General features: G+C 38.5%; 2 protein-coding genes across 3 annotated transcripts; one reads left to right on the top strand and one right to left on the bottom strand.

The window, feature by feature from the left end:
- Positions 1 to 3,283: 3,283 nt before the first annotated feature.
- On the bottom strand, positions 3,284 to 17,280 carry LOC139116843 (beta-1,3-galactosyltransferase 1-like). 2 transcript variants are annotated; one of them, XM_070679547.1, is made up of 4 exons: positions 17,204 to 17,280; positions 16,769 to 16,917; positions 11,533 to 11,647; positions 5,077 to 8,226 (listed from the first exon to the last, which is right to left on the bottom strand). In XM_070679547.1, exon 4 carries the CDS (start codon positions 8,164 to 8,166, stop codon positions 7,096 to 7,098), a length of 1,071 nt encoding a protein of 356 aa, XP_070535648.1. In that variant the 5' UTR covers positions 8,167 to 8,226; positions 11,533 to 11,647; positions 16,769 to 16,917; positions 17,204 to 17,280; the 3' UTR covers positions 5,077 to 7,095. The 2 variants fall into 2 exon arrangements, with proteins under 2 accessions (XP_070535647.1, XP_070535648.1); XM_070679546.1 differs by lacking the exon at positions 11,533 to 11,647 and having other exon boundaries at positions 3,284 to 8,226.
- A 6,863-nt stretch (positions 17,281 to 24,143) lies between these two features.
- Positions 24,144 to 38,085, top strand: LOC139116841 (beta-1,3-galactosyltransferase 1-like). The gene is made up of 2 exons (XM_070679542.1): positions 24,144 to 24,368; positions 36,356 to 38,085. The coding sequence occupies exon 2, from the start codon at positions 36,461 to 36,463 to the stop codon at positions 37,505 to 37,507; it is 1,047 nt and encodes a 348-aa protein (XP_070535643.1). The 5' UTR covers positions 24,144 to 24,368; positions 36,356 to 36,460; the 3' UTR covers positions 37,508 to 38,085.
- The last annotated feature ends 18,237 nt before the right edge of the window (positions 38,086 to 56,322 follow it).

Raw genomic sequence — 56,322 nt, 5'->3', positions numbered from 1 at the left:
TGCCGTTCAGTAAAACTGAGTACAGACGGAGAGTTTCAATCATGAAAAAACACTTGCCATTACTGAAATGATAAAGTGAATGCAAGTAAGGTTAATTTATTTGGCACAATAATTTTACTCATTTCTCATACGATATAAAAAAAACAGTCCCATAATTTATCTTGTCTTTTAAAATGTCGCCATCGCCATAAAAAGTCTGTTAATTTAATTGTATTTTAAAAGGCAAAATCTAACGTCTGTCGCACTTTCGTGGTGAGTATACAATCGATTATGGCTTTATTGTGGTCCAATAGAACCTTTCGCCTGTTAGTTTTTACTTGTCTGCATTCATAAATCTTGGATTCGAATTTGCTGATATGCAGGATTGCGAGTACGAGATGTGATGAAAGATACTAACTATAATAGTGGTGATGGTGATAGTGATGATGATGATGATGACAACGATGATTATGATGATGATGATGATGATGACACAATGATGATGACAAATATGATGATGATGATGATATCAATGGTGAATAATCGATTACGAATGATAAAAAAACAACATCAACATCAACAACAACAACAACAACAACAACAACAACAACAGCAATAATAATAATAATAATAATAATAATAATAATAATAATAATAATAACAAGGCAGTATTGCTGAAGGCAATGAGTACTTGGGCCGTGATAGAGTAATTTTGAGGACAATATATACTACTATTCAAATATGGTCTTGAATTTCCTCCTGTCAATTAGACATTTGATTAACTGGTTAATGCATGACAACGGCAAAATATGTCTAGCAATTTTTGTGGAGTTTGAGGCAGGCGTTCTTTATTTATAGTGGAAATTGCTTAAACTCCTTAAATATTCAAATTACAGCAAATTTCTTTTGTTCTCGATGGTAGATGTCTAATATTTAGATGGGCTTATTTAGATTTCTACCCTATAGTAATCCCTATATACCAAAAATCGGACATCCAGCTCTATTGGCTTGCTCAGAATTAGATATGTGCATAATTAATGAGGTACAATATGTGGTGTCATAAGGTGTCCCACCATACCAAATATGAAGGGTGTAGCACTTGTGGTTACTGAGTTGTGGACAAATATATACAAATGAGGTCAAAGGTCATTGAGGTCACGTGACATTTTGTCAAAATAATTGTATTGCTAAGTTATTCCTATATACCAAAAATCAGACCTCTAGCTCTATTGGCTCGCTCAAAATTAGATGTGCGCATAATTAATGAGGTACAATATGTGGTGTCATAAGGTGTCTTATCATACCAAATATGAAGGATGTAGCACTTGTGGTTACTGAGTTGTGGACAAATATATATATTTGAGGTCAAAGGTCATTGAGGTCACGTCACATTTTGTCATAATAATTGTATTGCTAAGTTATTCCTATGTACCAAAAATCAGACCTCTAGCTCTATTGGCTCGCTCAAAATTAGATATGCACATAAATAATGGGTACAATATGTGGCGTAATAAGGTGTCCCATCATACCAAGTATGAAAGGTTTAGCACTTGTGGTTACTGAGTTATGGACAATAATGTATATTTGAGGTCAAAGGTCACCAAGGTCACATGATATTTTGTCAAAATGTCTGAGATATCTGCGTGAACCGATGGACTCACTGATGGACTCACGGACGGATATGACCCAATCTATAAGCCCCCTGGACTTTATCCGTGGGGACAAAAAACTGTGTCACTGCATCCTTTAGGCAATATGAATACGATGAGAAACTAAATTTTTATTTTTCTTGGCCTTATACATGGGAGTCTATGGAGAACTGCCTTATACATGGGAGTCTATGGAGGTGTAAACTAAAAAGTCCTCTAACACGGCCAAATTCGATCGCATTGTGAAACAAATTGACGTGCATCTGTATGGGGTTCGGGTACTATTCTTGTGCAAAGTTTGAAAGAAATTGACCAGGGCATGTCTGAGATATCTGCGTGAACGGACGGACGGACGGACTGATATGACCAAACCTATAACTCCCCCAGGACTTCGTCCGTGGGCACTAAAAACAACGCAACAGTTATTACAGCTACACCGGCGGTAGGTTCATATCCAGAGCCCCGTACGGTCTGCCGCAGTCGCTTGAAAACAATCTCATAAACCTGGCCATATGGACAACTGTGTATGGGCAGCTGGATACTTGACTTCCCGGAGAAGGCGAGCTGTCACGTTCAAGCTCAGGATTATTTGTCGATCAAATTTCAGTAAATTTACCTTACCTAGATGAAATTTTGTCTAAAGGCTGAAATTTCGCCGAAGTTTGACAAAATTGCATCGATTTTTCAGGTTCATATCCGACATTTTTGAGTTTTGAGTGCAGACAGAAATAAGTTTTGAGGCAACATGGCTGCGACCCCATGTTGACCCCTAGCCCTGCGTACGATGCTATGTGCTACAGCTAACACACAGCATCGTACGCAGGGCTAGCGAGAGAGTTGCCGACATTGACGGTTATTTACGAGAAGTGAATAAAAGACTGTCATTTTTGGAAGCGATCGAGTAGCTGAGGTAGGCTGGGATACAACTTAGGCCCAAGAACGCTGAATTTCGGCAGTAATTTGGCTTTTTACGTCAAGTCCCAAAATGGATTTGAAGTCACCGACCCTACGTACGGGTCTTTGCAGGGCTGTGGTGAGGGGGCGATTAGCTGTAGCGGAACACACAGCATCGTACGCAGGGCTAGTTGACCCCAAGTGAAAATGTGTTCGCGATCAAATCTTCCTGTATTTTTTTCAGAATTTTCGACAAAATCATTGCTTCTTAAATCTTTTGTAAAATATAAAATACTAAAATAAAAATGCGATGTGCCATGTCTCCAGATTTCTAAAATATCGTTCGTTGACCGTTCGACGGAATACTCATTTCGCAAACTTGTGACGCAGTTGAAATTCAATACTGACCGCCAAATAATCTTAATGAGACGAGATCATTCTAGACATCCTCCAAATTATCCAACCATTCGCGTTAGAGTTCAGTTCGCTCAGAGTATCATAACATTCTTCGGCCTTCGTTTAGATCGACCCTAATCTCTCCCATTTAGGAAATAAATACACAAGCTACCTTGACAAAACTTCGTGCACCATCCAGGACCAAACGCACTACAAATCTGTCTTGACGTCACATCTCCTTACATGGTAATCGGCATACCGTATTTTTTAGCAAAGGAGACACAGAATACGTCGGAGAATTCAGTTTCAAAACGTATGACATTGTGTGATGTTGTCAAAAAAAGGTAATGTTACTGCAGTGGTATAAATTAGAAAACACAAAAGTTCAAATCAGTTTATTTCGGACTGGTTTTACCCAACATTTCATATTGTTTCTTATGCCAGATTTGACCACGTGCTTACTGGCGACCCCTTTACATGCAAATTTTGTGGCAAATGGTGTGTTCTCCTGGAAAAACAAACGTACAATTTCTATATGAAGGAGGCGAAATTTGCCCTCAAAACTCCAAACCACCCCTTTTATATGGGGTGTACCTAGCTATTTTGAACGAGCTTCTCGAATCTGCAGCTCTATTTCGAAATGATGGTCTGGTTTTCTCAGCTCAAGGATAAGTGTTCTCCATCGCTGTGGGCATTACTATTCTCAACTGGGGGTACAGTTTCCAGTCGTAATGTTTTTCATTGTGTCCGGAATATAAAACCTTTCCTCTTTACACTTTCACTTTGATTAAAACTAGTCCACATCTTGTCAGCGATTAAACATGTTTCAAGTTTAAATGTTAAATTCTGGTCTCGAGCCCTCTTGTTCGACCAAACTGAAATTACCCCTCCCACTTTGGCTCGTCCGGTGGGTGTAGCAAGGGTCGTGCCATCGCCTAGGAAACGGAGGGTGCATTAATTGTTGCATTTCGATGCACATTTTGATTATATTCAGAAGATTTTGTGGCAAAAACTCAGATAGAGAAGCATTAATTTTCACATCTCACTTATTCAAGACTGGCTGAACGCAGCACTTCCATTCAATTAACATCATTACGCCATTTATTATGCCAAGAAAGATGAAGCCAAGACATTTTGCCCTCCCTGGTCTCAGCCAGAAATGGTTATACCTTACAGAGTGTTTTCCCACGGAATGAAAACAAATGTACTTGGGCTGAGGCCCAAGTACAATAATAATAATAATAATAATAATAATAATGTTTCTTTTTCGGGAACAATAAGGGTGGATGATGTTAATTTTGTTAATTTCATGATCAGAATATCGTTGATGTCACAATATACATTTCATAATGCTGCCTGTATCCATAGGAACATAAAAATGATAACATCTGTTACATCAGCACACCCGACAGTGACTTGGATAGTCCATTGTATCCGGTAGAAATCGTGTCAGAATGTTATAATTGGAAACTGCAGACTTTTTACACCTGGACAACGGCGAAAACGATATTTTTGTTCCAGTTCGAGTGATTCGGTTCGTGCACGATACATGTAAAAGATATTGCAAATGCGCACGTCGAGCGCAGTTCAATGTTTGATGCCATTGTTGACCGTTGAATTCTATATAGGATTAAATCCATTTGTCAACAATTATTTGCATCGCAAATAGTACACAACGTGATGTACCAGTGTGCTATAAAAGTTCAGGTTATGTTAGAAGAATGCCGAAATGTTCTTGTTTCACAGAACAAAAACAAACAAACAAAATAAACATCAAGGTTTACAGCTATTGACCTTCAATATAAGAGTGGCGTTGACAACTGATGGGTAGCGATCTGGGGAACCAGGCCACCATGCATCATTTTTCTTTAAAAAAATAATCAAGTATACACCGAGCTTTACTAAAATATTGCCGTCCCTATGCCTATACGGCAGGACTCCCTGTGATCACAATGGCTTCCACAGCCATAAAATACGCTGCCGTGGCGAAAGAAAAATCTGCTGTATGATAGTTTGCGGTAAGGGTAAAGATTGATAGGTTCGGAACTGCCGATTTATTGTATAGATTAAATGCTCTCGTTGCAAATTTGCGTATGTGGTAAAACGAGTGTGTCGGCCATTTTAGCGGCAGCATTATTATACATATTTGGTGGCGCACTTTTTTTGCGTGGCCGTCAAGTGAAAATCTGTGCTCGGCTGCTTTAAATATCTGCGACCTTATTCCTTTAAAACGTTAGCTACTTTGTTTTGAATAATTTGTTCACTTGTCAATTACAAGATCTGGTGATCGCGTATCCCGCATGTAAATTGATTATCGGTTTATTCCGTCGAGAATTGTGCTTAAAGTAGGTCAGTACAGCTAGAGATGATACCATCTTCACGACTAGGGGTCAAGGTTCACGAGAACACTCTCCATCGAATTATTTGTACAATTCAAATCTGGTACGAAGTAATGCTTCGCAGTCACTGAGTCCAATTTGATGTCATTCCGCCGCCTTCAAGTCTTTTCAACCGTGAAATTCAGACGACGCGCACGTATGTACTGTGTTATACATTTGCCGGAATGCAATAATAAGTTATCGATCATCCCCCAGCTCTTCCACAATTGAAATACAGAAATTGAAGAATCACATTATAATCTATGCTCGTTATGTTATTACGTGCGCTCTAACTGTTCATCCAACGGACACTGAGATTGTCAGATTGTATTTGTTGAAACCATCTGGCCGATACTTATTCGTCCAAGCTATTGCACTTTCTAGCTTGTGAGTAAACCAAATGTCGAGCTCATAGCTCGATATAAACGGTTATTCACACATAAATGGTGACGTGACCACAGTGTGGGTTGGCCTGGTTACCCAAATCCTGGTCCAAAAATGTAATATCTGTACGATCAAAATAAACTAATTACCCGGATTATGTTATGACTGTACCACGTCAAATGTGTTTTTACGCGATTCTTCATCAAAACTACTAACGCACGTAGTTTAAAGGTATACTGTCACCTGTTCCAATTTTGCCACAGTTACCATGGAAAGAGAAAATCTAACCAATCACATATTTTAAGCGGGTGGCCATTTTCAAAAACAGCGCCCTCACAAGGGCATTTTGAATACCAAGGAACGCCCCTTTGACAATATATGAGCATATTTAGATTACAGGTGACTGTATACCTTTAACCGTGACGTTGAATTATACATGCACGGAAGAACAAATAGAGCCGTGAAACAAATTGCTCGAAGAAAACACCGAGGCGCGAAATGTGGCGTAGAAATGGTCCCTAGCGTATATTGCCACTGATTTGGCTATCCTGCAATGTTTGTATCGTGAAATAGAAAAAACTGGGCAAGACTGAAGATGAGTGGCCACTAAGAAATTTTCTTTAAATTTTTAGTAATCTATGGAGTCCACTCATACCATAACTTTTATTTGTAGCCCCCTAACTTAAGAAAATCCCTGTCAGTTTCGCAGCCAAAGATGTGTCAACTGATCTTCAGTCGTACTATTGTAAGTACGTACAGCGTGTAACAAATTGACGAAAACAGCATAAACACCAACAGCAACAAAAAACCCATTATCAAGAACAACAACGACAATGATACAAGTAAAAATAATAATAATACGAAACTAAATAAACGTTAACAGGATAAAAAGATCACATTGCAAACGGATCAGAGGAGAGACAATCATTCTTCGAAATTCCCGTAACGCAGAGATCATATTCAAACATTTTCTTAAGAGTCGTCAAAATGCTGCCCTGCTCAAAATTTCCTTCAAAATATCAAGGTGAGTTAGTCCGTCTGACAATGTCAAGACAAGCATCTCCCGGGTATGACGCTAAATTTGTTCCCATGCGAACATCATAGTATATATATGTGACCCTTCTCCAATTTTCCTTTCCTTCAAAATTCATTGTTTTGCAGGTCCTGCAGAAAATTAGCAGATTCTCAAGTCCCTTATGAATCAAGTCCCTTATGAAAAACGTTCGTCACAAATCCTTTCGTCACGCTGTGCCATAATCTTGTGGTGACATACATCATCAAAGCTCTTCTACAAATTCTTGATGGATTATTCAGGTTGTGTTTCAAGTCATCCGGGAACCATCCAGGCTGTCCCGAGAGTCCTTGGCTCCTATTGCTTGCATTCAAGTCCTCTCCAAGTCCTAATTGGACTGTGTTCATGCTGCCCTACAAGTCCTGTACGCATCTTCCCGTTTGTACTGGCCCCAGATGTGACGCATTCTACTCGGCGTTATTCCGTGTATTGTGAAAATACTGTGCAGGGGACAACGCAACTTCCTTTTGTACAAAACCGCGAATGTGTCGAATCTTTCTTCTGGGTGCGGTATGATTCCGATTTGTTGCATTCCTATACCGACGAACACATCTTCCCAGCTCAGGTACCGAATCTGAAGCGAGATATCGTAGATGGCGACTGCCACGTCCGTCGACATGATGTACCCTGTCCCGCAGAGGTAGGGAGGGTAGGTGGGGTCGCTGTAGAGATCGAGAGGGGTGTACCATTTCTTGTTTTTGCGTCGCTCTGGCTTAGCGCCGTCGAATCGATAGCCTAGGGCATACCTGAGGCGAGGCTGTTTGAAGATGTAGTTTATCAATCCGCGATAATTTACGAACATGTCGCTGTCTGTCTTCATGACGTATTCAGCGTGTGGACAGTAGGTCTTTACCCACTTCAGTCCCATTATCGTTTTCAAGGTCATGTTCAAGTAATTATCTACAAAATCCTCCTGTAAAATGTCTCGATGAACACCGTTCTCAGCCACCACTGAATTTTGGAGATGTTTGCTGTTGGCGTTGTCCACGCCGAGCAAGAACAGCGTAACGATTTTCTTCCCTTCGACTTCCTTCACGCTGGCCCAGCTGTTGCGAATCGCCTCCCGAGCTTTCAGGGACTTAGTGTGGGCAGTTACTAGGACGAGCAAAAACACTTGCTTGTTCTTGCATGCACCCGGGACATTCAGAACGTACCCGTAGTTGTGGGGGTTGATCAAATGGCCGGTGAGATAATTCGTAATGTTCGCCTCGGAGGTCGGCCCTGCGTTGGTAGATGTGACATTTAAGGCGGCCTGAGTCGGCCCTCCGGCCTTCAATTCCCGGGGGGAATCAGCGGCCGATATCGGGGAAGATGCCTTCGTCGCTGACATGGGGTGACTGCTCCTCTTGAAGAGCACAAACCAGAGGAGTAGGTTGACCACGGACAGACAGACCAGTGCGGTGTATCCACGCATTTCGAACGGTGCGCTCCAGAAAGCAGCTCATCAGCTGACCTGGGGCTTGTCAAGTGATCGCTAGAGTGGAAAGATAAAGAGAAGTTTAGCTTAATGTGTCATCGTTCATCTAATGTCTACCGTTTCAGCTTTACGTATACTTACCACACATTCAGTAAATCATAAAGATGAATTATAATTGCTACGTGAGGCTGTAATAGAATTGTTGGCTATAAAACATGCGTGTTGCAAGGCCCAACGTTTTCCTTCTATGTTTGCCATCTAAAAGAGTTTGGCCAAATATTGGCCCGTTTCGCATGCTGCAGTAACTTATATGATGGAAATATTTAGAGCTGGCAACCTCGATATAGTATATCAATAAAAAGAAGAAAGTTTGGCTGTACCCTGGTAAAAAGAAACGTTGAAAATTATCTACAAAAGTATCAAATAACGAAAACTCAAACATATTATTGCAATGTACTGAAAAGCAGGTCTACAGGTTTGCGAGGCAACGGGTTTACAATTGGGAGAGAGAGAGAGAGAGAGAGAGAGAGAGAGAGAGAGAGAGAGAGAGAGAGAGAGAGAGAGAGAGAGAGAGAGAGAGAGAGAGAGAGAGAGAGAGAGAGAGAGAGAAATGTATAGCCAATGTATGGATGGATGGATGGATGAACTAATGGATGGATGGACAGACAGACAGACAGAATGGCATACATGCATACATACATACATACATACATACATACATACATACATGCATGCATGCATGCATGCGTGCATGCGTGCGTGCGTGCGTGCGTGCGTACGTACGTACGTACGTACATACATACATACATACATACATACATACATACATACATACATACATACACACACACACACACACACACACACACACACACACACATACATACATACATACATACATACATACATACATACATACATACATACATACATACATACATACATACATACATACATACATACATACATATTGGTGTTCTGCTTCTGAATTCTCCGTGTTTAACAGAGAAGATATCAAATGAGTCGTGATGGCTCTGACAATCAGATCGAGTTAGCTCAACTTTTGCAGTGTGTTGAAAGAATAGAACCCTGCACGCAAGGTTTAAGTTAATGAATTTCCCTCGGTGTGTTTATAAGTCGCTGATTTAACTACCTTTGTGAAGATAGCTTGAAGGTTGCGTTTTTTTTAATGATCGTGATAGTTCAAATTCTTTAAAGTCAATTTCAAAAGATAGCTCTGATTATCTTTATTTCACAGACTTGAGTTGACCGGAAATTATTTTGGAAATGCACATTGGACGAACGGGATTAAAGGTATCTGACGCATTCCGTGGTGAAAATTTGTAAAATGCTGTATATATGCCTGCTGTTTAAACCATCTACAACATCAAAGCATACCAAGTAGATATAATAATCATGCAAGAGGCGATTGCGCTGTTGAGAAAGTTCACTGCTCTCCAGTCGTCGGAACTGTGCTCAAAGGTCGCTAGGGACCCCCACGACCGATGTAAACACTGTGTGGGGGTACGTTTGCGATTGATTAAAGTTAAAACATGCTTTTTAACAATGACTATCGTAAAATTTAAATGTTACAGCTAGGTTGCATCTATAAATAGCGCTTGAAATACATTGTGTGTAAACATAAGTCGCACATGCGTAGTCGCGACGGCCGCTTCCCTTTAACCACCGTCCCTCCTAATCTGCCTGTAATTCAGTGGCTGTATTATATCAATCATAAATGGATATCATTAATTACAGATCATACAGAACACAAAACAAACTCTGTGTCCTTCAATCGACTGTAAAATGCACCACATATTCATAACATTGTCCATATAAGTTTAATGATTTTTTTTTTGAAAAAGAAACGGTTACGCTCCCTATATCCGTTAACGTGACAGTCCATAGAAAATATCATTGAGTGTGATCTTCATCGTTCAATTATTTTCTTATCGTTCAGCCGTGCTTCCTGCTCGGGCGCAAAATCAACTATACGCATGATGTTTTCATGATGGCCCGCATTTGCATATACAGTGAAATGTGTATCGGCCTGCAAATAAATTAGGCATTTGTATGACCCCCTGACCTCACTACAGGCTTTTGTTTGTTAGTTTGTTTTTTTTACATTTTTATTGTCAGCAAGCATTATATATTATCCAGCAAAATAATGTACATAACGTAATATTCGAATATCACAAAAATCTCTTTGATTAGCTCCTACATTTGTATGCGCGACATTGTACTTCTGGCCTGACCTGTGTAAGTTTTATAAACATTACTGACAAAGGAAGCAAATTATTACAGATTTACCTACCTAAATCTCCCTACCTAAATCGACAACTGAAAAGAAATGAGTTGTTTATAAGGGACATAAGCTGTAACTTGTGGCAAGTTTTTCAGTATTCTGCTTCTGTATATCAACCACCGTGTCTAACCCTAACCCATTTTGTCATGCTGAAATTTCGAGTATTCTTTCTGTCAACACAGCTTGCAATGTAGTGATCATTGTTTATTGTTTACAAATGAATTCTAGTCCGGACTTGAATACAATTTTAAACAATAACAATGGAGATTATACTCATATAGGTTGTGTTGATATGCTAAATACTTGGCATTAAATTATTCAATGCAGAAAGTTTAGGGAAACCACAAAACAAAAGTTCTGAAAAAAATAGCCAAAAAATACACAGGAAATCAGTTCAAAAGTCTCGTCCATTACTCATTTGAAAGATATAGATTCGCCTCTTGTTCGGTGCCTAATACGTGTAAATTATAACGAGGGAATTCAACGTTGGTGTTGCATTCAACTGCAGCCGTTTTAAGCCCATTGCCTGTCTCAGTCTCCAGGTGTTTTGATGCATGAAGTATTGTCCAATGGAAAAGACGATATTTTGTGCAAGAATGAGACGACGTAGCAATTTTATAGGAAAAGTGAAAGATGTAGAATTTGAATTCAAAATGGACAAAACAGGTTTTGACGATCACGGTCATGCGTATGATGATGATGATGATGAAAGGTAACGAATAGAATTTCTTGCTTAATACCTTTTTCGCTACAGTCTCTGTTACATTGACGCATGAAACAAGTAAAAGACATTCAATTAAAAAAATGACCAGGTGCAAATGTCGAACGAAGGAAAACATTAATAATATAATTACTTTGTACTGTACGTAATATTTATAACGTTCTACTTGAACATCGAGCACTTTCATTTCATGCGAAGACATCTCTATGCTTGAATATAAGAAGATCTTTCACCGCATCGTTTTATCATTCAATTTCTTCAAATATTTGTAAAATGATAATCAATTGGGTCCTGGTTGATTGAAACTCCCGCGATTAATGCATTGTAGATAATTTACCTGTTTTACATTTTATAACGTTTAATCCTATACATGTATCCACGCGTCCACGCCTTCCAGCTAAAATTTTATCACAGCAGTTTTCTTCATGAGTTCATTTCCCCGGGACAAGCGTCTAATGTAGGAGAAGGTTCTTCATTAAAATTTCATAATGATTAACAACAAGTAGATCTATGTTTGCTGTCACTTACATTACTAATAAAAAGATATTACAACGATTGTCTCAAAACTGCTCGCGTCAAGATGTCGCCTCGGTTTTAAATGATTATCGGACGTGGGCGCTATATTTTCCTTCGGACATATGGCTTATTTCATACGTTGATACGCAAGATTTAGAAAAAAAATTAGTAATTATGTAAATGACACATTGCTTGTCATGAAATTTTACGTGACGATGATGATGAATTCGGTAATAATGATGATGATTATCGTTATCACTAGCATCATTATTAGCGACATAATCGTCATCGTCGTCGTCGTTATCGCCATCGTCATCATCATCATCATCATCATCGTCGTCGTCGTCGTCGTCGTCGTCGCCGCCGTCGCCGCCGCCGCCGTCGCAGCCGCCGTCGTCATTGTCGTCGTCGTTGTCTTTTATTATCATCATCATCTTTATTCCGAACGATCCTGGTCAATGACACGTAATAATTTTATCCTCGGTTTATTAAGATCATAATTGTTACGCATTTTTTGTACGTCTGACAAGTTACCTGGGAAAATTAAGGTTTTCCTCACTCCAAGCATGAGCAGTTATACCAGTAATAAAGGTTCCCTCGGGATTTTGACATCTAGCAAAGTAAAACACCCCCTCATCTATTTTGGGCTTCATTCATTCAATTTTCCAAATTCATAAGATTAAATTTTTGGATAAATAAGAGGAAAAATATAACAGGTATTGCTCTAGGAGTGAAATAGATGTACCCTTAAAACATGTTTTCTTTTTTAATCACTCTTTAACTGAAATGACCAACAACAGATGAGCAGATGTTATGCTTTTGTCGTTCAGCGAAATGTGATTTTTTTTTCGTAGGCGTTGTATGATATTCTCCTGTGCTTATCCAACTGATTTAATGCCAAGTGTTATGAAGTGTTAGACTTCGAATCGTGCCACGTCAACACTCTAACTACTCAACATCGGCGTGCGACTTTGTGTTTGGAGCCGGGTATTTCTTCTCCCACACTGTCACGTGGCTAAGTTGAGTCTAGAGGGAAGATAACAAGTTGATAGAATAAATAACGTCTCAAAATTAGTGAACTTTAATGTGACACAGTGATCATATTGAAAAAATATCGCTGCAATCTCCATTTTAGGCTTAAATTCGCTATTTAGGAGAAAACTCCATCTTTCTAGTACTTCAAGAGGTTTAATTGGTCACGGCAGTGAAGGGTCGTTGCGCTTGTCTCAAAGGTGTAACACTGCAGATCCCAGTTATCAGCAATCGGTGGTAATATTTTGAATATTTACAACGTGTCAGTAGTTTATCTTTCTCCATAGGCATTTTGTATACGAGGTAGAAGCAGTGTTTAATGTGTAAATGCACAGCAATTGATGGGTTGCCCCTAGCCCTGCGTACGATGCTGTGTAGTCCCAGCGTTGTACGAAATACGGCCTCCCACCACATGTGGTGGAAGGCCGCATACCGCATAACCCGGGAACCACAGCATCGTACGCAGGGCTAGGTTGCCCCTTGCCACAAGCATCGCCCATGATTTATCGACTTACGTATCGAAAATCCTCAGTAGTCTAGACGGAGTTTCAACTCCTTCCTTCCATATCCGAGGGAAGGTATAAATATCAGATAGAATTTTCACAATACAAATTACCTGATTGCATATCGTGTGTGCTACGCGTTTCCACCATTCACACACACTATCATCATCATCATGCCTCGACTTGGATTCAGTTATGCCGATCTTTGATGGAATTTGCCATCAATTTGAAGAATTCATTTGGAAATAAATAGATAAGCCGGTGAAAGAATTTTCAAATCAACATAAGGCTGAGACTGTTACTATTTTTGCCTGTTAAAACAAGACCAATGTTTATCTTACTTTTAATCACGCATCTTGTCGGTAGAATTTTCATAGAACAATTCCCTTGCTGGACCTTGAAACAGTTTTAACTATATTTTAGAAAATCTGCCATTTTCCCCAAATCTTGACCCGGACTTATTGCAAACCAAACGAACCCGACCAAAATGTAAATTCTGAACCCTGGACTGCTCAATTCCCGCCAAATACGTTTGTTTTCCTATTAATATTATACGATGTTCGTACATACTGTTAATTAAAAACTATAGTACATACAATTTTGTACCTAGCAGATCAAAAACATTGCAAATGGTCACTTGTGTCCTCTGATTTCTAAACATATGAGTAATTTAAAGATTTTATGGAACACCGTAGGAAGTAAACGTGTTCCGATTTCTACTGAATAACGGTTGCATATTTCATCTACACGTTTCAAGGAAAAAGTAGACTAGCGTATATATTCGGCTTGAGTTGGAGAGTCCAAACTCTTGTTGTTTCTCCGTTACTACTCATGACTTATGCAAGGCATATTGAAAGTCGCGCAAAGTCAAGTCCACAGTGAGAAAACCATGCGGAGCGAAAAGTATTATGAAAGACAATACGGCTGTAGGAGCTACGGTCTCTCACGTAGCCGTTGCGAAGTGAATTTCACAAGAATTTCAATTTAAGGTAGTATGCACCTTGAAAGTGAAAGACTTAAACGTTTGCTCAAACTTTCCTCGGTGAAACTTTCCACCATTCTCTTACCAAATCAACAATTAAAATCTGGCGTCACCTTGCAGAGCTTGGAACTAGCGAAACAAATTACCCAACATTTTGCGATATTTGAAATTCAAAATGGCCACCATTCCTGTGTTAACTCCAAGGGGTTAATTAAGTTTTGGATTTTCGAAAATCTAAGCCGGTGAAAGTTTTTCTTTTCCAGGGTCTTTAAGATGAACTCCACAAGTGGTATATCAGAAAAGATTTGTAAAAAGTTTGAGAGTACTAGTCCGAATATCTGTCCCCGAGGCGCATTCTACCTTAAACTCCTACATCATATTTTATACACGAACTACTGTCTCTTTAAGGTAGTATGCACCTCGAAAGTGAAAGACTCAAACTTTTGCTCTAACTTTCCTCAAGGGATCTTTCAATCATTCTCTTTCAAAATCAAGAATAAAAATACGGGGTCATTGTGCAAATTTTTGTACTAGAGAAACAAATTACCAAAGATTTACCGATATTAGAAATTCAAAATGGCCGCCATCCCTGTGTTAATTCTATGAAGAAAAATAAAAATTTTCGAATTTCGAAAACCTAAGCCGGTGAAAAGTTTTCTTTCACCAAGAGCTTTAAAATGAACCCCCACATGTGGTACATCAGAAGAGATTTGTAAAAGTTTAAGAGTCTGAATGTCTGTCCCCGAGGCGCGTTCTACCTTAAAAAGGGGTGCAGATTAGACACCCGACTGCTCCTGTAACAGCTGTGGCAAAACGTTTATAGTCTCATATTCTAGATGTTGGACCCAGCCTTCATGATGTACTTTTTGGAGACAGAAATGTTCGAGTTATTTATGATTCATTTCATACTCATAACGAAACGACAAGCTTATCTGTACAATGAAAATTTGCACAGTGGTATGTGTAAATCCAGCTGTATTCTCCGAGACTTGCGCAATATGTTTAAACCAAATAAAAAAGCGACTTGGCTCGTTTTCTCAAACGTATGCCATCTTCAGGACACTCAAAGTGATAAGAATTTCTGTCAAATTCTAGAAGACGCAGAAAATATGATGACCTCGTGATATTTTTGTGAAATAAAGAAGTTTTTCGCATATAGGATTTTAGCGATGGCATGGAACGGAAGCACGACTCGCAGGACAATACCGTGACTTCGTTTTTATTGCCACAGCCTTCCATCGTGTACAAATCTATTGAATTGTTTACCTTCCTACCCATCTACCCATCCACAAAATAACCTTACAATCTATTCTCCCATTTATCTGACCACCCATCATTCTGCCAACCACCCGATGGCATCAACCTGCTGTACCAAACACAACTCCCCCCGAAGAAGTGTCACCCCATCCTCTGAATAAACGTACTTCCCAGCCTATGCCCCCTCTTACAGGCACCACAAAACCACAAATCTTAATCTCAGTCTGTCTGTCTGTCTGTCTGTCTGTCTGTCTCTCTCTCTCTCTCTCTCTCTCTCTCTCTCTCTCTCTCTCTCTCTCTCTCTCTCTCTCTCTCTCTCTCTCTCTCTCTCTCAATTCTTGTAAAGTCTAATAAAGTCTACACTTAGACATTGAGCATATGCCATCCATGATGTATTATGTTCTTTCTTTTTCATACGTCATTTGAAATATTGAATCACTGCAAGTAATTTCATGTTTGTCCTGTCGACCCTAAAATATATAGGCAAAGCCACTTTCACCAGTTTTCATCATACCATACGTGTCATCGTAACGTTTGTTACGCATGACGTCAATGGCTTTGTTTGTGTGTACTTTTCGTCGTATTAAGTAAAATTAGTCGACGGACTCGTTAGTCTCTCAGTCTGAATGGTATAAGCAGTTTTGCCGTATTGGGAGTCCATTTTAGCCTACACATTTTCACTCCAACAATATACTTTCTTAATTTTAGCTATATAAAAAAGTCTCACAAATGCACACGCTTGAACAAAATACAACACAAATTACACACGAACTACACATACAATTAATGATTTATGCATTATATATTCTGATCTGTTGGTGAATTCCCGAGCGTATGAGGGACAAACATCAATAGTGAACCTTTAGATGAGTAATGTTTTCTCATTTTGAAATCTTCAAATCTATACTGATTCTTGTTTGGGGATGTAATACCATTGCAAGGAGAGGTAGTGTCGTAGGTCAACGAGACAAACCCCATTTATTGATTTCGATCGCGAAACTTTTTCTCAAGATTTCATATCTATGAAGTGTATAAACTATTTTTGTCAATTTTCTTGTATGAAGTGACATCCTTAGGTTCATTGTCAGTTTAATATCTCTTACGGTATATAAGCATGCACGGTAAATTTTATGACAATATGTGTGTATATACGTGGCGGTTTTGGCTTGGCCCAGCCGAGAACACGGGTGTATACTAGTATATCGATCGCAAGCATTGGAGTAAGGTGGGACTGCGACAAGATATAAGCAATATCATCACAATAAACATTGTGGACTACTCACCTTCGGAGTTACAGTGAAAGCCGTGTCTTCATACGTGTCCCTTCCACAAGTATTAACACCATCGCTCGGCGACCACTTAGCACCGAATGTGAAGCCAACACATTTACCTCAATGACACCGTTTCCCTGTCTTGCGGATCGAAGTGTTCTCTGCGTGTGGAGGAGGATAATCGTATATGCAAATGAAAGTGTTTTGTCGGAAAGTGAATGCTTTCCTCGTCGTCTAATTATAGGTTCTATCGATCTTGTGTCCGCCTGACCTAAGGATCAACGTGGGGAAGACACAGGGCAGCCTGTGTGAGGAAATCAAACACAATACACCACTGAGAATGTTGAAAACGCTCTTGACATATTCTCACGATCATCCGTTGTAGTTCAATATAACAAATTGATTGGATAGCGTGTTTCGATGTAAAACTGACATGAAAATTCCTACCTGGAGCGTTCTTAGCCTTTGCGAGCGCTGGTCCGTCTGCTCATCAGAAGCCGAGGAGCCAGGTAGGAGGACTTTCTACACGGACGTAGAGGGCGGTTTGCTTTTAGTCGTCATATTGCAAATAAGTTCATGACACGTTTGACGTTCTTCCCAGTCTCCTTAACTTCCCCTTTGGTCGTTTTAATGTAACAGTGAGGAATAACGGATCGTAGGATAAAAAAAAATATTTTTGTCATGAAAAATACGAAATTTTTACATCTAAATATCTGCAATCGCGTCAAGGACTCGGAGAAACTTGAAGAGACCACACAACGAGTCAATATTAAATGCAAGAAGCCTTAGCCATGCCTACCAGACTTCTACGTATATACAGCCTCGCTTTAAACTGGTATGTTACCGAGGAAACGACACCCTCCCCGCTATCTATAACAACCGTTGTCATAGCAATTGCCAACCAGGAAAGCTGTCCGTCAAGCAATTTTAACCATGGATGAATCTCCAATTTTCTGTTGCTTTCCAAGTTGCCATGGGTACCGTTTCAAAGTCTTCAGCATCGTCATATCGTTCCCAAATGTGATACCCTCACCCGATGCAATACTTCAATGGCGCAGTAATCAATTTTCTGTTGATTTACTTCGTTTCGTTCACGTCTTCTCATTTGTATGACATCCAAGTCTCTCTTTCCCTTCATTCTTTTTTCGTTCGTTTGTTTTTATCCATTATTTGATGGATAATCAGTCAAACGATAGGAAATAAAATACTACTCCGAGAAAATATATGTAACGATACGACAGAATGGAAATAAAGTTACAAAGCAATGCTATTACTAAAGTAAGCTAGCAAATGTAAATTTAGACGGATACTTCAACGTCCTTAATAGTATGTATAGCAAAATTCATGCACCAACCAATGTCATGTGAAATCGATTAACATGAAAATCATTACAAAATTAAGTTGATAAAGTGTGCGTACGATTTATGATAGCGAGTATGCAAATATCATGTCAAAATTTCCATTGTTCGATTTCATACTGTACACAGCTTTCATGTGCTCAATGTCAAATGTTCCGAGTGTCATTCTGTCGACCGAATTGTACTTTGGACTAGGATACATTTGCCAAAAATAAAATCGAATATTAATACAGGAAGCTTTGAGTCGTCCCGGTAAGCCTAATACGCCAACATATTTCCCCCTGGGAGGAGAATAAGGATATTTTATTTATTAAACAGCCTATGAAATCATTATCACATGTTATAGCAATTATCTTTGATAAGATGTTCTTTGTTCGTCACGGCGGTGGTAAATCATCAAGGTCTAAAATTGACCTACACGGCCCCGATGGCTTCTTTCCAAGTTACCTGCTGAACAAAATGAGAGAATCTTTTCTGTATGTTGATGATAAGAAATTTGCCGATCCACCAATACAAGAAAAAGACTGCTCGCCCTTCCGCCCGCCAAGAAACTGTTCGCGGACAAGTTTTCCGTTGTAGCTTTCGTTAATAACTTTGACAGCTGCCTTGACTGTTGCCAGCCTTCTCTTCTCATTTCGGAGATCACGACGCAAATACTTTTAATCATATCATCTAAACGTTGAGAAGATTTAATAGCCAGATACCAAAGTAATGAAAAAAATAGGAAGGTGGGGGGTAGATCTTTGGAGGGGGTGTCTATTATAACCTCCCCCCAACAATCCTCGTAACACCTCATTGAGAGCGGAGCCTAGGGTTGCCATGTTATCGTTGTCACTACCACCGTTATGAAAGAACTCGTCAACCCTTGCGAAGCACGGTACATGAGGTGATCCCTGATTTTTATGCTTGATGACGAAATATGACATTTTGAACTTTGCTCGGGTAAAATTTGAGCAAAAGAGAAAACTTTCACTTTTTCTGTCAAGCATTAGCTAGACGAAGATACGTGTTTAACTGTACCAGGGTTTATCCGGTTCTATATCAATTTAGAGGAAGGCAAATTGTACCTTGCCAAAGGATGGGATAGGGCAGCAGGAAACGCTGTAGTGGCGGTCAATTGTGAGTTCCCCTGGTAGGGAGTGAGAGGGGTGTTGGGAAGGGAGAATTTTCATATAGTAGTGAGAGAGCAGACTTCACATTCACTCGGATTTGTAGATTTTAACGTACAAACGCCTCTCATTACAGCATCTCGGAATTTGCTAGTTGGATGGTCCTGTATTGTGTGATAAGCCGGAGTACCAATGTGGCGGCAAGAAGTATTCCCCTCAGCCGATGACAACTTAGATCCACATTATTGAGTGACAAAATATGAAGACAGATAATTTTTAAATGATGTAATCAGAAACTATCCATCCATGTGACGACATTGCGTCTTAGAATCATGATATGTGACATGTACTTTGCTTCCTGGGCTATTTTAAGGACTGTATTGCATGTCCTGTGCACCAATCCCGATAGCAGACAGCCTGAGGCAAAATGGTTTATGCCATTCAGTCAACATGATGTGCGTTGTATTAGAGCAGCACTTTGTGATAGTTAGGTAGATTCGAGAGCAGAGTTCGGCAAGCTTAATAACATATCATGATTTGTTGTTCTGAGTGCGTGTGATTAAAAGAGACAAACGTCACAACCTTTGACAAAGTTTTATTTTATCATTATCACTTTATTCATACTTGCTAAACGAGACGCATGTGCAATGACATGGTGCCAAGTCTAGTATGTATATAATATATTGGGATCACACATGTACAGATTATTTTGACAGGTTGAAAGCTAGGCTTTTCTAACGGGCCGAAAGGTTAGATTCAAAGATGCATTTTACAAGCAGAACAAAACATTGAAAAATATATGACAACTTACAGCTGATACACCTTTAACTTTGGCGCAGATATCACAGTGAACCAGACATACAGATAGAGAGTTTGATCCACCGCTAAAATAATCAAATATATCAGAGAGTGGAAAAGGAAAGCCACGCCGTTCCGTCATGAGTGAGGGCGAATTAATAAAAGAATTACTCAATCGCTATGGTGAAGAAAGTACGATATCTAGAACCACAGCTATGCACAACGCGAACAAATATTGGAACCGCTGTATACACTATGCCCACAAGTGAACCGAAAAGCATTGAAGTTTTAATTCTTTGGAACATTAAAGTGGCACTCACACTTGGTAACATTTTTAAAGCACATTTTTTTAATGCCAACGGTCCTTATTTGACGACGCGACTGCGCGCGGGTCGCGAGATATCGATAAAAACATGTCTTCAAAAAGTAAAAGTTTGAATTCCGATGGCCCACCTAAATTCAGCTTCCGAACATCGAACGTTCGGCACTGGGGCCATTGTCAACTAAGCTATGGAGTACGAGTCTACGCTGACGCTGCTGTACGCCACAGTACCACTGGCGTCGGTGATCGGTCATGGCCTGTGGGAGAAAGCTGAGTCTTACTGACTTGGCGTATAAACGAAAAACAATTATTGCTGATTCCACCAGAATTGGCAAAGGTGACTAGCACAGTTACGTGCGGTTGATACATAGCGGCCGCCGCGTGATATGCATAGACGCATGCCACGCGCGCATACCACGCGCGCGGCGTACTGTGTGGCAGACGACAAAATGTAGTTATCGGAGGCGGCTAATATTTGACATGTAAAAACTGATGTTTATGTGGTATTTGTTAAAAATATAATACAACCGATTTAGAATAATGAAAACGACAAAAACTAAGGAGAAGTTTTAGAAAACTTACCTGAGGTAAAGGCATAATAACTGTATATAAAGTCTTTGCAGTGGAAAGTAGATTAATTGCGTCGTTCGAACTTATTGTAGACTCCCTAGAATATCGTCAATCAGCACAACAACAAACCTTCGGGGGATTTCGAGTCAAAATTAGAACGATCGTAAAACTTCGGGATGTGAAAAATACGCTCGGGAAATGACATGTCTTTATCGATATCTCGCGATCCGCGCGTAGTCACCAAGTCAAATATAGACCGTTGGCATTAAAAAAATGTGTTTTAAAAATGTTACAAAGTGGGAGTGCCTCTTTAAACAGTGCACTTGTTGTTGTTAATGCTGTTTTATTCAATAGTAAAATAAATTGAAATATCACCAGAGTCTGAAACTAGTAGTATTCATTTTCTATTCCATCGAAATACTCGTTTGCTGAAGGCATCTAGTGTCATAAAATATTGGCAAAATTAGCTTGTCTTAAAAAGCAATGGCTTGCCGTCTCCGACATCTCTTTGCGAAAAAAATGTGCTTTCTTCTTGAACTTGTCGATCGATTTTTTTACAAACAAACACTGAAATAATCGATATAAGAAGCCATAGAATTACGTTCCGCAGCGACGGACTACCGAGAGGCGAACTGAGAGTGAGAGAAGTGTTTCCAATCCCCTGGAGTTCAAAGGTTGATCATGGCACAGGACTGTGATCGAAGGAGCAATTCCGACAAAGCCGTGCCAGCAAGTAGCACAATTCTGCCTTCAGTGAACTGTAACAATGCATGCCGTCGGCTGGTGACAGGACATGTAATGTTAAAAATTGTCTGGATGTTATTTTTTTGGATCTGTTGATGATACCACCCAAGGACGAACCATAAAACCAAAGGATATCCAGAATACCCGTACAACTGTGTATACCAGGCGAGTTTGTCAAACATTACACGTAGGCAACACAAAGAAATAGTCAACCACAAAGAAGATGTTTTAACGCAAATATATTTGGATCTAGAGGCCATAGAAGGACCTTTGTAACGAGTGATGTCAGACATCGGTTGGTCTAAGGTAGGTTGGGTGTTCTGTGGCCATCGAAAAGTCACGTGACCATTTTCTCAAGTACTTCTCTCACTACCAAACGTCATTGTCGACTATTGATTGCTTGTTCGGGTTACAATTCATTTGTAAACAATAACATTGCATGTTGTACATGTGCGATTTGTAGTTCAGCATAAGGAGTAGAAGAAGAAAAATGTACCTGTTTTCCCAAAGCAAGTGAATATACTATCAAATGTTAAAGCTAATTAATTGTCCATTTAAGGTAGTAGGCGCCATGAAAATGGAAGACTTAAACTTTTGCTCAAACTTCGCTTAAAAACTTTCAACCATACTCTATCAAAATCAGGAATAAAAAGCGCGGGTCACCTTGCAAATTGTGGTACAAGAGAAATAAATTTCCCAATATTTACCGATATTTGAAATTCAAAATGGCCGCCGTCTCCAAGTTAACTCTGTGGGGAAAATAAAATTTTCGATTTTTGATTTTCAAAAGACTGAGAAATTTTTTCTCATTCCAAGATGAGGCCCACAAGTGGTATCCCAGAAAAGTTTCGGAAAATTTTAGCTTTTATATCTGTCACCGAGGTGCAGTTTACCTTAAAATACGGGAGACAAGCATACATATCGATTTCTGTCTTCTTTCAACACCATTCAATTCTCCCAAAAACACAATACCGATTGTTTCATAAGTAATTAATTTTCATTGTTGTTCAGTTTATCAATGTCAATAATTACATGCGAACTATGCAGGTAAAATCTGCCCGTTAGAAAAAGTCATTTTTACAGGAATAAATGATAAAAAAATAAGTATGGAAAATGATGTGAACGAAATTTCTTCTTCACTGAGTCCCTTCCCACAATACACGCTGATTGGGGGGGGGGCAGTCGTCGGAATTGCGCATGTGCGACTTCTTGCTTACAATTTATATCACGCGCGATGTATAGATGCATCGCGTCGACATAGCTGCAATATTTATATTTTACGATGTAAATTAATACAAACATATTTTATCTTTCATAGATCGCCAACGTACCTTTGATACAGTGTTTGGTCCCATATGACTTTTGAGTGCAGTTCCGACCACCCCTCCCATTGAATATTATAAAAGCTGACAAGGCTTTTTGCTTCGGTAAGTGTAAAAATCCGCCCCTCTATTTCAAACAGCAGAATATCTGTTCTTAATTTAGCAAGTATTGAACGATTATGTTCAACCATGGCACATCAATTTTCTGTCTCTTATTTTCCGTATTAGACTTTTTCCTAAGTTTTGGATTTCTGCCTCCATGTAAAAATCATTATGCTATTATGTAAATGTGACTCACAGCGTCATCCGGGTTTCAGGCTTGCAGATATCACGTGAAAGCTTACCTTGTGAGGCCCAATATTTATAAATATCTTTGTCAATAAAAGAAAAATCTTTCATTTAATCATGTCTTACAAAAGTCGATAGTTCTATAGTAAGGCACACACATCTATATTCCAAAATCTTTAAAATGTCGCCTGGCTTGCGTCTTGGTAGATAGCCCAGGTGCGTGAACTTCCATTTTCGTGTCATTACAGTTTATCAATAGATTTTGAGCAAATGTGTTGTTAACCTGGAAATACCTATTTACCCTATTTTGTATGGAATCATATTTCATATCAAAGTCAGCAGTACGGTAAATCTAAGTACAGCTAATCCACGATAGGCACTAATGAGTTGATCGAAGTTATGAATATGTATTACTGCAGTCACCTTATGTTTTCCCCCGAAACTACAGCCCCCCCACTACCCTCACCCAGGGTGATGTCAGCTCCATCACATGGTGCACCAACCATGTAACTTCAACCCTTCGGAACATTGCCTATGTCGAGGTATTAATGTGTTGCTGATATTACCGAATGAAAGCTAATTCTAAGCTTACATTCCATCCAAACGGTATAGATTTTTTTATATTACTGAAGAATAATTACTTTCAGTTTTGCTAAAATAATGCCTTTACGCGAGGAGTCTAAATAGAATAAAAAAGTGATAATGGAAACAAGAGCAGTCATAGGTAAAAGACTTCACCGTCTCAAGTTGAACGTCGCTTGTCAGGTGCCTGCATGCAATGCCTGCGCTCTCAGATCTACCAGTATACGTAACCGAGAGTCCGAGACTACTGATCCCTGCGATGCAGTGGCCGCTGGTGGCGTTCATCCTGACCCCAAGTTTGACCTTTGTGTTGCATGCTGCAGTTCACTTTCACTAATAACATGACAAAAGGGCGATAGGAGACGAGCTCCCGTGCTGTATGTACCCAGTAATATGTGTTCACAATCAAAGTCGCACTGAGTTACACGAGTCAGACGATTCCGTGACAGCGTAAGGTCGTGGAATGTGACACGCATTGGAGAGTTGCTTTCAGCCGTTGTGCCTCAGACAGCTCGACAGGTAAGTGTGTGTGATAAACTACGTACGCTGCGCATAACACATTGGACATAATACATGTTACCCAATACCTACTACCTCCACGACACAAGGGGGCAATAAGGATATAGATTAATGTTTTTGCCAACGACTGAAATCTGCGAAGCTAACGACTGAAGGTAAGGCAGCACAGAATGAAATTGTCACGAACAATAGTAGTAAATTACACTACAGCTACAGCCCACAACATTGACAAATTAGCTCATGATTTATAATAATATTGAAATATAATCTTTAATGAAATAAGCGATGCCAGGGGTCGGGAGAATGTAAAATCTGATTATCATTGCTTTGCCATGATTAGTCAGAAAACACTGCAAAATTCATGCGTATCTGACGTCAGCGTCTTTCTGCTGAACATGGCACGTACACCGATGGAGGAGGTACCAAAATTTGCATGTCCTCAGCAGAAGTCTCATAGTCTTCGTGCAAACAGGGAACCGGAAGTCAACTGATTGGAGAAATTTTACCCAAAAGCCATGATGACCTTGCTCACGTTACTAATCGGTCGGGCAAAACGCGTTTAAAGAAGTAATTTTATTTAATTCGTGGCGTTCATAAATCTTGTCGGTAGGTTGACCTCAATGCATTTTGCTATTGTAAATGTCATTGCCAGGACAACTACAGCGTGCGTTTTAGACACAGGCGCTCCTTAGCTGGTTAGTCTGCTAAGTAGATCGATTTTCGGATCGATCTATTGATCCTGTAGTCAATATGCCCGCCACTGCATATTGACTGAGTATTTAGGTTGCAGTGGCGGGCATATTGACTACAGGATCTATAGATCGATCCGAAAATCGATCTACTTAGCAGACTAACCAGTTAAGGAGCGCCTGTGGTTTTAGACAGTTGGCATGAAACGTATATAAAATTTAAGCAATTTGATTGGAGGCTTTATATTGAACTTTGCAATTTTGCCTTACCACGCTCACCGTGACCATGAACGCGGACGCCACAAAGTACGTCCTTGACTGTGTTGTGTTCGCAGTGCGCCGTGTTGTTGTAACCGCTCATGACATCGACACCCGTGTAGTCCTGTCAAAAGCCTTGCCAACAATGAGCAGCGACATGTCTCATGCAGCTAAAAAGAAGCCTTTTTGGCTCCATGCCAGGCTTACTACACGAGTAGTGTGTCATGAATGCACTAGATTTACATGCAACGTTGTATGTGGAAACTGTCATTGTATCTGGGCACAGTCCGTGGATAGACAGAGACTGCATGTGATCTCGGGCAAATGGGACCACCATTGCCACTCCAAGCAACAGGGACCCTGGTCAACTGATCCCCAAAATATCATCACCATTACCACATAAGGCCTAACAACAGAACAAAGCAAAGCAAACACAACGACCAACAAACGCAGCAACACTATTTTTAAATATGAAGTATGCAGCCACAGTAGGGAACTGTCATTATTTATGACAGGAGTGGTGGGGAGTCAAGAGGAATTAAAGTAGGTCATTCTGAAGTATCAAATTCTAGAGAGAGATACTCTCAAATGTTAGGCTTGAAAGGAGTCTGCTCAAATATTTTTCATGCACCTTTGCGTTGCACTAAACCTTGGCAATGGAAAACCTTGGCAATGAAATGCCTTCAATGTATTGCAATGAATCAACAGCGTATCTGATAGGTTTATGAGGACTTGCTAGGAATTTCATAACAAACTGATCATAACAAACTGTGGAGACTAGCAAAGTGGCAACATTTGTCACAAGACACTGCCATATCTGCTCCTAATTGAACTCAAAACTATTGGGTTGTGTATCACATTAATGCAATTATAGCAGAATTATGCTCCAGCTTATACATATATTCATCTATGGTAATGGCCAAGTCAAATTCTTACCAATCTACACTGGGACAGTATTCTGCAGATGCTAAAAATAACAGTAAGCCAAGATGTTGAAGAGGGGATGTTCATGGCCTTGTAGTAGTTTTCTTATAATATGGTGAAATGCATCCATTGCTTTAACCATGCAAAGTTGTAATTTAGTTCATGGATGTGATGATTTGGTTATCCCTGAGTGAAAAAACTCATCAAAAGTTTCAACCAGGATCATGATAATGACAAGATTAATATGTCGCATGTTAATATATCAATGTGATAGTGTGTGTTTGTGTATATATACATATCTATATATAATATACACACACACAAACACACATACATACATACATTCACAGATTTGTATGACTTGGAGTTGCTCAGAATTTTTAAAGAAGGTTCACTAAGGTTCCTCAAGTTGTGTGGGTAGTGGCTTACTAAATTCAGCAGATTCCTTCAACCACCCGCACCCCTGCCATATATAATGACAGCTCTGGATGACATCTGTGACACTCACACAAAAGGATTTATCAATTTATATAAATGACATATTGAAAATTCACCAACTAGTCAAAAGCTCACAGCAGTCACAGGTTAAAGGTTATTTGTATTCAAGAATGTTTGTGGAGTATTAAAGGTGGGGGACCTACTCCCAGGAATCGAGTTTGTTGTAGTCTGTCTTGTGGAGGTGTGATAGCCTTTTGTTTTCCATTGACATTGTAATCTACTAAGTAAATTTCCTACCAAGACAATCTGATGCCTGGCACAGGCCTTTGAAGATAGTGATAAAACACACAGCAGTATTAATTAGCAGTAAAGTAGGCAATTAATTGTTACATTGTATATAAAGCTGATATGATTTCGTTTGGATTCCTTGTTGCCAGATGAGGAGTTCATAGGTTTACTTTGACTTGCATCAAGCTAGAACGGGATCCGTTTGACAAAAAAATCTTTGTTCAAGAGATCATAAGGTTAACCTGTTCATGCCTGGCTTCCTGTAAAGAGGTCTGCAATTACCATTGATAACTATTGGTTTGGGTCGAACAATGGTGGTGAAAGAGTTAGGATAGTTCGCACCTCGAAAATTAATAGACTTAATTTTTTGCTCAAATTTTATTAAGCAAACTTTCAATCATTCTCCAAAGCGCTAATTTTCTGTATGCCACTATTGTGTGTCTCTCTTGTTTTTGTCTCTTTTCTTGTGTCTTTGTATTGTGTCAGCAAAATGGAAAAGCTTATTAAAAAGCTTAAAAAACAAAAACAAAAAAAAACCCTTTCAATCATTCTCATTCAAAATCAATAATAAAAATCAGGGGTCACCATGCAAATTTTGGTACTAGATTAACAAATTACCCAATATTTGCATATATCTGAATTCAAAATGGCCGCCGAAGTGTGTTTTCTCGAAAGGGGAATAATAAAATGTCACACACCCAAGGACCTGGGATCAGATTTCTCACACGAGTTAGGGATATTTTATCTCACACTCGCCTGCGGCTCATGTGAGACAAAATATCCCCAACTTGTGTGAGAAATCTGATCCCAGGTTCTTGGTGTGTGAAATTCTTTTTCTCACATGACCAATAAATGCGTTAAATTCACATGGGGCACATACAACATTATTGACAACTCTGGCGACTGCCACTGTACTTTGACCTGCTTAGTTTGTATTACTCGTCATGCCATTGGATGACATTTTGCGCACAGAACGAAACAGGCTGTTTATTATCCAATCAGAGCTCGTGTAATATTTACTGCAGAGTGTGGGACGATTTCTCCCACACCGTCGATCCCGCACTCCCAGCGCACAGGAATGTGAAATAGAATTCCCGGTTTTTGTAAAGCCAAATTGATGAAAACTGTATTTATTCCATAAACTTCAAAGTGATCCCCATGTGTTGTAGGCCAAAAGTATATTGTAAAAGTTTTGAGAGTCTCAATATCTGTCCCTGAGGCACATTCTAGTAGCAATAAGGTGTATTACAGACCTTGCTGTGTTCAAGTTTGTCTGCTACCTAAGTAAAACAATTAACTCGGTGTCGGTTTTAAGAGTAGGAAATGGTGCAAATGATGGATTTCAGCCCAACCCAACAATGATGTATGTTCAACAAAGTCTCAGTTAGCAGTTAAAAGAGTCTGTTAACATATGACCCTGGTTGCAAAGGTAACAATGACCTTTACAATAACATTTTTTCCCTGCATTAGAGGGACAAAGTCGGCCAATGTTCATAAATTTTGGTTGATATGAGATAATACTTGACATGTTGAAAGATAATGAATGGGTGACCATGCATATATTCAATCCCACTTTTAGACAAATGAAACCATGGCGAAAATGAATTAATGGTCATGACCATTAATTCATTTTCGCCATGGTTCCATGTATCTTGTCTAAAACAGGTATCTTGTCTAAAACAGGACATTGATATAATCGGTGAAATGACACCATATTGTTTCACAAGTTTTCAATCAGCGAGCCCCAATATTATGCCTCCACAAGCCTCCAAACATTGGAGATAGGAATAGCTTAGAAGCGTCAAAATCCCACAGCTGTACATAACAACAAAGAATGGGATGATAATGATGTGAACTCAAACATCAGTCAACATAGGAACACAATAATACTGATAACTAATACTAACACCATCTAACATGTGAAAACTAACCACTTCTCCACTGTGCTGGTATTAAAGGTTCACTGTAAGGACACATGGTTCTCTCATGTATTCCTTTGATTCTGACAAAAATGGTCACTCAACTTCTTTTTGAAATTTTTTGTTAAGAAATTATGACTGGCAGTACGTTGAATTATTGCAAAATAACTTAATAGCTAATTACAATCGTTAGTTTTTAGTGTACTGAAGGTCCAATTGACTTGTGCCATGGCCTTTCACATGCTGTATGCTGTACTGAGCTGGTTATGCCATGGTCACACGGGCAAACATCTTCAGATAATTTTTTTCACTTTTATAGCGGAATCATTTTATAGTCTGTTTTTAAGCATATTGTAAAAATTTATGTTACAACTTTGATTCAAAACCATTTATTTGATCTTTTTGATGTTTGAAATATTTTGTTCCTTGAGCTTACAATGGTGTCAAAATTGTACATTTTTTGGTGACATGTGTCGTTATCTATTTTTAAATAACAAATTTATCAACCGCAAGTCAAGTTTAGCATAGGCAAAAACACTAATAAATGGGCAAAAACACTAATAAATGGGCATGTACGAATTGATCACTCAGTTAGGTAAGACCATGTGTTCAGTTAGGCAAATAAATGGACATGTACGAATTGCTCACTCAGTTAGGTAAGACCATGTGTTCAGTTAGGCAAAAACACTAATAAATGGGCATGTACGAATTGCTCACTCAGTTAGGTAAGACCATGTGTTCAGTTAGGCAAATAAATGGGCATGTACGAATTGATCACTCAGTTAGGTAAGACCATGAGTTCAGTTAGGCAAATAAACACATGCAAAATAAATGTACAGTGTGCATACAAAAACCAAACCGACTGATAACAAACTTAACGTTTTGTCACATATGATAGCATAGTTCATATTTATCTGAACTATGTGACATATATCGTAAATTGTGACATGCATGCAGAGTCCAAAGGACTTCAATGCCTCCTTTGGTTCCATATTTACTGATAACAGATAGCAGGCATAACATTTGCTGCTGCCAACAAATAGTCTGACAAGTTTGTTGTTTTAAAACTATCCCTGTTACCGTGTCTGATGGTCTGATCCTTTGACGACTCATTGAAACAGTTTCAATTCAAACACTGGTGATTACAAAGCACCTGCTATACCATTCTGAGAGTGGAATTTCTATAAGTCTGATAAAAAAATTCAGACAAATATTTTTAAGTAAAAATTGAACTGTGACATCAGTATGAATCAGTCCCTTACCTTATGTGGCTGCTTAAACTCACTTTCAGAAATTTTCCTCCTTAAAACCATCCTGATTTTCCGTGGCCTCAAATATTTATATGAAGGGGTTATCACAAAATGTTGACAGTGTAAACATTCTAAAATCAATACTTCTGTATTTTTACTTGGAACTGAAACTTCCACTAGGTCAATCTATTTTTCACCATCCAGTGTATTTCCAAAAGTTAGAAGTTTTAGTTAATAATCTGGCTTGCATTGTGCGATGTCTTATCACTTTATCTTCTCTTGCATAGTTAGATTGGTAAGATTTCTGAACATTTCAAAGTGGGCATAATTCTTGAAAATTCACATACCTTTTAGATTTGAAAATATGATATTTAGTTATTATCATGTTTAAGGGACATAAGCTGTAACTTGTGGCAAGTTTTTCAGTATTCTGCTTCTGTACATCAACTACCGTGTCTGACCCTAATCCATTTGTCATGCTGAAATTTTGAGTATTCTTTTTGTCAACACAGCTTGTATGTGTGAAGTGATCATTGTTTATTGTTTACAAATGAATTCTAGTCCGGACTTGAATAAGATTTTCAACAACAACAATGTAGATTATACTCATATAGGTTGTGTTGATATGCTAAATACTTGGCATTAAATTACAGTTTAGGGTTTCAATGCAGAAAGTGAGAAAGTGTAGGGAAACCACAAAATAAAAGTTCTGAAAAAATAGCCAAAAGATACAGCTTATGGAGCTTTAAGCTGTAGTAGGATTTACTGTTTTGTGTTTTCATAATCACAACTACCAGTGTTCATTGTTAGCATATGAGTTGAAAAATGTCTAGCTCACAAAGGAATGGTTGCTTGAGTTGCCATCAAGTGCTTATTGGATTATTTATTAGTAAGGACTGGTACTTAAAATGCTAAAAATTTGCTACGTTCAGACAGGTAAAAATTGAAACGCTTCTGCAACACTATTTGTGATTTGTAAACACAGGGGATTAATAGTTTGAGTCCGCTTGAGTCCACTCTCACAAAATTAAGCCATTGTTTTGGTGTTTAAAGCCGCACTTTTCAATCCCTGGTTCTCGCATTAGTGGAGTTCTCCTCCCAGTCAAACACATGGCCAGTACGATGTTTGATTTCTATAACATTAATTACACTAACTGATTTCAATCTTTTGTCACCTTTTGCTAATCCTGCAAGTAGAGCTTATATAACCGTTTGATTGACGGTCTGTTCAAATTGCCAATGGTCATTTATTCCCCAGCACCACACTCGAATTTCCTAAAAAAACGTCTTCCAGCCCGTTAGAATTGGAATATAACCACAGAGTTCGATCGGCAGCAACTTCGTGCTGACCGCTTGGCAGTCTGTCAGCGTTTTTGCGGTTGGAAAAAAACAAAAAGTGGCATTTTCTGGAGCTTGTGCCCTCATGTTGCCTGTTTGGTGTCCACTTACACAGTGAACGCCGCCATAGGCTGGCGCCCTTTTAAGGTGGTTGAAAAGGCTATTTTTGCACCAATTCTTTTCTCAGAGTTAATGTCAAATTTCAAGTGTTAGAATCAAGATATTTAGTTCAAATTTTCAGGATAACTCCCTTAGTTAATATTTTCTCCAAAGAATATACAAATTGTATATTTGCAGCCATGATTTTGAAATATGACACCAGTAAATATTAAAATTTAATTTTTCATATTTTTTTACATATTTGAATTTAATAATAATTGGATAGTATTAATATTACCAAATTAGTTATAAATATGTTGACACTATTTATTGTAAGATTTGTACGGCAGGATTTGTAAATAAAATTTGTTTTTATGATTTTACATGGGTTTATATATCAAAAAATTATTACAAATTCTTTCAAATTTCAAAATGTGATTTTTCAAAAAGTACTTCAAATACAGGAAAATTGTGCCGTACAAATCTTATCTGTAACCTTGTTAATAGGCTGTAAAATTTCATGTCCATATCTCATTTCAAAGTTGATTAAATTGGTATACAATTATGTAGGAAAACTGTTATTCTGTCAAAAATGTTGAAAACAAGCCATATTTGCACCCCTCTTTTGAAGTCATAGAGCAGTTTTTTTGGTTAATCTCACTTTTGACACCTCTTTGACACTCAAAGAATCTAAAAATGCATTTACAATAGCAGTCACTCACTCTGAATGCCAGCACCACCTTGTCAAACTTTCCTGAAAAACAGCAAATAATGACTTTCCCTTTTCAAACATTTTATTAAAAGCTAGGGGACCTCTACCATAGTTAATACACTAAGGACTCCCCAACTTCTTCTTATTTGGTCAGTTTTTCAGAAGTTTTAACAGGCTATAACTCTGCAATGCTTTTGTGCCCAAATGTCTAGTTTTTTTTATTCCACAGAGAATGTTGACTACTTTTATATTTTAATAGTTTTGCTGAAATTTATAACTGACGCTCTAGCCTTTCCAACCACCTTAAAGGGAGGCTCCGCCTTTAAGACGTCTTAATGCACCCTCTCGACTTCAAAAGGTGTGTATGGCCAAGCATACGGTATTGTAACAAGATGATGGCTGAAATGAATGACGTCGTACTGGCTTGTCTTCTGTTTTTTAGCTCCCATAGCCATATGTATATATGGCAATGAAGGCTATTCTTATAGGCTAGGGAAATGTCTATGTATGTATGTCTGTATGTCTGTATGTCTGTCCGTCAACATCAAAAACTCCAAAACTGCTGTACATTTCATCTTGATATTTGGTGTGTACATGGATGATGGGCTGTAGATGAGATTTTGTTCAAATGAAGTTGTCATTGCCAAAAATATGCAAATTAAGTGAAAAAATGTAAAAACAGTCAAAATTGAAAAAACTCAATAACCACTGAGCAGATTACATGAAAAATTAGCATGTAAGTACTTTGGGCTGACATGAAATGATTGTGCACATCTTGGGTCAGTATCTTGGACTTGCTATTTTTCATGAATTTTTTTGTAATTTTCTCCCATTTTTGGTCAAAAAATCTTCTTCTCTGAAATCACAAGTCCGATTGATTTGAAACTTGGTATGGAAGTGCATAGGAGTGACCTTTCCCAAATTTGGGCAAATCGTGGTGAAATTTGCTTATTTTTAGTTTACACGTCCATAGACACCCATGTATAAGGCAGATCTCCATAGACTCCCATGTACAAGGCCACGAAAAATAAAAATTTAGTCATTGTATTCATATTGCAAAAAGGATGCAGTGACACAATTTTTAGTCCTCACGGATGAAGTCCGGTGGGCTTATAGATTGGGTCATGTCCGTCTGTTCGTCCATCCGTGAGTCCATCCGTTCACGCAGATATCTCGGATATTTTGACAAAATGTCATGTGACCTTGATGACCTTTGATCTCAAATATACATATTTGTCCATAACTCAGTAACCACAAGTGCTACCATCCTTCATATATGGTATGATGGGACACCTTATGACGCCACATATTGTACCTCATTAATTATGCACATATCTAATTTTGAGCGAGCCAATAGAGCTAGAGGTCTGATTTTTGGTATATAGGGATAACTTAGCAATACAATTTTTTTGACAAAATGTCACGTGACCTCGGTGACCTTTGACCTCAAATATACATATTTGTCCATAACTCAGTAACCACAAGTGCTACAGCCTTCATGTATGGTATGATGGGACACCTTATGACGCCACATATTGTACCTCATTAATTATGTGCATATCTAATTTTGAGCGAGCCAATAGAGCTAGAGGTCTGATTTTTGGTATATGGGGATAACTTAGCAATACAAGTGCTACAGCCTTCATGTATGGTATGATGGGACACCTTATGACGCCACATATTGTACCTCATTAAGTATGCACATATCTAATTTTGAGCGAGCCAATAGAGCTGGATGTCTGATTTTTGCTATATAGGGATAACTATAGAGAGAAATTTTTTGACCAAATGTCATGTGACCTCAATGACCTTTTACTTAAAATATATGTTTATGTCAATAAATAAGTAACCACAAGTGCTATGTGCCTTGTATTTAGTAGGATGGGAGACCTTATGACAACACACGCTTTACCTCATCAATTATGTACACATCTAATTCTGGGCAAGCGAATAGAGCTAGAGATCTGATTTTTTGGCATATAGGGATTAATTAGCAATATAATTTTTTTTTCAAAATGTCATGTGACCTCGATGACCTTTGACCTTGATTATACATATATATGCATATCTCAGTAACCACAAGTTCTATACCCTCCAATTTTGATAGGATATTAGACCTTAAGATGTCACATCTTGTACCTCATTTATAATGCGCATATGTATTTCTTGGCTGGCCAATACTGCTAGAGGTCTGATCTTTTTTCCCGATTTAGAACCATAACTTAGACATGCCTCATGTGTTTCAAATTGGGAACAACGACATAGACCTATGTGCCCATAGATCTCAATATATACACTCCAGTGATACTTCTTAATGACCACATTTTCCTGCCCCATCAAGACTAATACTCCTATTACAAGTGGGGACTATGTCATTGTAAATGACTTGTTGAGTTAATGGTTGTATCACAGTATTCGATATATCTAATTCTGTATTTTTTCCATTTTATATTCTGAATAAATACATTAAACATATTTCACTGTCTCCAGTACATTACATTTAAGTATTTTCACTTCATGCACTTTATCCCTTTCACACATGTTCAAATATCTGACCAGAGAACAAACACTAAATAGTCCAGGATGGGAGCTACAGTGTCATTGACGCTATTTTTTTTACCTGCTGCATATGCGGTCCAGACCGAGTCATCGTTGCCTCAATGATCTGAATGCAGACCAAATGCAATCGTTAACCGATTTAGCCCTTGCGTTTGATACTTTCAGAACTGTAATAAAGGGAAAGCGGCTCCAGGCATCACCTACACTATTTTTTGTTCTTTGTGTTCATGTTTTATTTTGTGCGTTTGGCTACTTTTATATGATATCCGATATTTAAGGCTACTAGACTATACAATATCAAAGTTAGATTGGCTTAGCTAGATATATAAAGGGCTGAAATCTCATATATATATATATATATATATATATATATTGGCTTAGCTAGATCTATAAAGGGCTGAAATCTCCGATATATATATATATATATATATATATATATATATATATATATATATGTATAGATATATATATGTATATATATATATTTAGCACGATTTGACGGAATCTCAGTTGTATTGCCTAGTGTAAAAGCAAGAGTCAGTCCTTGGAAGTCGGGTTTGACAAGAACAGTAAGGTGGTGAAATCTTCGATATAGGGCCTATATTGGATATTTACGCGCGATTTGAATGAATCTAGTATTGTCCAGTATCGCAGCTAGAGTCAGTCCTTGGTAGTCGGGTTTGACAAGAACTGTAAGGTGGTGAAATGTCCGATATATATCGGATATTTATGCTTCCGTCTGCCCAGACTGAGATCAGCAAACTTAATTTCGGGGCCGACTCGCAGAGATTTCGAAGCTGTTATCCAATTGGTTGGCAGAATCGTACCGTTATAATGAAATAATACAAATAAACTCCCTAAGTTGCTGTGAATAGTGACAATTGACCAATCAGATATAACCTTGCAAACACGCTGCGAGTCAGCCGTAATTTCGTGGTCTGACCAGTTATTTTTACGAGATGTAGAGCTGTGTTCGGCAGCCATGACCAACGTGAATATTGTATGTTGGTTGTTGTTTGTTTATGTTACAAATACCTGTCGCGTGAGGGCGTTTAAAACGCCTCTGAAGCGGCTCGGTCCGTCTACACAGCGATTTGCAGTTAGAGTTAATCTCTACAACGGCTCAGGTCGGGCCGACTAAACCGTCTCAAATCTGAAACGCTTCAGAACCACTTCGGAGTGTCCACACATAACTTTCTGTGCCAGAATTGGCCCAGAAGCGTTTCAGAGGCGTTTTAATGGCCTGTGTATGAACGGGATAATTGCCCTGCCTTTATTGTTTCCATTTGCTCAGAGGATCTCCTGCACAAACTGAATGTCAAGACTGAGGAAGACTGGGCGCCTACCAGACACTTTTAAAAATTTACACAATTCTGGGGGGTCCAGTTCTTTCAAAAAGCTGTAGGAGACCCCTTAAGGAAACCTCATTGTTTTCATAATTAAGATTGGTGCAGCGTTCCTCACTTGAAAATGTGAATACTAATTAGATTTTATGTTTGTTTTGTGTTTTCAGATGAGCACCTGTGTCCTACGTGTTCCCGAATAGACTCCGGTAGAGAGGAAGGAAGTGATTGCATATGTGAACGTCCTGCCAGGAACAACGTTGAGATTTTATAGTATGGTTTTCAGGAAACGATGCAGGTTCAGAAAAAGAGTTATTTTCATTCTGTGCCTAACTGTGATATTCTCAGCTTTCACTACAATGTTTCTGAAAACACAGTCCACGACAAAGATTAAGGGTTATATCGCAAACGCATGGACAGACATTAAATTTTTCGTGCATCCACCCGATCCAATGCTGTATGATGTTTCGTGGCAGCAGTCAGAGAATTTCAAATTTATCATTGATCATCCAAATATATGCTGGAATGCGTCCAACACCACAAATGGCGAGCTTTTCCTTCTGACAATTGTGCCTTCAGCTGCAACAAAGGAGTCCGCTCGTGAAGCGATCCGGAGGACGTGGGGAAGTGTCAAAGAAATAAATGGTCGTAAGATCCTGACAATGTTTCTTATCTCTGATAACCAGACAGACAAAAAGAGGTTCAGTAAAATAAAGGCAGAAAATGAGAAGTTTGGTGATCTGATTGTTGCCAATTTTATGGATGAATACAAAAATCTGACCCTGAAAACTGTCATGGCTTTCAAGTGGACCTCGTTATACTGCCCTCAAGCAGTGTTCATGTTGAAAACTGATGACGACACTTTTGTGAATTATAGAAATTTGGTCAGTTTACTTGAATCCTCACCAAGAAGAAATGTAACATTGGGACACCTGATGGATGGTCTTCCACCGGTTCGTAAAGGAAGAAGTAAGTGGTATATGCCACCTCAACTTTTTCCCAAAAAAATTTATCCTCCGTTTCTGTCTGGCACAGGGTACGTCATGTCATGGGATGTGGTCCAAATGACATACAACATCTCTCTATACACTCGACTCTTACACCTTGAAGACGTCTATGTTGGGATCTGTTTAGAGAAGTTAAAAATCATACCAAAACATTATGAGAATTTCCACAAGTATAAGAATGATATACTGAAAGATCCTTGTCTGTTGAAGGACGCCCTCACTGCTCACAGAGCAAAAGGTCCGATACAAGTGAAGATGTGGAAGATGATAAACGAAGGCGATTTGAAGAAATGTTCGAACAAGTCCACAACGTGAACAAATCATGGACCTGGTGGAAGTGAGATCTCCTGAATTAACGACGAAGTAGCCATAACTTTTGATAATATTTTGATTGTTTTTGTTTAGAAATCAAGTATTTTCTTGTACCGTATGTTGTTCTACTCCAAAAATCATGTTGAAGCAGGGTCGTTTTTGCAGCGCAGTCAATGTTTTCTTTGTGCAATTTAAGCTTTGACCACTGAATTTCAGTATCAATGGAAAATCATTGCATATTATACTCATTGTATTGTGTCTGTAAGGCTTACCTCAACATATGTTTTGGAGAAGAACAAGAAAATGCTCTAGCTTTACTTTTATAGAACAAAAATCGTGAAAATATTATCATAAATTGCAGCTACTATCCATTCAACTGCCACAAATTGCTGCCAGGTAGTCCGCGGACTCCAGAATTCAACACCTCCCAAAGAGTGAAATTTTCGATATCGTATTTCTTGTGCAGATTTCTCAGAAGCCATGTTGAATACTGAGGATGTATATAATAAAAGTGATAATAATAATAATAATAATCTAAATTTATAATGCAACTGAGCTCTAGCTTTAGGTGAAGGAAGGAAGGAAGGAAAAATGAAGAACAGTGGGAAATGAAAGAGCGGAAAAGAATATTTGTGTTTTAATACGTAATCAGTACTAGCCCTGCAGACTCATCAAAATGCAATAATTCACAGGCTATCCCAACTCTGCAGAATGTGACATGCTGCTGAGTAAAAGGCAAGATACTTAAATTTCTTGCAGCTGTTTATGAAATCTTGTGCAAACCAACGGACAGACAGTCAGACAGAGGACAGACATACGTTAGAATGTCTCTGGCTGCCTTCTATGATCATGGGAGCTAAAATGCATGGTCTTTTCAATAATTTTGAGTAAAATAAAAGCATGTCTAGATTTTTAGAAATACTGTATTTATCAAGCCCAGGAAACTTTGAGGGACTTCATGCTATGATGATGTTGTAGAAATTATGATTTTTATGCATTTTTTGAACAGATAAATAGAAGATATATAAAGGGATATTATATGAATCAGATTGGAGATATCGGTGCCATTTTATAATACTTATTCATTTTCAACAAGATGGCTACAAGAGATGTAAAATGGACTTTCCATTCTTCAAGATGGCAGTATCTGAGCATTTAGTGGTCAGATTTTAAAGCGATAGTACTCAGCAATTTGAGTGGATAAGCTCATGCTGCATCCTCGGTGCACAGATGAGAGTGTTTTACCCATTTTAAACTACCAGCATTACATGGTTCAGTGTTTACCAAAGTCTTGCCCTTACGTCGCAACTCTGAATTCAATTGGTGGTAGTTTGGCGAGATGCTCCATATGTACCATAGGTTGGAAGGTCTGTTGTTACTTGAAGCCTAAAGTGTGGAAGTCACCCTTGCATGACAGATGTTCCAGTCAATATTTATTTTCGACCTTTGAGAAATGGTAATTAGAGCTTTATAGCTGCACTATGATTATTGATCATGTGATCAATAAAAAGATGGAAATTTTCTGAACAAGAAACTTGTTTTGCACACAAGATAAGGAGAAGAGGTCAAAGTTCACCGAGGGTGAACAATTTTAATATTGCTCAATACCAGATGATAGCCATTATGACACCCATTGTTGATTTCATGCAATATAAACTGTACAACTCATTTAGCAGACTGAGAGGCTGTTAGTCTTAAATTGTCTTAAAATGTCAAGAAGAGGCGGCAACAGTCGACTCCCTGGGAAGGAGTCACCAAATACATTAACTAAGGGGGTCCAGGACTAGATTAGGACCCCCAGGACAAAATCCAGTTGTTTATCTGCTTTGACTGTAAGTCCTCTGCTCTCGATTGTTTGCCTCAATATCTGATCATTTACACTGTGACAAAAAGAGGTTGATCATGTAATGTTTTTTAGCTTGTCAGTTTTTAAGGACCCTGTACATGGCTTTAGTGATGATCATTAAACAGTCTAAACCTTTCAAATGCATGCTGCAATTTGACAGCTTTTTGTTCTTTTTAATCAATCTTGACTGATATTTTCTTATGTGTGCTTGGTACTTGTGTCTTTCTTCATCAAATTATAATTATTATTTTTGGCCTAGCAGTACTTATTGATGTATTCATTGCATACTCATCACATATTAATGTTGTAGGATTCTGTAAGAGTGCAATATTTGCTGCAGGCAGTTACAACCTTAGCATGGCTGATTTTCTCATACCGGTCTCATTTTTTTCACACTGGCAAAAGTGTTGCAAAAACTATGTCACTGATTTCATGAAAAGTGGAAAATAATAGCAGTATAAGTGGTATATATAATTTCATAATCGCTATTGACCAAATGGCCTACTGAGATGTAAAATGTTGAAATTGCTCAAACTTCTGTGTTGAAGTGTTAAATATAGGTGGTGTGCTTTACTTGTTTGTTTGTTTATTTGTTTGTTTTGGGGGTCCAACCTCCCATGATTCCAAGGGAATCAGTTTTATAAGGACCCCTGAATTGCAATCCCTTTGATATTTAAGCCAACTTTTCAAAAACCTTTTTCTCTGAAAATTACTTCTCAAGCTAGTGACAGTTACGAAAAAACCTTTGCAACGTTCTCATTGCAACAATGTAATTTCAATTTGAGGAACTGTGTCTGTGTGTCTTCCTAAAGGATTCACCCATCGATAATGTATTTTGCTGTGAAATGTACAACTACACCTGTAATCCTTTCACCGCCATTTTCAGTGAAAAGGCCCAACTTTTGCATGGGAAAGAATAAAACAGGGCCAAACCATGGTGGTGAAAAGGTTAACAGCAGAAGGTTACACTTTATTTAATACAGTGGTCAAGTTTTGATGTGTAAAATGACATATACTTTAAATAAAGTACTACATTCACACGTAAACATTGTAGGTTAGCGTTATTCATTAAACTGGTGTGTCAGTGCGCAGTGGATTCAGAGATCTGTTGTGTGTGGGTAAATGAATCTTAATGAAAATTGAGTTAGCCAGGAGAAAGCAGACAAAATTTATATCATTATTTTAAGACCGACTTTTCTACAAATATCTAATATGAAACTGTAATTCATATTTAAAATCTGATCTAAATATGTCATGTGTAGTATTCATGATAATTCCGAAATATTGTCTTGTATTTTGAAAATCGATAATCAAATTAGTGACATGCATGTCTGTGCGGTTGCCAGGTCACGTGACAGGGGAAGCCCTTAGCTTGTGTTCAAACGTTGAAGATGTTGGCAGTATGTGAGATCTGAATGACTCAACCACTATTAGTCTGTGTACCAATTTGCAAGTTATCATACCGACGGCAACACGAGACCCTTACCAAGGATAAATTCTACGCAAACATAGTTTCACCATGCGTAATGCTGTTAAAAGTTTTTTCGAAGATTATACAATCTTAGACGAGTATTAAGGTGACCTTGCGAATGAACAGACAAACAACAATGTCAGGGAAAATCGCAGTAAATTGGCATCGGTATCGGTCCTTCTCAAAAGTACAAATTATTTATGCGCCGACCATGTGTTTATCGCAAAAACGGTGGAGCTGATCTAAGTCGACAGTCATTAATCCCTTGCTCACGATTTCGAAAGTACAAAATTCCGCAAAATTATTAAAGGAATCCAGTCCAATATTTTATGACGTAAGTTCCCGTGGCGTCGACGCTTTCAGAGGATAGCGCCTCATGCATGCCTTGAGCAGCAATGACGTAAGGAAAGTGGCAGTCAGTGACCCAGCTGACGTACTCACGTCACCGCCCACGAAAACACACTCTGTCATCACGCTTGCAGAGTAATGTATTTTTTTCTTCATGGGTCCATTTTAGAAAAGACAATTAATGCCAAAAATCGGTGCTATCGTACCTTTGTATTTCTAAACTACCTGCATTTTATTTATATGACTCAAAGATTGAACAATTATGGAAAGTTCTTTGTCTTTTGGGGAAAAAATAACTTATTGTGTAGTGCACACAAACACGAATCCGTGGCAAGCGCGTCCAACAGTTATTCCTTTTCGATACAAAGAAATTAAAACAAGAAACTGCTATTAAATACTGTTTTCGGCTTTTGTTGAAGAAGTGAAAAGTACATGTAAGTTCCTTTTTCATGTTTTTTGCTTTTCTCCCCTCTATACGCATTAACGAAACAGGGAGCCCTACTTTAATCCGTGGCAAAACGCGTCCAACGGTTTTCCTTTGATCTCGTTTTCAAATGTAAAAAGGAATAAAGACACTTTTTTATGTTTTTCATTAAAAGGTCATCAAAAGATAATTGGTCTTAAGCCCGTTTTCATTAGGTTGTTACTCATTCCGAAAAATTTATAACAAAATAAGGGTACCCCTCTCACCAAAATGGGGGTCTAATTGCGTCCATTCGTTTCATCGTGACTGCCTGTTAAGTACTTAAAGCACTAGACACTCCAAACAAAAATGTTCGAGTGTCTATGCCTAGGGAAAAGAAAACATGAAAATGTGGTGTTTTTGTGGATGAACTGTACGCACAATTATTTACTTAGGTTTGCTACAATGTAACAATTAATTGCCGAACTTGTTATATTTGTCCAAATAATTCGCGCCACTTTTGTTTACGCAGACATTGTGCTACTTGAGTTCCCGCCAAACTGAAAAAAAAATAAGCACTGTTTTCAACAGATTGCAAAAGGTAGTACGATGGATGGGGTTGACCCAAAGCTTGTTCGCGAACTCGTTGAAGTGAAAAATTTATCACATAACCAGATAAGTACTAGCTTTTTTAATGGTCAATTTCCTAATTAAAACTCGTCAAGTAGACGCGCCTATATAGAGAGGCGGCTTGACTGTATTCGATAACTTTACTCAAAGTCGCACATTTTGATAATTCAGTTTGGCATGTACCAAGCCATCCCAAGGCGGAGGCCTACCGTACTCTTTCGCCATGGTTCGTTCAATTTGTGTCCATTGTGTAGTTTTCCGAGCGTTGGTAACATTCGTTTGTTGATAATGAAAAGTGGTCGGATTTTAGCACTTCCAAAAAGTTCTGTTTAGGGACGGGGGGTTAGGTCAAACGCTATTAGGCTACCCCTGCCCAATTTACCATGCACTTTTTAAAATTAAAACTTCAAGTTTGGAGTCGCGGATAGGCATTATAAGCCAACGGGCTGACAACAGCGAAATAAATATGCCAATAAAAACTCAACTCCGGGCGGATGCACTATTTTGCGGGCTGCAATCCATTTTTGATATATTTTGTCTGTTGTGTAAAATGGTGAATACGTATGTTTACGTGTTTTTTGCGGAAAAAAACACGTAAACATACGTATTGCAATGGATTCTCCATTCACATATCGGATGCGCTGTTTTGCGGGCTGCAATCTCTTGTTTTTTTCTTTTAAATTACAATGCCTGCAAAAACGGCGCACATGCATTTGTGTTTTTACGGAAAAACCGCCCAACATAATAGAACATCCACGTTATTATGATGTGGTAACACACCTCCAACCAATTAACCCGCTAATCGTTGTTGTTCGCACAGATCTGATCTAGCTGTTTGCGAAATGTCGCACTCTGCAGTGAACGATAGACACCTTTAATAGCATGTTTCGTCTGGCAACTTACTCGGTACTTGTTAATTAGTTTGCTACATAGTTGCAAACTTGGGCGTACAACAGAGAGAGACTGAATCTCATACAGTACATGAACAGTGGGCGGAACGTCCTATATACACTGCAAGAGGAAGTTTTCATTTGAAAAGCATTGAAAGGAAAAATAAAAGTGCCGCTTTTTGTTTTTCCCCTAGGCATAGCCACTTGAAAATCTTTGCTTCGAGTGTCTAGTACTTTTATTGGCAGTCACGATGAAACGAATGGACGCAATTAGACCCCCTGTTTGGCGAGAGGGGTACCCTTATTTTGTTATAATTTTTTCGGAATGCATAGCAACGTAACGAAAACGGGCTTAAAGACAAGTTAGCGTTTTATCACGTTTTAACGTAAAACAGAAAAGCTGTCTTTAACCCTTTTTACATTTGAATGCGATGCCAAATGAAAAGCGTTGGACGCGTTTTGCCACGGATTCATTATATATATTCACCCAGTATCGCTAGACATGTTGCTGCATGTCGGATATATATATTTGTAGACTGTCGAGCAGTTATAAAGATCCGTCGCTCGAGGGCGCCACTCTCTTCGCCCCCCCCCCCCCCTCCCCTCGAGCGACGAATTTGTCAGTCTACTGGAAAGGGTGACCATATTGAAACAGACTCATCATGCCTGTCATTTTCTTGTTTCTCCCCGATCTTGACTTACTCCGCTGAAATATGGTGTTATAAAAAGCATGAAAATATTGAAAGGTGCAGTTAAGATTTTCAAAAACATGCTGGCAGTAAGATCAAATACCCCAGGAATGCAGTGTTGGGTGAATGTGGCAGACTGCCAATGTATGTATCGGGTAAAGAAAGTTATTAAATATTGGTTGAAAGTAATTTACATGGATAGACACAGACATGAATGTAGAGCTTATAAAATGCTCAAAAGACTGGATGAAGATGGGAAAACATCCTGGGCAAGTCAAGTGCGTGTTGTACTTCAAACTTTTGGCTTTAATAATGTATGGTTGGTCCAGGAGCATGGAAATCCTGAGGATTTTTTTTTAATTATATATTTCAAGGGTTGACGAAGTTTGTATATAAACATGGCACATTACCATTATCAATGAAAAATCACTTTTAAATTATGTTCATTTCAAAGTAGTGTTAGAACCAGAAAGATACATTGATATCTTACCAGAAAGACATCTGATATCAGCGATAGCTAGAATCAGATGTGCGGCGGAAAGCAAATTGGAAATTGTTAAAGGAAGGGAGCTCAAAATAGAAATACAAATGAGATTGTGTGGATATTGTCAAGACGATATTGTAGACGATGAATACCATTTTCTGTTGATTTGTAAATTTACACAAGATTTAAGAAGTGAGTACTTACCTGTATACTACCGTGAAAATGTTTCTTATGTTAAATTTATTGAGTTGATGAAAAACAAACAAAAGTACGTGATTTTTAGTCTGGCTAAGTACATCCATAATGGTATTAAAAAGAGACAGATTGCAGATAGACCTCTTGAGTGAGACAGGCCTTATGTGTAAAAGTCCTTTTGAGATGTGACCTTTGACCTTGAACTACATTTTGTGATCTGTAACATGTAACGAAAGGCCGGTAGCCTAGTGTATTGAAACAATTTCCCTCTCCCAGAGAGGGCCAAACTTTACACCACCACAAACACCACCGACGCCATCACTTCTGCTGCCACTGTCATCAACATCTTGTTCATCATCACCATCCTCTTTCTGCCCCTCCTCTTTCTCCTCCTCCTCTTGTTCCTCCTCCTCCGCTTACTCATTTCTCTCATCTTCATCGCAACCACAGTCATCAACACCACCATCGTTATCACCGCAATCACAATCATCAACATCATCATCATCATCATCATCATCATCATCATCATCATCATCATCATCATCATCATCCATATACGTTCATGTAACACTATTTGATACAATTATACTTATTTCGTTTTTCGACATTTCTTTATTTAAGGTAGAATGCGCCTCGGGGACAGATATTTGGAATCTCTAACTTCCCAATTCTTTTCTGATCTCCCACTTGTAGGGGCTCATTTTACAGCCCTTTCAGAACGAAAAACTTTCACCGTCTTAGATTTTTGAAAATCGAAAATTTCCTTTTTCTCCATAGAGTTAACACATGGATGGCGGCCATTTTGAATTTCAAATATCGGTAAATCTTGAGTAATTTGTTCTTCTAGTGCCACGATGACCCCAATTTTGAAAGTGAATGGTTTAAAGATTCTTGGAGGAAAGTTTGAGCAAAATTGTAAATCTTTCACTTTCGAGGTGCATACTACCTTAAAAGCACAACATGCACGTTATAGTTGACATTTAAAGTTCTGATGTATACTGCTTTGTTAGCAACATTCTGACTGGCTACACAAACATGTAAAAACTGTGGTAACAAGGCAAATTATTGGAAATTTGGCATTTCCTTTTGGAATGTGGACCGATTACCAGGCTCTCTATAGGGTTGTTCATGATTAATTGGTCTGTTACTAAATATAATTTCATGCGAGCTATATATTCCCTTCTTCCAGAAATTTACTAAGAGACAAAGTTTGTTGGTATTTTATGCATGGCTGTTGTTGCGGCTTATACTTAATGTTTATGTCTTAATATTGAGAGTTGCCTCTTTAGTTGCCTAAGATCTTCTCACCGATCCTGCATGCGTAATTCTAGTTCAAAAAACGTTTTTGCGACTATTATTTATTTTTGCATATTGATGAGAAATCAATGACATCATTTCAAACAACCCCTGTGAAAGGCATATTATTTGAGATAGGATAGGATAGCTTGTGGTTGATCAAGGACAAAGGTCAGCATTTTTTTGTATTTTGCAAGCGTTCGAGGAAGGTCATATTTATCATGATTCCAGCTCTTGAAACGCACCAGCCTTCAATTACATTTGCATCACATTAAACATGCAGGTAGCGTTGTTTTTTGTTTGTGTTTTGGTTTGTTATATTTTGGGGTTTTTTCCTTTCTTTTTCATTCCTCTATTGTCACAGTAGTACATAATACAACCAGGCGAAACAAAAGTGATACCATTTGTTTCTCGCAGATCCGCTGTTCATGTTATCTTCAATTCTTACTCTATCCATCGAGTTTTCTTTAAAAACAGCAAAAATCTACAAAGTTTCAAAGATATCAATATTCCTGCTTTGTTATGTATTGCACAGCAATAACAAGAACGTGTTTGCTGGACATCGTTTCCCTGTGAGTACGTCATTAAAAAAAAAATCAATTTTATCTGCCTCTTGTCATGAATCAGTTTAATTACTTTCACACAAAAACGCTTGCGTATGGCACAATCCCAGAACATGTTTTTCTGTGTTTTAACAATGCTACCTTTTCCCACTTGTACAACTTTCCATCGTTTGGGAAAATGTTATGAAGAAACTTGAACACAAATGCGGCAAGTCTGCATTCATTAACCTGGTCGTGCTGGCAACCCCATCAACGCGCAAATTACACTTAATATTTCACATTTCTATGACCCCAGGTTTTACATATTTTCTTTCAATCAGATTTTCATTATAGTCGTTAACTGGAGGGACTATGCTGTAACCCTTATAAGAGGAAGTGGTCGTTTTGATTACGGAAAAGGGCGGGGATTCAGCATTTTGTGACAATTTTTTTTCACCAGCTCTCCCTCTTGTTGAATCTGTCCATGCCCTATTTTATCAATCCAGGATTAGATAATATTTCAAACAGATTAAAAACGCAGGCTGATATACCTACTCATATCGCAGAGAAGTCAACGAAGTTAATAAAAAGAACACTAAGCACCACAAGTATGAATTATATCTGTGATATTACGAGTTTCATGGTTTGCTGAAATCCTGTTCTGTTAGGTCAACGAGCCATTTGTTATTCACTGTGAGCAATAGGTGTGAGAGCATGTGTTGATGGTTACTGTGAATTTGCATACCATGTCTTTTTTTTTATTTACATATTAGATTATGTGTGAATACTATTTGCATATGACATTTACATATCAATAAATTACTGATGACGACCATAATACGTGTTGATATGTTTGTGACAAATTTCGCGAGAAAGTGTAAATGTCACTTTATTGAAGAGATTTTGACATCATGATACAATAAAAGACGATCTGACAAACTTTACCTTCGATCGACATCTACTTGGCTCGTTATTCCAGGTTTCCTTTTTACTGTCACCGTTTGTAAAGTTTGTGAATTAGGAGTGATCCATAAAAAGGCACAAATTCATTAGGTAAATGTGGAAGTACGTTGTACTAACCTGGGAGCTCCAAGGCATTTAAAAGCCAGGGGCAGGGGTTGACCCGTTATCTCTTTGGAAATAACTCACTGGTAGGTCTTAGACTGAGGTGAGCCTCTATAGAGTGTGTGGCGCTTAGGATCCGGTCCTCCCCTCCCTTACCGGGTCTGCACAAGGCAGCGTTCGTTCACAACACCCCCTCCCTCCCCCAGGGACTTGTTTTTTGCCCAACTTGGTAAAAGAAACGAAGGTTTCATCAATATTTGGCAGAGGGCGTCCTAGGGCGTTCTAAAAGATTTTTCTATGCTACCTGTAGAGGCGATTTCCCGTAAGTACTTGCGTGTGCAGCGATCAGCTGGCCCATGGAGCACAGGCGTGATGTTTACTGGTTAGTTTGTATATAGTGTAGTTTATGCTACGTTCCGACGTTCTCTTCCGTAGCCTAAAGAGAAGAGAACGTTGGAACGTAGCATAAACTACACTTATACAAACTACCCAGTAAACATCACGCATGTGCATGGAGTCGCCCGTAACTAACTCCCCTGTAACTCAGCGTCCGAAAAATCTGCCTCATGTTGCGTTGAATTAGGTGACCGTAGAATCAAGTAGGGGAGACTAACTTCAGATACTAACAACAGCTATTACCTTTATAAAACAGAGAGAGCGTATTGTTCAAGGAAACCGCCGGTCGCCCTCCTCACAACAGTCGCTCGTTGTTCAACTTGTTGTTCTGTAGTTTTAATAGGTAGACGACCAAGATCCGTGTACATACCGTGGATACGGTCTTTTTTCAATGCGCCAATCAATAGTGGTAAAAATCATCATGCACAAATCAATATTTTGTTTTTAATGATTTTCCAATCCACGTCACTTTATAGGACTTTTATGTATCAGTCAAACTGAAACTTGAATTTGCTGCATTGTCAAATATCCCGCCAGTATATCGTGGCCATCAAATATCCCTGTCCCGGGATACATTTTGCTCTGCCCCTCCCCCTTGTAGAGAGCATTGATACAATGATAGATGCATAAGGCCGGTATATGGTGTGTGTCATGTACCAACCACAAGTAAGAGTGCTTGTGGAGTCAAGCGCCTGCAGTAATGTCATGAATATAGTACTGAGATGTACCATACTAGCATTTTTATCAAGGGAAGCAGGTAAATATTACAGGGTTTCCAAGTCATTTTAACAGCTTCCCCATGTTATTGATTCAGTAGCGCAAGGTTTTGCCTGGGGTTGTAGATTTTCTGGCAAAACTAAACTTCAACCAACAACCACCGGCAAAGACTGTACTACAGCTACCTTTGGTATATCAATGCAATCAGATTAGGGACAGCAGAACTGTTACTTTGGTTCACAAATCATTTACCGCTATTCCCCAGTATCAGCAAAAACACTGTATACTGCTATGGGTGCTTGATTTCACAAGCACCTTCCCACAACCGCATAGGTGCTTGAGGAACATGCCACAATCGCTTGTGTAGTGATCATGGAGGTAGATCTCGCTTCTAACTCCATGTTTGTGATAATACAGGATGAGTATACATCAGACAGCCTGTATGACATGTCATATGGGTTGTCTTGCATACACCTAATAAAGAGGCTGTGTGCAGTGATCTGTGCCAAATGTTCTTGATGTGTTCAGTGTAACTGTAAAGGGGAAGGTATGTCATGGTTTTGACCCAGGGGCTTTAAAGTCAATAAAATTTGACATGTATCATTGCGTATTCTGCACATACCACATTGGATATCCAGTGCGCTTGTTAGTGTACCCAGACAATAATATATGGTAGGTTTACTTTCGACAGCCCCTATGACATGACAGGAGCTTTCTTGCGTATACCTAATTACAAGACACTCTGGTCTTTGCCGTTTTGTATGTCACGTACTCACATTCTGAATTGTGTGGTTCTGCCTTCTGTATGACACAGTTTCTGTGTTATAGGATGGGCTGACATTCTCAGGCAAATGTGGTTTGCATTGGCAAGTAGAACTGGTACCTGCAATCTGAAGCTAACTGAAGCTGAAACATGTGAATGGGGCTAATGTGATAGAGTGGGGTGTATGCAATACAGGGGAGTTTCTGCCCGATGAATCCGGCAGAAACTAACTCTCTACCGCATTTGACTGCCAGGGAAAACTGACCTGGCTGCTAAATCTCAAATAGGCTTGTATGAAATAGGAGAGATATAAGAGAAAATTTGTAAATGATTATAATTTTTTTTTTACATTCACCAACTTGAACCAAGTCTAGCTGTACAGTACACTAGTATTTAACTCCCTCCTTGCAATGCGTAGTCTAGAACTTTGCCGGGCATCATAGCTTAGCAACACTCTCAGTTGTCAGTTTGTTGTATCCCAGTCTTTGGGAGTAAATGTTGCTGAGGAAATAAGTTTATAATTCAGTCCACACACTTTCTACATGATATTGCCACATAGAACTAAGTAGTCTGTTTGTTGTATGTGCCAATAAAACTTGAAGAAAACTGGTTTGGTTTTGCTGTTGTTTCAGTCATTGCAAATGCATGTCAAGGGTACATGTACATGCCACATGGGCTGAAAGTGAATGAATGTGATTCAACAATAAGGCTAGGCTAGGTCCAAGTCTGTGAATAAACACTACTGAATGTGTTGTAATCGAGTAATCGCCATTGTGTTTTGTGACAGTCACTGCAATGTAGTGGAGTTATCGCTAGATTCACAGACTTTGTCAAGTTACAGAATTTATGTTGGTGTGAATTATTAGTGAGAATACATGTCCAGTTCTTGAACTGAATATTCATAAGATGACATGGTAATTTGCATATTGGGAGGAGTAACAAGTGACTTCATCACCATATGCATTATAAGTCAGAAGGTTTTCTTTGAGGATATTGTTGTTTTCATGATCGCACCTTCACTGAAGCAAACTTTGTGATGCGATCAGGCAGACAGAAATCAATCTGCATGACATCCATTGTGTCATGGAAAATGCAAAATACTGCAAAACATGTCTTGTTAGCTTGCATTCCTTTTAGCAAATTTAGCTAAGTCTGTAAATTTGCTAATTTAAGATGCCACTAAATTAAAACTTTTCCCTGTATTTGCTATGGTTTAGATATCTTTTTAGGTAAATTGAAAACTTGCTGATTGCAAAGAAAGACCAAAGACGCTAAAAAAGCATGCAGCTAATTCAAGTTTTTTACAGTAATGTTTGCATTCTTCACAGTGCCAGTGTGACTGAGAAAAGCTGAACAAAGTTGTCAGCTTTATAAAAAGAAACAATAGCATCAAACGCTAACGGTATCCGACACAGAAAAGATCCAGCTTGATTTCATGGCTAATTTCTTATGCCAAAAGACAACAAGAAAACTGAGAATAAAAACAACAATATACACAACTAAAATAAACACTGAATTAATCCACAATTTGACCATATAACATTGAACGTAAAACACCAGTCAACATTCAATTGCCCATGTAAGGAGCCAATCTCCCTTTTTCTAATCCCGTATTTTATATTGATAAGCACAGGCGATGATAGGTGGCGGATGAAGAATACCCCAGTACTGCCAAACTCATGATTTATCTGACCACTGCCAACACTCTTGAAGTCCATGTTTTGATTGCTGATATACAGTACATATAGCTTTGAGGCCCCAATCGTGTATTTTTTGTAATTGCTCCTTCATTTGAGCAATAAGTGGGGAAACTCTAATGACAATAATTTGTGCTTGATGTGTCCAAACTTCTGATAATCAAAAAGGTGTGAGTTGATTTCACAACATCCATGATATACCACTACCAGTCGGTGTGAAAACCATTACATCTTTTCCTTACAAGTAACTCTTGATTGCTCGTCTTTGGTAATCGTGTATAGTCAATGTTACGTTCATGATAATGATCAACCAATTGACTGTGGAGCACAGTCTGAGTCTCTTATCAAAGCTGTTACTATTTTTGACGCGAGAGGAGTTAAAGCTGACTTCGCGTTTTAGGCCTGATCAGTTGATGGCCACAGGAAAGTTAAAATGTATGCATTTAGCAAAGTAGCATGCTGTATTCCAATTGATTGGGTTATGAGAGACCTGTCAATCATTCTGGATATGATATTATGTCACTCAACACACAGTCCATCTAAACACTAATTTTGATGCATGCAAGCTTCACAAGTCGGTGAATTCCAGGAGAAACATACTGTTGATCGCATTCACTTCAGACATGCACAAGTGCACTATCCAGAGTGTTCACCTCATACAGCGTAGATAGGATCAAATTGCATCGACTCAGTCAAAGCATTTCACAAAGAAAGTAACATTAAAGGTATACAGTCACCTGTAATCTAAATATGGTCAAAGGGGCGTTCCTTTGTATTCAAAATGCCCATGTGAGGGCACTGTTTTTTAAAAAGTGGCCACCTTCTTAAAATCTGTGATTGGTAAGATTTTCTCTTTCCATGGTAACTGTGGCAAATGCATTATAACTTGCTGAAATGGCTGTACACAATCACAGACTTGAACCAAGTCTACAGTATTGCTGAAATGCGATTGACACAACAGCAATAAGAAATTAGTGTACTTAAGTGTAATTAACAAATATTGAAATAGACAACAACCAGATTACAAAGCTCCATCATTTATTTATTTATTTATTTATGTATTTATTTATTTATTTATTTATTTGTTGTATGTGTGTTCATCTGTCTGTTTCTGTGCTGTTTTAGCTCCACAGGGTCTTGTATATAGCCAATTAAAAGATAAAGAATAATCTTATTAAACCTAGTTTTGTGTATTAGCCTTAGTGTTTATTATGTATGCAGTATGCAGTGCGCCCTCCCTTGGTAACAGTTTTGTATGCTATACAACAAACTTATAAGATGGCAACAGTATAGAGGTCAAAGTAGAGGTCAATGTAGTCTCCTCAAGGTCAGGACTGTGATTTCCTGAACATCAGACAACACCATTCATTATCCAGCCTTGATTCAAACATGCTACCATATATTAAAATAATCTTTAGTTGGCTTCATAAATAATATGTAAAATTTCTTAATAATTGATATACTTCTAAGAAATTCTTTCCATTATTTATCAGGTTCTCTATTATTTTTTATTCTGCAGGATGTTGGTGATGATGAATGCAAGACTGAAGTGGAACTTTGAAGAAGCAACTCGTTAGAGGGAGAATAGTTGAAATAATATTTTCGTTATTTTTTCTGGTGAAACAATCAAGTTTTCTTTTTCAACATAATGTATGTTGCAATAGAGTGTAAGGCGTACAAGCACAACACGTACAAAATGCAATGTTATTGTTGACGACTGAAGTTAAGCGCCCTCAAGTGATGGATCTTCCAGTCTAGCTTTGGTTATGTATATGATGTATGTGTGTCCACAGTTCAGATACCATGTCATTGCTGATTCTCTCAAATTCTTGTCTTTCCATAGAAAAATGAAGTGTGTTGATTGTGTATGCATCACAAATATTTATACATTCAAAATCTGCCATCACATCGAACAAACAGTACACTTTTGTAGACAATGCATATCAAAATATAAGACTACACAATCATACTTCTTATCTGCTCATGAAACTTTATACATGTAAATCTCGTCAATCTCAATATGGCAAGTAGGAATACAATTCAAGATTAAAGACAATTTACCGTACAGTCATTTACCAACCATGTACAGAAACGTACATCAATAAAGTACCACACACAGTGTTGTATGGTTTCTTCTTGTATTGTAAGAGATACTACTTGCAGACTAAGGATACTCCGAATGACAGTGAACTAATTAATCTCCTCAAAGTTTCCACCTACATTCAATAACATATTGGAGCTAAAATCTGATTTCTCACAAAACTTTCAAATCTGAATCTCAAATAGGCAAGCATTGCTCAGATTAGAAAACTCAAGTTCAGGTACTACTTTCTTTACGGACTATCTTTGTGGGTAAATAAAGCACTCTGCATGACTGTGAACTCACTAATCTCCACTAAGGATCCACACATATTGGAAAAACTTCGGACAGGGCACAAAAACAAAGCAACAAAAACAATTTTCTGCACTTTCGATAAACATGGTGTCACTCAATGTCATTGTCCTTACAAGGACACTGGATTAAAACAGTTTTAGGAGTGCAAGGCTTTGCTGTTTATGGTCCTGATTAATTTAGGGAAGATACCCGATTGTTTTGTAGCTATAAAATGTCTTCTAGAAAGAATGTAACACTCTCACGTTTTTGACTGGATTAAATCTTGCCAACTGTGGAGCCCTTTCTTCAAAATTTGACCTGCTAGATGGCTGTATGTCGACAAAATGTGAATAATATGCTTGAATATAAGTTAAATCTGCAAAGCAAGTTTGCTTATTTGAATTTCAAGAAAAAACTACTGAAAAATTTGCCTTTCTTGGAAATTTTTGTTCTTTCCGTCGGACCTTTTTTTTCTCAAGTCGCCAAAGACGCCCTCACGAGACCGAGTACTTGCCTCTGCTTTTTTGAGCGACACAGTTTCTGATGCTAACTCCTAACCTCACTTTATACATCCATAGGAGTATAAAACTGTTTTATTTATACGTCTTTCAATGTTAATCTCAAGTTAGGGAGCCGTCATTATTAACGGCCTGGGGAATCTCCGAAATTTCGAGTAACCCCTTGCCAACCATGATGAATTTGAGTAGACCCCGTCTTTAACTCAGAAATTTTGACTTACCCACCCCCGCACTTAGAAAAGTTAAATACCAATACACGTATTTGTGAAATTTACAAAAATACAGCCATAGTAAGGACCTTTCAAATACTGATGTACCCTGCTAGATTATCGTCGGTTATGTAATGACGGTTGAAAAAGGTGAAACTAACAAAATGAAATTCAAAGTGACAACAAAATACAGATATAAAAGCTCACGCTATAACAAGTATCCAACCATATAGTATTGTTTAATTTGGATGGGTATCATGACAGGGTTTTCACTATGATATCTGACTGGGAAGAATTTGAAAGTACAGGGGGGACATGCGAGAGGCCGAAGTGTCAGAGGGGCTGTTCCCTGCCTTGCATAGAAAATTTTGATAAATTGATGTGTGCAATGGTGCAGTCTGGTGCAATCTGAGAGGTGTCTTTGTTTTTTACTAAGTAAAACTGTTAGAAGACACCAAGGGAGAGACCATCAGAGGGGAATCCCCCTCTCCTATCAACTATTTTGAGAAATTGATGTGTGTAATGGTGCAGTCTGATTGACTTCATGAAGTCAATCAAAATGTATGTTTCTGTGATAATAAAGGATGAATTCACAACAGTTCAGTTTTTTCCTATATCCTGTGAAAAATTTGAGAAATTTATATCGATGTGTGCAATGGTGCAGTCTGGTGCAATCTGAAAGGTGTTTGCAATTTGTCTTTTACCAGTAAAACTATTAGAACACCCCAGGGGGAAGCACGAGAGAGAGGTGTCCCTCACCTCTAACATCGAAATTTTGAGAAATTGATGTGTGCAATGGTGCAATATGAGAGGTGTTTCAATATCGCACAAAAATTGAATACCCTCCTTCTTCCTCTCCACATTTTTAGCAACCCCCTCCCTTGAAGTTTTCAAAATTCTTGAGTGATCCCCCCACGCTCCTTCGACCCCCACCCTAGGCCGTAAATAATGACAGCTCCCTTAACCAATAATTTCTAAATGTCGCTAAACTCATAACCTCATGTACTACAGATATTATTAATGGTAACAAAAGTACTCCGCACGACAGTGAACTAACTATTCTCCACAAACGATCCATCAATATTGGGAAAACTTTAGACAAGGCGCAAAAACGTTAACAATGCAACAAAGTAACCGATTTTCTGCATTTTTGTTGACATGGGGTAACTCAGAGACATTGACCTAACTAGTAAACTGGAGTAAAAGGGTTTTAGGAATGCAAAGCTTTGCTGTTTATAGTCATCGATTAATTTGGGTAAGATACCCGATTGTTTCGTAGATGTCATGTAGAAACAATATCACACTTTTTTGACTCGATTAAAGCTTTCCTACCTGTGGGGGCTTTTCATCCAAATATGGACCTACTAAGTGGTTTTATGTCGGAAAAAGGTCAAATACATGCTTAAATATCAGCTTGATATGCTCAGAAAGGTAACGTTTTGGACTTTTCCAGAGAAAAAAAAACGGGAAATTTCGGCTATTTGGGGACCGTACCCGCTCAGGCGGAACCTTATTTTTTGCTTGGGGTACCGAAAAACGCCCTCACAAGGCCAAGTACTTGCTTTTGCTTTCTTGAGAGGGACAACAGTTTCTGACACTAACTCCTCACCTCACTTTACACATCCATAGGAGCATGGAGCGCCTTTTATCACGTGTCTTTCACATGTTAATCTCAAGTTAAACAAGAATTTCTTCATGTCGGAAAAACTAGAACTCAGGTATAATTTACCCTGCCGATAGGGGATAACCAAAGTACTCCGCATGACAGTGAAATTATCAATATCTGAAACTCAAGTTAGTCAAGTTAGGCAAGTGTATTGCTCAGGTAATAGACAACTCAAAATCAGGCTCTACTTTCTTTACGGACTATCTTGGTGGGTAACCAAAGCACTCCGCATCAAAGTTAACTCACTCATCTACACAAGGGATCCACCCATACTGGAAAAAGTTCAGACAGGGCACAAAAACAAAGCAACAAAGCAGACAATTTTGTGCACTTTGGATTGACATGGGGTCACTCAGGGTGATTGACCCTACAAGTCAAATGGAATAAAGGAGTTTTCGGCATGCAATTCTTTGCCCTTTTTGGTCCCCATTAATAAGAGGAGAAGATGCCCGATTGTTTCGTGGCTAAATGTCTTCTAGAAGGAATGCAACAATCTTACTTTTTGACTGAATTAAAGCTTTCCTACCTGTGGAGGCCTTTCATCCGAATATTGACCTACTAAGAGTTTTATGGCCGACTCGGAAAAAGGTCACATATATCCTTAAATATAAGGTTGACA

This window comes from Ptychodera flava, chromosome 18 (genome assembly GCF_041260155.1).
Source record: "Ptychodera flava strain L36383 chromosome 18, AS_Pfla_20210202, whole genome shotgun sequence".
Taxonomy (NCBI): domain Eukaryota; kingdom Metazoa; phylum Hemichordata; class Enteropneusta; family Ptychoderidae; genus Ptychodera; species Ptychodera flava.
Note: the sequence above shows the minus strand (reverse complement) of the source record. Positions and strands in the feature narration are given on the sequence as shown.

Coding starts and splice junctions, on each gene's coding strand:
- LOC139116841 (XM_070679542.1), top strand. CDS start 36,461: ATGGTTTTCAGGAAACGATGCAGGTTCAGAAAAAGAGTTATTTTCATT.
- LOC139116843 (XM_070679546.1), bottom strand. CDS start 8,166: ATGCGTGGATACACCGCACTGGTCTGTCTGTCCGTGGTCAACCTACTC.